We start from the raw sequence: 72,089 nt of genomic DNA on the forward strand, positions 1-72,089 counted from the left end.
GAACAAGTGCAGAAAAGAGCCACCGAATTAATAAATGAGATGGGAAATCTGATTTATGAAGAAGCTAGCTAACTTAGATTTGTTTATATTAGATAAGAGGCATGTACAGTTAGGTCCGGAAATAATTGGACACTGACACAATTTTCATAATTTTCACTCTGTACGCCACCACAATGGATTTGAAATGAAACAACCAAGATGCAATAGAAGTGCAGACTTTCAGCTTTAATTCAAGGGGTTGAACAAAAATATCGTATGAAACGTTTAGGAATTGCAACCATTTTCATACACAGTCCCCTTATTTCAGGAGCTCAAATGTAATTGGACAAACTAACACAATCATAAATAAAATGTTCATTTTTAATACTTTGTCGAGAATCCTTTAAAGGCAATGACTGCTTGAAGTCTGGAACGCATGGACATCACCAAACGCTGGGTTTCATCCTTTGTGATGCTTTGCCAGGCCTTTACTGCAGCTGTCTTCAGTTGATGTTTGTTCGTGGGTCTTTCTGCCTTAAGTTTTGTCTTCAGCAAGTGAAATGCATGCTCAATCGGGTTGAAATCAGGTGATTTGACCCGACCATTGCAGAATATTCAATTTCTTTGCCTTCTTTGCCTTAAAAAACTCCTGGGTTGCTTTCGCAGAATGTTTTGGGTCATTGTCCATCTGTAAAGTGAAGCGCCGTCCAATCAACTATGTTTAATTTGGCTGAATATGAGCAGGCAATATATCCCTATACACTTCCGAATTCATCCGGCTGCTTCCGTCTTCTGTGACATCATCAATAAATACTAGTGACCCAGTGCCAATGTAAGCCACGCATGTCCATGCCATCACACTGCCTCCACCGTGTTTTACAGATGATGTGGTATGCTTCGGATCATGAGCTGTTCCAAGCCTTCTCCATACTTTTTTCTTCCCATCATTCTGGTACAAGTTGATCTTAGTTTCATCTGTCCAAAGAATGCTGTTCCAGAACTGGGCTGGCTTTTTAGATATAGTTTGGCAAAGTCTAATCTGGCCTTTCTATTCTTGAAGCTTATGAATGGTTTGCACCTTGTGCCTAAAGGGGCATAGATAAATACATTGGCAATAAATGGGCAATCAAAAAAAATAAAAATATACAATCAAAATACCTGAAAAACGAAAATTACATACAGTACATTCAATGTTTTTCTTACCTTTTAGATGTCTCTCACCCTCCGATTCCTGAAGCATCTGGAAGCACTCGATCCGTGACGCAATGATCCTCAGCTTCAGGTAACTTTTTTCTTCTTTCTTTAATATTCTGTACTTGTAATCCATTAAATCCATAGGAGAATGTTGTCTCGTCGTCTTCTTAAGCTCAAATAAGATGGGACATGCCTTATATAAGGTCTGTGACGTCACATTTTAGTGTCAGATGGTACAACTCCAATCCAATTGGATGCCGTACCATGTGACAGTTTTTTTTTCTATTAAGGATGTGACGTCATCTTCAAGGGAGTTACGTCACATCCTTAAAACAAAATGTCTGCCTTCACACGTCACGTGACAGAGACCTTTAAATGCATAGGAGATATCGGCACCCCATACTGGGGCCTGTAACTCGGGAATCAGGGGTTCCCCGGACCTGAAATTAATGCGGTTCAGCTCAGGTCCAGCTGCTCCCTCACATTAGTATTCAAATTAAAATAAAAACCCTGCGATCGCCCGTGAGAGATGTGCAGAGAGAGGCAGCTCTCCCTGTGCAGCTCAGATTGCGAGAAGCTCGCAGGGGAAGAATTTAGAAAAAATCTGAGACCACTTTGCTGCTACACCGAGCGGTATTGACATTTTCCTGCCTCACAGTTTGAGATGGTTTCAGATTCTTTCTGTATACTGTGATAACACAAATGACAAACCGTTCGGCGGGAACATGCCACAGCATTCCAGATAGCAGCAAACTCATCGAAGCTACTAGAATAGGCCCCCTAGTGCTGAATCACTGACTGTGGCTAGTATAAGCCACAATGAGGATTGGTAACAGCCAGGGACGGCCTAAGAGACTTTTCTGTGCTGCTTTATGCCAAACACAGACTTTGCTACGTACAGCTACTACCTGGCAGTAACATGAAATGATATTCTGATTCCCAGAGGTAAAGTAACATTGTGCAGCAGTGAGGGTCACATTGTTGCAAGATAATCTGACAGATCATTATCTTCTTTTGCTTGTCTCGTCTACCCTGATACCAAAATTTCCCAAAATTTATTCACTACAGTGTACAGTATATAGGAAGGGGGAAAGAAAGGGAAGGGGTTTATTTTAAAGACTTCTAGTGTTGAATCACTGTCTGTGAAATGCTAGGTGTAGCCAGCATAAGGAATGTTAACAGAAATTGCATAAGAAACTTGCTGCACTTTGTGCTGCTATATACAAATAGACTCTGCTATGTACAGATACTATCTGGCAGTAGGAACAAACAATATCCCAGAGGTAAAGTAATATTGTGCAGCAGTGATGATCATATTGGTGCGAGATCTGATTTTTGCCTAAATGCTATTCCTATAAGGACTAATTGATGCATTAGCAATGAACTTACAAAGAGCAATAACTATGTAATTCTCCTACTGTATAACATTAGAGTTATGGTAATTAACAAACCCGAGGCTGATACTGTATGTGATTGTTCAAATTATTTTATTACACTTTTTTTTCATTTATATATATATATTTATATATATATATATATCTTATACTATATTAGTGAAAGCACTGTATGTTTGCCTGCCTGGATGTCGGTGTCCCTAGGGGAAATCTCATTGGTCCCTTGGGTCGCCCGCCCCCGCACACCTCTCATTGGCCTGAGGCGGAGTGACGGCCCACACACACACACACACACAACACAGCAGCTCTATACACACACACACACACAACACAGCAGCTCTATACACACACACACACACACACACACACACCAAAACACAGCAGCTCTATACACACACACACAACACAGCAGCTCTATACACACACACACACACACACACACACACACACACACACACACACACACACACACACACACACACACAACACAGCAGCTCTATACACACACACACACACACAACACAGCAGCTCTACACACACACACAACACAGCAGCTCTATACACACCACACACACACACAACACAGCAGCTCTATACACACACACACACACACACACACACACACACACAACACAGCAGCTCTATACACACACACAACACAACACAGCAGCTCTATACACACACACACACACACACACACAACACAGCAGCTCTATACACACACACACACACACACACAACACAGCAGCTCTACACCACACACAACACAGCAGCTCTATACACACACACACACACACACAACACAGCAGCTCTATACACACACACACACACACACACACAACACAGCAGCTCTATACACACACACACACCCTCTGTCCGCCCCCCTCCCCCCCCCCTCACGTGCGCCGTCCTGCACTGGCTCCGGACGGGAAGCGCGGCCCTCCTACCCCAGCCGCTCCCTTACCTTCCCGGCGCTACCACCCGCTCAGGTAAGTCACTGCGCGTCCCGCCTCAGCCTCAGGCCCACTGCGCATGCTGCCTCAGCCTCAGGCCCACTGCGCATGCCGCCTCAGCCTCAGGCCCACTGCGCATGCCGCCTCAGCCTCAGGCCCACTGCGCGTCCACCTCAGCCTCAGGCCCACACACACAGGGCGCTTCCTACCGCCGCTCAGCCAGACGCCACATCGAGCGGGTGCCGGGGGGGGGAGCGCGAGTCTTAGGCCCACACAGGGCGCTTCCTGCAGCCGCCTGCATGCCTCACTCAGCAGGACGGCACATCGGGGGACCAAGCGGCCGCCGGGGGGGGGGGGGAGCGCGAGTCACAGGAAACGGGGGGGGGGAGTCACGGGGAATGGGGGGGGAGTCACGGGGAACGGGGGTGGGCACCAGCCGAACCAGCAGGGGGACGGATGCACGGAGGAGGGGGGGGAAATGCCCATACATAAATTATGACAATACATATGCCCACTGCTCTCCACCCCCCCCCCCCACTCCCCTTCCCCCCCCCACTCCCCTTTCCCCCCCCCCACTCCCCTTTCCCCCCCGCTCCCCTTTCTCCCCCCCCCCACTCCCCTTTCTCCCCCCCCCCGCTCCCCTTTCTCCCCCCCGCTCCCCTTTCTCCCCCCGCTCCCCTTTCTCCCCCCCCCCCGCTCCCTTTCTCCCCATTCCCCTTTCTCCCCCCCCGCCTCCCCTTTCTCCCCCCCACTCCCCTTTCTCCCCCCCCGCTCCCCTTTCTCCCCCCCCCGCTCCCCTTTCTCCCCCACCGCTCCCTTTCTCCCCCCTTTCTCCCCCCCCCCGCTCCCCTTTCTCCCCACCGCTCCCCTTTCTCCCCCCCTTTCTCCCCCCCCCCGCTCCCCTTTCTCCCCCACCGCTCCCCTTTCTCCCCCCCTTTCTCCCCCCCCCGCTCCCCTTTCTACCCCCCCGCTCCCTTTCTCCCCCCCCCCGCTCCCCTTTCTCCCCCACCGCTCCCCTTTCTCCCCCCTTTCTCCCCCCCCCGCTCCCCTTTCTACCCCCCCCGCTCCCTTTCTACCCCCCCGCTCCCCTTTCTCCCCCCCGCTCCCCTTTCTCCCCCCCCGCTCCCCTTTCTCCCCCCCCCGCTCCCTTTCTCCCCCCGCTCCCCTTTCTCCCCCCCGCTCCCCTTTCTCCCCCCCCCGCTCCCCTTTCTTCCCCCCCGCTCCCCTTTCTCCCCCCCGCTCCCCTTTCTCCCCCCGCTCCCTTTCTCCCCCCCGCTCCCCTTTCTCCCCCCCCGCTCCCCTTTCTCCCCCCCCCGCTCCCCTTTCTCCCCCCCCGCTCCCCTTCTCCCCCCCGCTCCCCTTTCTCCCCCCCCGAAACTTTACAACAAATACTCACCTATTGTTCCACGAGTTATAATAATACTACCTATTACGCATTTACATCCCGGGCAACGCCGGGTCTCTCAGCTAGTATATATATATATATATATATATATGTATATATATATATATATATATATATATATTCTCCCTTTATTTCATAATTACAATATTAAAAGTTGTTTTAAATGTAGAATCTTATCATAATTCCAGACATAGGAGCATACTGGGTCGAGTCCTTTTTCTATATTTTGTAAATACTGTACTTAATTATTACTACCCGGCACCTTTTTTAACTACATAAAGGCTGTGACAGGAGTTCTATTTGTGTTTTTAAGACTAGAAGGGGTTTGCAGAGAGTAACCATACATGTTCTGAGTGAGAGGGAATAGGACGAGAATTTTTATGAATGCAGACAGTAACAGGCATCAACATCTGTGTGTGGGAAGTGGAGTGTTATGTGGAGGTGCACACACTGCACACAGAGAGGCAGAAAGCAACTAAGTCTGAGGTGATCATTGATGCAACAGCAGGTGTTAGAGACCTTGATGGTAGCATGAGTGAAGAAGTCATGATGATGATAATCATAATGATAGTACTGCACCGACACACTTTATTCGAGCAAATACCCAGTATGTACCTGGCAGATACCTGGAATGCGCCGCTCCTCACCTCTGACAAGCCCCGTTGCATTTGCCTTCCCAGCCTGGGTTCATGCCTGGCTGACGGGCGGCTGATCTGTTAATGATAATGATTAGGATTTAATAGGCTGCAATGCTTCGCGTGTCTACCAGATGGCATAAATTCATGAATTGTAATGCAGTATATATATATACTGTGCAGTATTGCAGCCAACGGGAATAAAATGCTTCAATCCCTGCCTTGAAAATACCTCAATGCACTCGGGCAGAAAACAGTCACAAACCTCAATACACCCGGGTATACCCGAATTCGTGGGACTAGCCGAGCTCGAATAAAGTGTAAGTGTGTCGCCAGTGTAGTTAAACACTCTGTAGGCAGCCATGACATTGGTCACCACCAAACTACTAGCACACATTGAAAATCAAAGTGACTCTGAATTGCTTATACTGTATATGGTTTATTGAAGTAAAAACACAAAAACACCACCGACAAACCCTCATTCTTGTTATCTTCATAAACAGCACACAAGTGTTATTAGACAGAAGCAGCCAATGCATGTCATCATTTGTCAGCATCATCAAGGGTGAATGGCACAGGTACTAGTACGGAAAGTGTCATCGGGGGAGAGACAAGACAATCTTATCAGCCTCAGAAACAGTATCACACAGTGTTACACAGCAGAAAATATTAGAGGTGGATCAAGTATGATGATAATAAACACAGTTGTAAGGTGCATTTTGTCAAGTCTTGGTCGTCTATCAAGTGACTCAGAGGGTTTTGGTGGTGTCGGTGGAGGTAAAAATCTTTATTATCATCATGAAGATGTACTTTGGTAGTAGTAGTAGTGATGATACTGATGCTGACTATGAAGTTGAGCTTCTGGTGGCAGCTTGACTGGGCAGCATTGGCACAGGGAAAGGACCATCAGCAACATGATTAGACAAACAATCATGTCTAATATTCCAATACAGTGGCGGCATGCTTTATTCTAATGCGGCCGCCACCGCGGTGTGGGGAAAGCCGCGATAGCCGGCAGCTCATTTGAGGATTTCCCTGGCGCATGCGGTGCGTCACCCTGGCGCCGTTCACGTGTTCCAGGGGTTCCCCAGCATCCCCGAAGCCTGCAGAGGCAGCAGGGTAAGGGGGAACAGCGCAAAGCTGCGCGCAGCCAGGGGAGCAGCCAGGGGTTCAGGAAGGGGAGGGGAAGGGGAGGAGGGCATTTATTAAAACGCGCGGGAAGGGAAAGATGCGGCTCGCTCGCCGCTCCGTTTCGGCGCCAGCTGGAAAAAGTTCCGTTCATAACGGGCAAATGTAAGAATTAACTGTGCCGGTACAGTATATCAAACCACTTTGGCAAAGCTTTGAGAGGTGTGCATTTATTATTGCTCACAGACCAAATAGCAAATTGACCACAATTTGAAACATTTGATATGCTGATTAGCTTTGTAGATGGCAAGTGCTTTAAGGAGCTCCTAAAACATGCTAACACTTGCTGGGAAATACTTACTATGCCTATCTTTTACTGAAGTTGTTCTACAGTACATCTTTACCGAGTCATGCCAGATTCTCAGAACTTCTTATTGACTGAACAAGATGCTAACTGAAGTTAATGTATTATAAAGTAATAATGAGGATCTTCAAAGCTTCATAATGCAGAGTTTAGTGCTGTTTTGTTAAGAAAGGGCATTGTGATAGCTATTACAGAGGTCTGATTAGATTACAGAGGTCTGATTAGAGAGGTCTGTAGGGGGATGGAGTTGGCAACCGACCCCTCGACCCACCACTATATGCAAAAATGGTCCGAGGACCTCAACATATAATAGATACGGACGAATGGAGGATTTCAGGGAGTTGGCCAGAAAGACTTCAATTTGTACAGTGACAAAAGAAAATATCTATAACATTTATTCAGTGGTACCTGACCCCGGCTAGGCTGAGCCAGATCTTCCCCGGCACCCTCGACTTGTGCTGGAGGGATGTGGTCAAAAGGGAGACATGGCCCACATTTGGTGGTCATGTCCAGAGATCCAGAAGTACTGGACTATGATCCAGATGCTTCTTCAAGAGACCACGGCACTTATTTTCCCCCTGGACCTCTGACCTTTGTGCTGAGCAAACCTATCGATGACCTTCCCCCCCCCCCCTATGTGCAGACTGGTAACATCCATTCTAATGGTATCCAGATGCTCAAGGTCTAGGCCTGCATTAGGCCGGTAACAAGCAGACCCATGCGGAGGAGAGAGTCGGAGACCCCCCCTCAGAATTCCCCCCCCTCCAAGCCCCCCCAGTTCATCTGCCTCTCTCCTACCCTGGTCCCTTCTCCCCCCCTCACCCCTCTTCCCCCCCACCCCCCTTCCTCCCTCCCCCCTTTTCATTTTTCCCCCCTCTTATCAGCACATACTCTATTGGACAACACCCTGTTAAAACCAGACAAGAAATTGTGTCATGTGTCTATGACACCACTGTACTCATGTTTGTGTACTGTATGTTGATCCCAATAAAAAAGATTGATACAAAAAAAAGACAAATAACCATCTTACAATTACTACAAGCACCACTGATGTCTAATTATAACATTACTAACATCTAAAGCAAATCAAGCAATGTATACAAATCGCATATGTTGCATATTGAATACAATTATTATTTTCCACACAATGAGGCATATTGTAGTAGTTGTGAGTTATGCATATCAGTGTGGCACAAATATTTTATTTTACTTTTTTTATTACAGGTACATATGTCACTAAAGATGTGTGTGGTAATGTTAGCATCTGAAATTCTCACATGCAACTAAGTACATCTGAGAAGCAATGTTATGCCCGTACAATAAAACGATCTGCAAATAATGTAGTAGTTAAGCATTTAGCAGATGTAAATGAAAAGGAGAAACAAGAAATGGAGCCCTCTGCAAAAAAAAGTTCTACTTTTTGTCTCGCTTATTTCAATAAACATAAGTATGTGTAATGCATAGTTACATAGTTACATAGTTACATAGTAGATGAGGTTGAAAAAGACTTCCGTCCATCAAGTTCAACCTATGCTATATTTAGACAACAGATACTTTATCCTATATCTATACTTATTGATCCAGAGGAAGGCAAACAAAAAACCCATTTAGGGGGAAAATTAATTCCTTCCTGACTCCAAGAATTGCAATCGGATTATTCCCTGGATCAACATCCTTCCCATGTATACTTATTTGGTATATCCCTGTTTATCTTTCCCATATAAAAAGATGTCCAACCTGTTTTGAACAAATCTATTGTATCTGCCATCACAGTCTCTATGGGTAATGAATTCCACATTTTAAATGCCCTTACTGTAAAGAACCCTTTCCTTTGTTGCTGTGAATTTCCTTTCCTCCAACCTTAAGGGATGGCCCCGAGTCCTTTGTACTGCCCGTGGGATGAATAGTTCTTTGAAAGCTCCTTGTATTGTCCCTGAATATATTTGTATATAGTTATCATACCCCCTCTTAGACGCCTCTTTTCTAATGTAAATAAATCTAATTTAGCTAGCCTCTCCTCATAAGTTAGAATGTCCATCCCCTTTATTAATTTGGTGGATCTTCTCTGCACTCTCTCTAGTTCCATAATGTCTTTTCTTAGGATTGGTGCCCAAAATTGTACTCCATATTCAAGGTGTGGTCTTACTAATGCTTTGTAAAGGGTCATAATTATGTTTACTTCCCTTCCATCCATTGCCCGTTTGATGCAAGATAAGATCTTGTTTGCCTTTGCAGCTACTGCATGACATTGGGCACTATTGCTAAGCCTGCTGTCTACAAGCACTCCTAAATCTTCTCCATCAAGGATTCCCCCAATATATCTCCATTTAATTTGTAAGTCGCCTTTTTATTCTTGCATCCCAAATGCATAACCTTACATTTATCTGTATTAAACCTCATTTGCCATTTACCTGCCCACGTTTCAGTCTCTCCAAGTCCTTCTGAAGAGAAATTACATCCTGCTCTGATTCTATTACTTTACACAATTTAGTATCATCAGCAAAGATGGAGACTTTGCTCTCGATCCCAACCTCAAGGTCATTAATAGACAAGTTAAAAAGCAGGGGTCCCAGTACCGATCCTTGAGGTACTCACTCACGACTTTAGCCCAACCTGAAAAAGTTCCATTTTTGACAACCCTCTGTTGTCTATCCTTTACCAGTTTTCAATCCAGGTGCATATATTATTACTGAGTCCAATTGTCTTTATTTTGTACACCAACCTCTTGTGTGAAACCGTATCAAAGCCTTTGCAAAATCTAAGTAGACCACATCAACTGCATTACCCTGGTCTAAATTCCTACTTACCTCCTCAAAGAAACAAATAAGGTTAGTTTGGCAAGATCTATCCTTCATAAATCCATGCTAACTATTACTAATAATTTTGTTTTCCATTAGGTATTCCTGAATATTACAAATAGTTTCCCTACTATTGAAGTCAGGCTTACAGGTCTGTAATTCCCCGGGTGTGATCTAGCTCCCTTTTAAATATAGGCACCACATCTGCTTTACGCCATCTTGTGGTACTGAGCCTGTGGAAATGGAGTCCTTGAATATTAAATATAATGGTTTTGCTATTACTGAGCTTAACTCCTTGAGAACTCTTGGATGTATGCATCGGGGCCAGGTGCCTTATTTACTTTAATTTTTTCAAGTCGCTTATGAACTTCTTCCTCATTTAACCAATTGGTCATTAATATGGAGTTGTGGCTTCCTCCTGCGGCACTACTATTGAACTTGATTCTTCCCTGGTAAACACAGAGGCAAAGAATTTGTTTAATACCTCTGCTTTTTACTTATCTTCAATAATCTGCCTACCCATCTCACACTGAAAAGGTCCTATATTTTCTTTTCTCATTTTTTGTTATTAAGGTACTTAAAGAACTTTTTAGGGTTGACCTTACTTTCTATGTAATCCTTTTTTCATTATCCATTTTTGCTAATTTAATTGCCCTTTGCAATTTGTGTTACATTCCTTATAATTCTGATACGATGTCTCTGTCCCTTCTGACTTAAAGAATCTAAACGCCTTCCTCTTCTTGTCCATTTCCTCCCCTACCTGTTTATTTAGCCACATTGGTTTTGACTTATTTCTTTTATACTTATTACCCAAGGGTATACACTGATAAGTGTGCTTTTCTAACAATGTTTTAAAGACTGCCCATTTATCTTCTACATTTTTCCCTGCAAAAACATCATCCCATTGTATTACTACTAGATAGACCTCAGTTTATTAAAATCTGCCTTTCTAAAGTTTAAAGTCTTTGTTGAACCCAAGTAATCTGTTTTTTGATAATTTATTTCAAATGAGACCATGTTATGATCACTGTTACCCAAATGTTCCAGGACTTGAATATTTGTATTACTTCTACATTGTTTGATATGACCAAATCCAGTATTGCCCCTCTCCTGGTTGGTTCCTCAATAATTTGGGTCATATAATTATCTTTAAGCACCCCCAAAAACCTGTTTCTTTTGTTGTAACTCTAATCTCATTGCCCCAGTCTATGTCTGGATAATTAAAATCCCCCATTATGCAAACATGACCAGTTTTGATGCCTTCTCAATTTGCAAATGTATTTTAGCTTCCTCAATCTCAGATATTTGGTGGTTTATTAGCATATTCCACAAACATTTTCTTTATACTTTTACCTCCACTGCTAATTTCTATCCACAAGGTCTCTACATTTTCATCATTCCCTCCATAGACATCAGCCCTTATAATAGGTTTTAGATCTGGTTAACATTTAGACATACTCTACCTCCCCTTCTATTTGTTCGATCCTCCGAAAAAGAGAATACCCTTTTAAATAACTGTCAGTCATGAGTTTCATCCAACATGTTTCAGTAATGCCTATGATATCATACTGCTCCCTTGTAGCTATTAATTCAAGCTCCCCCATTTTATCTGTCAGGCTTCTTGCATTAGCAAGCATGTATTAAGTTTTTTTTCAGCCTGTACTATTATCTTATCTGCTCCTTCCTTTCTGCTCCCACTTGGTTTAGTCTTTAGAAATTATCTAGTATTATCTCTATTTACTATGGGTATCTCACTGCTTGTCAAACTTGCACTTGCCCCCATTCTACCTCCATACCACCTTGTATCTATTCCATTTAGTTCATTATCTGTTTCATTCCCCTCCCCCCTCCATCCTAGTTTAAATCTCCTCCAACCATAATTGATCAATTTATAATGTTCCTGTTTCTGAAGTTGCAAGCTATTTGTGCATTATAGTCTCCTGTAACTTAATTTATTATAAAATTTGTATTTGGGAGACAGTGTATCATAGAGCAAAACCATACACTATAAATGTGACCCTTAAAGCACAAATATTTAATGTAATTGCTATTATATTATACAGTAAAATACTACATCAAATTAAATAAGCAAAAGTACCACGTAAGAATAAATACCTATGTCTCTGCACGATACTCCAATTCCACTGCTTGGCTGAAAATAGTTTTCATATTGAGGTTAACTTGATCTTTGAATATTGCTGCCGTTGGGATTATTTCTATTTTCTTACTGTCCCCTAAAACCAGCATATGTGTTACAGATGATAATGCAACAATTAACTTCCTGGCTGCTACTCACGCTGTCCATGGTGCTGAGTCACTGCCATAAAATATTGTTTTTTTCACATTCTTTGCCAGATACTTAAGCCTGTTCATAACATCACTGTTCGATAAATCTTAGAAAAATGTTTTGACTTAATAGCTATTTATGTTATCTTGTGTTTTTTTAAATTAGCATATAGATCAATATAAAGTCTGCAGGTCCCACAGCCCTGGTCCAAAACTTTAGGCGATGATATTCTTAGATTCACTAAGCTCTCTTATATCAGTGAAAATAACAATCACGTAAAACAAGTACTGCTGCGGCCCCGTTTTAGCCTCCTACATCCCTGAATTGTTCTCTGGAGGCCATCGCATTCACGCGTTCAGCGCTGAACTGCTAGACAGCGCTAATAGCGCTAAACAATGAAAAACGCCCGCGGCGCCTAAAAAACGGCCGGAACATGCCGCATCTGCCTGCAAGTTTACATTTTGCGCCGAAACTGCCGCAGGAGGCTAAAGGCGGCCGCCACTGTACAGGTTTATGGACATTATTTTCAGCGTTACCACCTTATCTACAAAGTTAATTACCAGGGCAAAATTTTGTTAGAAATCCGAATCCACTGCAGACTTGCAATTCCTTTCAGCCGTGGAATTATGCGGACCAGTCTCCAGATGGCAGGGTTTTTTTTTCTGTCACTGAAAATTTGCCCGATGGATTCCGAACCCAAATCTGTGAATGGAATCCAAATCCGCAAACAGATTTATTATGGAAGGAGGATTATATAGATAGGGGTGCAGCTCAAGTTTAAGCCATTGTGCTATATGCAGGATTTGGTTAGGGCTGGTTAGGCGTGATGCTGCTTCCCTAGTACTAGAGTTCAAAGATGTATACATTATTTACTTAATAAAACTTATAGCTATATTATTGTTAATAATTAACTTAGGACTGACCCCTGTCTGTGTGTGTCGAGTTCACTTAGCTCTTCTCAGTTGTTTTCTGTGTCTATTATATAAATGATATAGCAGTATATTACTATTTAATAATAATAAACCAAATAATAATAATGATAATAATAACAACAACAATACTGTGTCAATTAATTTCAAGGAGGGTTAAACACTATACATGTTTAGTGTATCTCATTCTCTGCACAGAGTCGTGGTGTGCAACTCAGGCCAGCAGCCATGCCTTTACTAGTTGCCACTTTAGTACCACTGCCAGTTCCACATCAACAACTATAGCCGCACCCAGCCAGGCAAAACAATAACACCGTGCTAGGTGCAAAAGCAGCACAGGGAGTAAATCAAAATCACTCACTTCATTTGTTTCTCTATTCTCTCTCTCATTGTATGATACATCTACACATATCTGCTATATATAGATATTGTGACAAACACCCCTCTTTTGTAGTGCTGACGTCTGTCTGGGTTCTTCCCGACACAGTCTTCTCTAGGGTTATTTAATACAAAAACAGGATCATGCAAAGTATTAAGATGAGCTGCTTAACTCAGGCTTCTGCCTGCTTTATTTTCATCCAAGTAAGGTACTGCAGCTTTAAAATGTGGTAGGTTAGAGGTACTCAGATACTTTCATTCAGCAGTTCACTCATTTCATTGTTACAGTATTTCCCACACTGTTATTTCAAGTAAAAAGAAACCAAATTATAGAAACAAAATCCTATCCCTTTCAGGGATCTAACTACACATCAAAATCAGTCTCTCTAACAGCTGCTGGCCAACTAAACTGGTTCCCCAGCTTAAAACAATGCTCTCTCATTTAGGGTCACAAGATACAGCACAGTCTTTTAGGCAACAGCAGTAACCATTTGTTTGTCTTATCTGTTTGGGGTGTCCAGGCAAATCCTCTGGTACTGTGATACATAGAGAGGCCGTCAACCTCAATACTGGATGCAGGAGAGTAGCGACACCCCCAGCCCCCAGGCTCCAAGGAGAGAGAGTGAAATGCAAAACCTCTCTGCTCTAAATACCTGTGCATGTGATTAGAAGAGCAGGTGAGGGAGAACTAGAGCCATTGTAATCTGTGGTCTGGATTTTCCATCCAGCTGCCTGAGTTAATGTGAAGCTGTGGAACGGATCATTTTTAGCTATTCCTGCACTTTCTGCTCTAAAATGGGGCAGAAAGCTGCCTAACATCTTTGGACTATGTCACAATATATACATATATATATACTTAACTTGCTAAATAAAGAGACTCCGTCTGTAACTAAGATAAGACAACCAGTCCACATTATCTAGTTTGTTGTTGTTATTTGTTAGTTATCATGACATGATACACCACTGTCCAGTCCACACACACACAAGTCCACTGACCAGTGAACCCACTACGACAGTGCTGCCATTAGTTAATAATAAAAATATATATATAATTAGTGTACACTCTACAAAATCTAACTGTACCAGTTGAATTGGGTTGCTCGCATTTAGGGCTAGCTGAGTAGTTGTGTTGTTATAGCCATTGGCAAGGTGAAACATTTCTAACATTTACTTAATAAAACTTCTAGAGTGTCTCTCTCTCTCTCTCTCTCTCTCTCTCTCTCTCTCTCTCTCTTCCTCTCTCTTCTCTCTCTCTCTCTCTCCTCTCTCTCTCTCTCTCCTCTCTCTCTCTCTCTCTCTCTCTCCTCTCTCTCTCTCTCATCTCTCTCCTCTCTCTCTCTCTCTCTCTCTCTCTCTCTCTCTCTCTCTCTCTCTCTCTCTCTCTCTCTCTCTTCTCTCTCTCTCTCTCTCTCTCTCTCTCTCTCTCTCTCTCTCATAAAATCAGGCAGGGTGGGTGTATGTCACCACACAAACAATTACATCCAAATCGGCGGCTCCTTCTCTGCTTGGAATCCTCTGTCATGGGAGTTGAGGCTCCTGCAGTGTGGTCTCACGTTGATTATCCAGGTTACTGCTCTGGCAGTACGATCCCACGATTGGTAGCCACGATCACGTGGCTGTGACGTCAGACGCTGAGTATCAGGATCAGTCCACTGTTAGACTCAAATGATTCAACAATCCTGAGATCTTTTTAACCAGATTAATGATCAGAGTGGATATCACAGAATAGAAGCACTTTCAAATTAATGCTCAATATGTATAACCCTATGCGTTTCGTTCCTAGCGTGGGAACTTCGTCAGGGGTAATAAAAGGCTTTCCGTGCACACATATTAAATACACATATAACCGCATCGCCATTGGTTGATTAAACCAAAAGCACCTTAAAATCACAGGTTTACTATAATAATTAATCAATCAAATCTTGTGACTTCTAAAAAATAAAATATAAATGTAAGCATATAAACATAATTATACACTTTAACTAAAACGCCTAACATAAAAATAATACCAATTAAGGAATTTTAAATAATTATACAAAGGAACATGGTCTGAATTAAAAATATAAATAAATACCAAAGGAAAAAAACGCAAAATAGTAATGTAGAGATTAGCTAGAAATAAAACCAAATCTGATGGAAACATTAGACTAAAATAGATATTAAATAAAAAAGGAATGACTAAACTAAATGGTAAACCATTGATGAGAAACAAGATAGATCATATTAATCGATTAGAAATGCACGAAGTCTATTTCAGCATTACAGTAAGTCCAAAAGGGACAAGTGTTTTCATAATATGTATTCACTTTATTTGTAATCTTGCAATCTCATTAATATTATCTCCTCCTCACCAATTTGGAGCAAGTTTTTCAATTCATATACTGTACATAATATCCCCCATAGGATTTTGGTCATGACATTCTCTAAAATGTTTAGAGAGACTACTGTATGCTGAAGCAGTCCTTTTTGTATATTTGTAATACTGTATGCTCAGCAAATCTTAATTTTAACTTTCTAGTTGGTCTGCCAATATATTGTTTGTTGCAACGACACTGGATTAAATAAATGATATTAACAGAATTGCAATTGATAAAGATCTTGATAGTAAATTGAGCATTCGTTTTGTTGAAGAAAAACTTTTGACCCGTTTAAGAAGAATCAAATACAAGAAGAATCTCAAAGACAATATATTAAGACAAGATGAACATGCTAAAGGCTCAAAGTAAAACGCAAATATACATACACATTCATACCTACACTTCATTAATATTAGTGATTCATTGTATTGCAATGTATAACTTTTAAATTGATTACCATTGATTTCCCTAAATGGTAATCAATTTAAAAGTTATACATTGCAATACAATGAATCACTAATATTAATGAAGTGTAGGTATGAATGTGTATGTATATTTGCGTTTTACTTTGAGCCTTTAGCATGTTCATCTTGTCTTAATAATATTGTCTTTGAGATTCTTCTTGTTATTCATGTCCATTCCCCAATGTGTATTAGCCCTTATTTAGCCTCTGTATAGCTAGTTTGGTATATATTTGGTGCCTTAATGAATACCAGCTTTTAAGCATGAGACAGGTTAAATAATTACCCTATACGGGTTGCCTGGCAACGGACTGGCTATAAGAGGGTGGGACTTGATTCCATACATCATCAGCCCTTTGAGAAAGTCGCCCGTTGGTCACGACGACGCTGCGCACGCGCACGAGGCCAACCAAGCGCGGGAATACTATCAAGCGGTCATTGGAAGTGAGAGCTGAATTCTGGACGGCATACAGACAGCGAAACGGAGCCCTTGGTACTTGGTTCATGGTGATCACGTTTGGCAGTCCTGGAGGAGTCCACAGAGACGTTTTCCTGTACACAGAACCGGATGGTGGTGATATGAATTCACAAACTGCCTTTTATATATTTTAATATTGTGAGTGCGATTCCAATCCCCCTACCCCCAACCCTCCTTCCCTCTTTTAATAAATTACATACAGTGTTATGCTATGGGGCGTGCGCTCTCTCTCTTTTTTTGTTTATATATATATATATATATATATTTATGTGTGTGTGTTTCAGCTTGGCTAGAAGTATAACTGACCTGAAGCAGACCTTACGAGGGACTTATAAGGCCACGAACAGATCAGAAGTCTATTTCATAACTGCAGATTGGTGGAACCTATTCCCTTATGTCAATGTGCTACCATGGAGGACCAGGAGAAAATTCATTATTGGTGAGTAACATTTCTGGGGATTTTTTGGTTGTTTCAACTAGTATTTGCAAAGTTGTTTGCAATAAAGTAATGATATTATTCAGACTGTTATCAACTGGTAAAGTAATCTTCTAACCATTCAGACGCTAAAATACTGGATGAGAATTTACAGCTCCTTCGGTACATCAGAAAATGTTTGGCCCAGATTAAGGATTTACACTTTACTGAACTATTCCCTAACAAGAAAGAAAGAATACTATATAATTTAGTATGAGAACTAAAAGCTAATAAATGTCAAACTATGGAATAGTGACTCACTTCCTGGACCAAATATCGGATTCATTGCATATACTGACCTTTAAGAGAAATCATAATGAGTCATCCTCCCATTTATTCCTATTACTCTCGAGAACAATATTATTTCAGCATATTTTATTATGAACAGTCTTATTTTTTAAATAAGAGAAACAAAAAGGTTGTAATCCTGTATTTTTATGCCATCTCTGTTTGCTCTGACATCTTTTGTGTTAGAATAAAGAGTATCACAGTGCTTATGGTAAAAGGGGATGATAGACATCTCTCTTATAGTGTTAAATTTATGCAATTGCAGGGTGCACGGAACAAAAGGGGACCCTTATTCCCCTGTATAGTACTAACAAATCTACGTAAGTACCAGCACTCACTGTCTAATAGCTAAATGATGAAAACAGTTGTAATGCAGAATAAACATTTAATAATAAAACAAACCAGAAATAAATCAAATGTGTTTGCAGAAACCAGTATCACAAATGGGCATGTCACAAAGTGAGGGGTGGGGTGGGGGGGGGAGGGGAAAAAACATGAAACACAAGGAATATACACAAAAAACGAAGAACGAAAAGTATGCTAGGGGGGCGACGTTTCGAGGGACTACCTTTTCATCTGGCCCATTCCCCCTGGTCCAAAAGGTCCCAGAAGTACTTCCCTAAGCCTCCCTTCCCTTATAATTGGTCAAATCAGACACCCCTGAAAATAGATAGCAAACATACAGTGTAGGCTAAATATAGCTAAACAGCCAATAGCAGGGCAGCAAGAATCCACTAAAGTCAATGCCAGTAGTTCAAGTACCACAAGAAACTGTGGGCAATGGTACAGTAAAGGCTGAACACAGCTTGCAAGAAAGCAGCTTGCAAAGAAGCACCAGGAGTCCACAACAGTCAATGAAAGGTTAATGGGAATAGCAAATGAAGACAGTAATCAAACCCTCTGTGGCTCTGCTCCTTGTGCTCGTGTGGAGTGATCCTCAGCACTCCACACGAGCACAAGGAGCAGAGCCATTAACCTTTCATTGACTGTTGTGGACTCCTGGTGCTTCTTTGCAAGCTGCTTTCTTGCAAGCTGTGTTCAGCCTCTACTGTAAGGCAATACTTACACAGAAAATACCTCACTTTGGAATATGTATAAGGAAAACTCACAACAGGAGTAATAAGGAAAAATGTAGAATACATCACGCAAAGCCAAATTTCCTATAAAAAAAAATATTATATATTATACAATTCTGAGATGATGTCAGGACCGCATGGTTCGTGCCCTCACCTTCCTACCTGCCGGTGCCAGCGTCCCGTCATGGCGGCTCGCGTGGCCGCTCTCTCTGCTCCTCCTTCGACCCGCGCCCCATCAGCACGCTGCCTCCGCCTTCCGGGAGCGCGCGGCACGTGCATGCACTATTTAAAGGGACCAGCACCTGCAATACTGCCTGGACTCATTTCAGATGGGATACACCTGAGCTTCACCCTGCCTCAGCCTATCACAGGTCTACCTATGTCTGAGCTCTCCTCCCTTCTCTCCCTGATTGGTACTCCTCTGTATATTAGTCTCATTCACCCTTTGGTCTTCGCTGAGCATAGACCTTCTATGCACCGTACTCACTTGCAGCCCGAGTACCTGTTCTCGTTATCTCGCTTACCTATCCTCGACCACGGCTTATGGATCTTGACCATTCTATGCTCTCCAATCCCGGGCCATGGGCAAGTAGCCTCTACCCTCTCCACTCTCCTACCCTGACCCTGCTATGTTCACGACTCTGCAATACGGACCTCCACCCGTGGCTTAGGGCGGTGGTTATATATATTCCCCACCTCGGCCCTGCAGTTCAGTCCGGGTTGCAGTGAGCAACCGTGACATTATGCTCAGCCACCCGCACCTAGACCCCGCTGAGGTGGCCTAACAATTACAAAGAATTGAATCTATGTTTAAACAGGTGGAAGATTGTTTGAATCAGAATAATAATAAACAGATGGAGGGGTTCTAACGATCTCTAGGAGATTTGGATACCTGGGTTACCACTCTCCAACCCGCTGTACTTCTGCCTACTGTACCGGCACCTATTCCTGCTCTGCTCTCCCGAGGTCAGCTCCACGGCTTCCGACCCCTAACCGCTACGGAGGTGACCCCTTGACATGCCGGGGTTTCCTTAACCAGTGCTCCATACAGTAGACTTTCCTTCTCCTCGCTCTAAAGTGGCGTACATTATCTCCCTCTTGATGGACGACGCTCTGGCCTGGGTCTCACTGATTTGGGAGCAAAGACCCGATCTCACGACCGCTTCACCGCAGAGTTCCGAAGAGCTTTTGACACTTCAGGAAAGAAGGTAACGGCAGCCTCTTCTCTCCTAAATATCTCCCAGGGGAACCGCACAGTGGCGCATTACGCCCTCGAATTCCGCACAATTGCCACAGAGACCGGGTGGAATGACGAAGCATTGTCGGCGGTGTTCTGGCGAGGGCTGTCCGATAATCTCAAGGACGAACTGGCATAATTGGAAAACCCGATGGGATTAGGGGAGCTAGTGGCCCTGTGAATACAAATGGATCAGCGTCTCCAAGAAAGGATAGAGAGAGGTAAGCGCTCCCGAAGTTCACCCACATGTCTTCCTTCTCCAATCTCCAGTGGAAATGTCCCAGCGTAGCCGTGGAGGAACCCATGCAACTCAGACTCACCCGTCTGCCCACCGAAGAGAGACAGCGAAGACAAAGCTCGGGTCTTTTTATATATTGCGGCAACAAGGGACACCTAGTTGCTACCTGCCCCATAAAGCTGGGAAAAGTCAATGCCCAGTGAAGGTTGGGGGAACTACACTGGGAACCACGTCACGTTCCCTTTCCAAACCTCCTATGAGGATCCACATTCCCGTCACCTTGTCCGGAGACAACTTTAAGATGACCACAATCGCCTTTCTGGACTCTGGGTCAGGGGGCAACTTTATCGACCAGGAATTTGTGGAAAGAAACAAGATAACTTTAACACCTAAAGATCGTCCAGTGGGCATCGAGGCTATCGACGCGCGTCCTCTCCAACCGGCCTTTATCATCCTTCAAACCATTCCTCTGTCCCTACAGTCCCCAGGTGTCCATTTTGAGACTCTACAACTCGAAGTTATCCACTCACCGTCTGCAGATGTCATTCTGGGACTACCGTGGCTCCAGCAACACAACCCGGAGGTGGATTGGACCGGTACTATGCCTATCCGTTGGAGTACTCTGTGCCAGGAGAGATGTCTGGAGACACCCAAGACCCTTGCCGGATTATTACTACCGGACCCTGGAGATTCTCTACCAGAGATATACCACGAATTCTGGGACGTCTTCGACAAAGGTCAAGCCGAGGAGCTACCGTCCCACGTTCCTTCGATTGCCCTATCGACCTCTTGCCCGGCGCTACTATTCCCCGTGGTTGCTCCTACCCTCTATCCGCACCAGAGACTCAGGCCATGAGGCAATATATACAAGAAAACCTCCTCAGGGGCTTCATCTGAAAATCTTCCTCACCCGCTGGTGCAGGATTCTTCTTCGTTAAAAAAAAGGATGGGTCTCGCAGACCCTATATAGCCTATCGGGGGCGCAACAAAATAACGGTTAAGAACCATTATCCTCTCCCTCTGATTTCTGAATTATTCGATAGACTTTAAGGAGCCACAATCTTTACGAAACTGGACCTGAGAGGGGCATACAACCTGGTGAGGATCTGCCATGGAGACGAGTGGAAGACGGCGTTCAACACTCGCGACGGACACTATGAGTATTTGGTGATGCCCTTTGGTTTGTGCAACGCACCAGCAGTGTTCCAGGAATTTGTGAAAGAAATCTTCAGGGATCTACTCGACCAATACGTAGTTGTATACCTGGATGACATACTGATCTTCTCGAAGAACGCCCTTGAGCACTGCAAACATGTGAGACAGGTTCTCCAGAGACTTTGCACTAAACATCTCTTTGCTAAATTAGAGAAGTGCCAATTTCATCGGTCCTCCACCATGTTCCTGGGGTACATCATATCCAGTACTGGCCTGACGATGGATCCGGATAAAGTCAAGGCGATCATTGAATGGCCACGACCACTATCTCTCAAGGATGTCCAGAAGTTCCTGGGTTTTTCAAATTACTCCTGGAGGTTCATCCAGGGCTTCTCCGCAGTAGTCGCACCTATTACTGCACTAACCAAAAAGGGAGCCGATGCAGCTCACTGGCCTACTGAAGCCATTGAATCCTTTGAGAGATTAAAGAAGGCCTTTATATCCGCACCCATCCTCGTGCACCAAACCCTGCACTACCAATACCCTAGAGGTGGACGCCTCCCACGTCGGAGCTGGCGCAGTACTCTCCCAGAGAAGGGATCCCCAAGCAAGACTCCACTCATGTGCATTTTTTTCAAAAAAAATTCTGCCGCTGAGAGAAATCATGACGTGGGTAATCACGAACGTCTCGCTATCAAGATGGCCTTGGAAGAATGGAGGCACTTTCTGGAAGGTACTACAACCCCTATCACCATCTTAATGGAACATAAAAATCTTCTTTATATTGAAGTAGCTCGTCGCCTAGGATCCCGCCAGGCACGTTGGGCTCTATTCTTCACCCGCTTTAACTTCGTGATCTCCTACATCCCGGGTTCCAAGAACACTAAGGCGGATGCACTCTCCCGGCAGTTCTTAACTGAAGACAAAACCCTGGATCAACCCGAGCCGATCCTTCCCCCGACGTGCATTCTTGTCACAAACGTATTCAGCGCTCTTCCTGAGATCACAAAGGCACACAACACCATCCCTGAGGGCATCTTGGTTCCTGTGGGACGGTTGTTCATTCCCCCCACCTTTCACAGACAGGTTATGAAGTGGAGTCACGCTTCCAAGACGGCAGGTCACCCTGGTTTTAGGAGGACTATCGATCTCTTGGAACGCACCTTCTGGTGGCCTGGCATGCACAAAGACATTAGGAGCTTTGTATCTTCCTGCACTACTTGTGCCCAGCACAAGACACCCCGCAGTAAACCACCTGGTCTCCTGTTACCTCTTCCCATCCCCGACTGCCCGTGGAGCCACCTCTCAATTGACTTCATAGTCGAATTGCCCAATTCCAGGGGTATGGATACGGTTTTGGTAGTGATAGATTGCTTTTCAAAGCAGGCTCACTTCATCCCTCTTCGTGGACTACCATCTGCTGCCAAATTATCCGAAAAGTTCGCTTAGGAGATCTTCAGACTTCATGGGACAACCCTAACTATAGTGTCGGATCAGGGGTCTCAATTTGTGTCTAAGTTTTGGAGAGCCTTCTGCAAAAAACTGGGTATCAAGTTACAGTTTCTTCTGACTACCACCCACAAACCAATGGGCAAACCGAGCGGACCAATCAGTCACTTGAACAATATATTCGCTGCTTTGTTTCTGATGCACAGGACAACTGGGCAGAACTTCTTCCTTGGGCAGGATTTGCTCACAACAATTCTCGCAACGAGTCCACTCAACAGTCTCCCTTCTTCATTAATTATGGATTTCACCCCGCCTCTTTCCCATCTCCTGTCCCCAACTCTAGGGTTCCTGCAGTGGAAGACAGGGTCCGACTTCTTCAGCAATCCTGGGAGAAGATCCAAGACAACCTAAGCTCTTCTCCATAGTAAACAATCGCCACCGCCACGGTACTCCTAATTATTTTCCTGGTCAAAAAGTCTGGCTCTCCACGAGGAATATTCAGCTCAAGGTTCCCTCTCCTAAACTGCCACCGAGATTCATTGGACCATTCCCAATTCTGGAGAGAATTAATCCAGTGGTCTATCAGCTAAAACTCCCTCCAACCATGAAAATCCCCTCGGTTTTTCACGTTTCGCTCCTGAAACCCTTTCTACCCGACAAATCCATTACATTCAGGAACATTTCTCCCCGTCCCATCCTAGTGGAGTGTCAAGAGGAGTTCGAGGTCCAGGTCTTCAATTCAAGGGTATCCAGAGGAAATCTACAGTACTTGATACACTGGAAGGGCTTTGGTCCAGAAGAATGGGAGTGGATATGCTGGGATTAAGTACATGCCCCTAGACTAATCTGGGAGTTTAACCGCAAGAACCCCTCTAAGCCATTCTTGGGTCACCCGGTGGTCTCCCATCGAGGGGGGGGTACTATCAGGACCGCACGATCCATGCCTGCACCTTTGTACCTGCCGGTGCCAGCATCCCATCATGGCGGCTCGTGCGGCCGCTCTCTCCGCTCCTCCGTTGGCCCGCACTCCATCGGTGCACTGCTTCCACCTTCTGGGAGCACGCGGCGGGTCCCGTCCTCGCGTGCACCACTGCACGCCACGCTCCAACCCCGGGTTCGTGCGCGGCATGCACATGCACCATTTAAAGGGACCAGCACCTGCAATACTGCCTGGACTCATTTCAGATTGGATACACCTGAGCTTCACCCTGCCTCAACCTATCACAGGTCTACCTATGTCTAAGCCCTCCTCCCTTCTCTCCCTGATTGGTACTCCTCTGTATATTAGTCTCATTCACCCTTTGGTTGTCGCTGAGCATAGACCTTCTATGCACTGTGCTCACTTGCAGCCTGAGTACCTGTTCTCGTTATCTCGCTTACCTGTTGTGACCCTGCTTGTACCTGACCTGTCTCGTATTGTTCCCCTGAACCTTGGCTTGGCTATGGACTTCTATGCTCTCTACTCCACGAATTCGGCTTACGGAAATCTTCTACGCTTCGCTCTCCTATCCTTGACCACGGCTTACGAATCTCGACCACTCTACACTCTCCAGTCCCGGACCATAGACAAGTACCCGCTACCCTCTCCTATCCTGACCCTGCTACGTTCACGACTCTGCAATCCGGACTCACCCCCGTGGCTTAGGCCGGTGGTTATATATATTCCCCACCTCGGCACCGCGATTCAGTCCAGGTTGCAGTGAGCAACCGTGACAGATGAACAGCACGAAAGCACCTACCGTATGTATATCAAAGATATAGAGACTTCTTTTTTTCCATAGTTAAGAGACATATTAAGTGGAGCATTTTATGAAGAGCATCAATGCTCCTCATGGATTATGACTAAGGCAAGTACTCCTGTACCATACTATACATAAGGGAGGTACAATTTCTTAGTGTTGCCTTCTGACTGGTATTCAAGCAAATCAGGCAAAAAGTGCTGGTAATTTGGATGTTAATACATGCAATTTTTTATGCTTACATACTACTTAGTGAATACACCGAAAATATCAGTCTGTGCGCTCAGTAGTGGTAGCTCTGTTGATCGCGGTACAAACCAGAGACGCATGTGAAGTGATGACGTCAGTAAGGCAAAAGATGATAATTTTGTGTCATAGCAATGCTTTTTCATAGGTAACTTGCTTAGTGTTCCAGAGGCTGCTGAAGTAGCTTATAGTTACTATGGTAAACATGTCAGATTAGTTATTTAACCACTTCCAGCCCAGGAAGCACTGTTGATATTTTAAGTGTCAGATGCTAGGTATATAGGCTAGCATTTCTGGGGATCCTTTTGGAATGCACTTAAATTAAGCCCGCATGTTTATCTATAACAGTTAGTAGATATTATGGAACTTCTTATGTCTCCAAGAACAGTAATAAAATGTAATACATACGTAATTTCAAAGTATCTATTTATTTTGATCTCTCTATTATTGTACATGTTGATTTATTAGAAAAATCAGCAGGTTATATTCTGATATACGTTAAAGACAGTCAGTAGGCAGACTTAGAAGTATATAAATATATATTTAGAAACAGAAGATGCATAACCTGGTGTTGCGTTTTAGCTCAACATATTTAGAGACAAATGATCATGTTATTGGTGGGTAAAAATAGATCAATAAAGGGTAATATACTGTATATGACCATATATTGTCAGTGAAGACAGTAATTATCGTTAATTCTGGTTAATTACTGAGTAAGTAATTTCCTTAAATGAAGCAAGACCCCTGCATTATCCTAAGAGCCCAAAGACTCCTAAAATGAAGGGGTGAGGGAGGAGTTGGGTGGAATACTCCAGTGATCTTGCAGTTAAAAAATGGCAGATGTCATTGAATCTTGTTTCCTCACAGTTTGTAAACTTTTTGGTCAGAGTTCTTAATACACAAGCCTTACAGTTGGAGAACTTGGATGGTCCAAAAACGTTAAATTTATTAAGCCTTGTGCCTTTTTTTCTGGGGAAAGGTGGCTGTGCACTAACCTATCATAAATATTTTTTGTCCTCCTATTTACAAGGATGGATTTGTTTATGAATACATGTTGTAATACTTCATGTAATAAAATATGCCAAATATTTCTGTAGAATAGATTTTAAAAGATTCCATTGGCTGTTGTAGGTCCCAGTGAAATGGATCAATTTTCTCTGGATCTGTGGAGGAGGGTTTGTCTCTTAATAGACATTCACCAAGAGTGAACTCGGCTCTTCTGTAGGCTCACTTTAGAACTTTCTTACCATAGCCTCTTTCTAAGAACTGCTTTTTAAGATCCACAGCTTGTTTCTCACTTGTCAATGAACAGTTTCTGCGAATACAAAAAAACTGTTCAACAGGGATACCACAAATTTGTGGGTCTGGGCTTGGCCAATCTCCCTCTAAAGGCTGAGTGGAAGTCTCCTTGCTGAAAATAGTTGTTTATATTAGACCTTGATGGTAACGTTCAATTCTTAGGTCCAGGAAGTTCATTGAGATTTTACTAACCTCATCTGTTTAGTCTTAGGTTAAAGGAGTTGATGTTTTGTTAACTTATAAAATCTTCCAGTAACATGAGTGGGCCATTCCATAGGATCAAGATGTCATCAATGTATATAGTCCATAGGTCTATATGTTCAGTGTAATGTAACATGTTGTCATTAAAGACCACCATTTTATCCCACCAGTATAGATGCTGGATGGCAGTTGTTGGGGTGCAAGTGGTGCCCATTGCCGTTCCTTGTTGATGATAGATTTTATTGTTGAACCAAAAATAATTTTTCGTAACAAATGGTAAGAGTTCTAGGATGAGTTGATTATGTAACTGAAAAAACAAATGTCTAATTTTCAGAAAGTATGTAATAGCTGACAAACCGTATTCGTGCTTGATACCAGTGTATAGAGATCCACTTCCAGCCCAGGAAGCACTGTTGATATTTTAAGTGTCAGATGCTAGGTATATAGGCTAGCATTTCTGGGGATCCTTTTGCAATGCACTTAAATTAAGCCCGCATGTTTATCTATAACAGTTAGTAGATATTATGGAACTTCTTATGTCTCCAAGAACAGTAATAAAATGTAATACATACGTAATTTCAAAGTATCTATTTATTTTGATCTCTCTATTATTGTACATGTTGATTTATTAGAAAAATCAGCAGGTTATATTCTGATATACGTTAAAGACAGTCAGTAGGCAGACTTAGAAGTATATAAATATATATTTAGAAACAGAAGATGCATAACCTGGTGTTGCGTTTTAGCTCAACATATTTAGAGACAAATGATCATGTTATTGGTGGGTAAAAATAGATCAATAAAGGGTAATATACTGTATATGACCATATATTGTCAGTGAAGACAGTAATTATCGTTAATTCTGGTTAATTACTGAGTAAGTAATTTCCTTAAATGAAGCAAGACCCCTGCATTATCCTAAGAGCCCAAAGACTCCTAAAAGTAACACGAGTGGGCCGTTCCATAGGATCAAGATGTCATCAATGTATATAGTCCATAGGTCTATATGTTCAGTGTAATGTAACATGTTGTCATTAAAGACCACCATTTTATCCCACCAGTATAGATGGTGGATGGCGGTTGTTGGGGTGCAAGTGGTGCCCATTGCCGTTCCTTGTTGATGATAGATTTTATTGTTGAACCAAAAATAATTTTTCTTAACAAATGGTAAGAGTTCTAGGATGAGTTGATTATGTAACTGAAAAAACAAATGTCTAATTTTCAGAAAGTATGTAATAGCTGACAAACCGTATTCGTGCTTGATACCAGTGTATAGTGATTCGACATCCAAGCCTACTTAATAGGTATCATTGATCATGATGCTGTCTAGTTTGTTTAGGATGTCTTTTGTGTCACTAAGATATGAGGGTAATAATGTTACAAAAGGTCTCAATATCATATTAACGTAGCTACAGATGCAGCGTCCGTTATTCGAACATTTCACGTGTTGTATCCTTTTGCTTACCGAGTCATGGTGCATGATTTCTCAAAATATTCTCACGTTAAGACGCAAGATTACTAGTCTTTTGATCAAGTGCAGAAAATAGCATTTTAGGATTGTCTGCAATACCGTCAAGAAACTGAAGTGGGCGATCGCGAGTTGTTGTCTTAAAAATCTAAATGCAATTCAACCTGTCTTTTATTGCCGTACAGTACTTCAACTGTGTGTAATTGTAATTTGAAGATTAACGTTATGAGTTCATACAGTATACATGGGAAAGAAGTCCTTTCTGAGGCTCCTTAGCCAAAAATACAACGTCGCCTCTTTTGCCGAATGTAAAATATGTTTTCCGGAAATGAGTGTTTCTCAAATTGGAACCTTGTTGAAACATATATGCGTGTCATCACATTTCTGCGCATGCGTTTATGGCAGATTGGAAACTTGTTGAAACGCGTATCTGTGTCATCACATGTATACGCATGCATGTATGGCAAATAGAATACTTGTTGAAACGCATACTGTATGCGTGTCATCACATTTCTGCGCATGTGTGTCCTGATGTTCCTAATTAAATTACTGTACAGTAAGATGCAGTGCATTTCCTCATGGAGTCGCTAGATATTGTATCTGCTAGACAGAAGTACAGCACTACTGCTGTAGTGTACAGTAGCGACATACTTTATTAAAGTAAATGCCGGCGGCATGCCGGGATCTACCCCAGCTGCCGCCAGTCAGAAACGCGCGCCGCCGCGTTTCCCCCACGCACCCCCCCTCCACATCGCGCGCAATTACCCCCCCAAAGACACCCCGAACCCGGCTTCTACTCTGCCCCTCTGCTTCCCCGCACCCCCGCTTACCTAGATTTGAACTTTCGGGGTGTCGGGGAAGCCTGGGGAAGCCGGGGAAGACGGGGAAGCCGGGCGCGCTTGTGACCGTGACGTCACAGTGCGCCGCCACGCGCCGCGGCTACCCGCTTCCCAGCCTCATACAGCCAGCGGCATTTGCTCGAATAAGAGCTGCCGCTGCTGTATCTAAATAGTTGCAAACCCTTTAATTTTCTACTGCAGCTTTATATTGTTTTTTGCGGGCCTATAATATCATTGCTGTGCATCCCAAAATTTTCATATATGTACTGTATTTTAGGGGGGTATAGGGGTTGTTGGTGTAATATATATATTGTGGGGCTGTTGTGTGTGTATTTTTTTTATTGTGGGTGAAGTGGTTATTAGCCCCAATGGTGGGTGTTTAGGGCTTGCGGGTGGGTAGCAGGAGGGGTTAACCCCTTCATGACCTACCGGTATTAACCGCTAAGGTAATGAAAGGGTTAAGTCCACCTGAAACCCCCTCGCAAGGCCAAAACAGCCACCAAGGGCCAAATACCCCCTTCACCCACCCCCGCTACCCACAATAAACCTGACACTGGTGGTTAACCCCTTCATTGCCTTAGCGGTTAGCCACTAAGGTAATGAAGTGGCCTGTAAGTGCATTTTTCCTGCCTCGGATGCATGCCAGGGTCTCTGGTTCTGGTATTAATGGGTATCAGCTCCGGAGATCCCCGGCATCAATCCCAGGCAGGAAAAAGGTCTGATTTTTTCTGCGTCGCCATTGCCGATGCTTCTCCCCCACCAACTTGCCAACTTTAGTTGGCGGGCCGGATTGGCGTGAACATCTCAATTCTAGAGCGGCGATCAGCAGCGAAAAGCTGATCGGGGCTACTAGAATTGAGCAGGTTTCAAAAAGTGCCGATGAGTGCCGAAAAGTGGCTTATTGGCACCCCAGCTGCCGATAAGTTTTTTTCGGCAAACAAAAATGCCGATTTTTTGTGTTTTCGGCAGCTTCTCGGCGCTTACTGAATTGGATAGGCAATATTGCTGAGAAAATGTCGAAAAACGACTTTTCGCCACTTACTGCAGAGGCCCAAAGTTTGATATGATGGGAACAGATTAATCCAAAGGCCCCTGTGAATTAGATTATTTTTAATATAATTCTCCAGGCTTGACACATCCCAACATAATATTGCCTTTTTTTAATATTTTGTCAAATTTACCACAAATTATTTCTTAATGTCCCTATGTGGTAATGTTTTGGATATGTATGGTCTTTGTCAGAGAAACAGATTCTAAGTCTTGTTTTGTCAAGTATTGAAGTTTGTTGTAGTAGAAATAAAGTCTGCCATTTAATTATAATTAGTACAGTATACTGTAGCAAGCTAAAGAGTGAATTAATTGAAAGACCAACCCTACATGGTAGAATAACACTGAAGATGAAAAACACTCCTTGCTCAGCTTGCAATAATAAATGATTAGGAAACAAAAAGTTAATGGTGCAAAACAGGAATAATTATATCAGAGCAACAGGAAAAAAGCACCATGTGCTGCACTCAATTAACTAAATAAATAGTCATGTAAAAATGTACTTTGATTTGAGTAAATATTTAAAATAAATGCCAAAGTAGACATGTGATGGTACATATAAACAAATAATCAAAAATTTGTGTCAATAAACCTAGGAGCAGTGAATGGAGTGCTAATGTCCTGATTAGGTACAGCAGTACTGATATATGAATAGGCTTATAGCGAACTTAAGATAGGAAATAAATACAGTGTGTGTGTGTATATATACAGTATACACAAAAAGGGGAAAGAAAGCTCACCATATGTACAAAACATGTAGCTCACAATTGGCAAGTGCACATTTAATAAATAGTATTAAAAAAAATACTTCACCAAAATCAAATGACCAGGGAAGGAGATGTAACGCAACAGGCACATGAAAAAACATGGGTATTAAATCCGTATTCAACATTTTGGAGCCATCTCAGGGCCCCTTCATCAGGGAGGGGGCTCCGAAACATTGGATACCTTTGTATATGGATTAGATACCCCTTTTTTCCCCATCTACCTATAGTAATGTGTCTCCTTCTCTGGTCATTTGACTTTCGTGAAATATCTCATATATAAATATAAAAATGTATATAAAACATATACTGTATAAGATGTCTAGGTAAAGGTAGCCTAGATAGAAAAAAAATGTCCATGCGCATCAATAATTGTGTGTGATATAAATTGTGATTATACCGTATGATCATAATAAATCTACAATAAAAATATATACCGTGTAAAACAATAATTAAAACGAATACTATTTGACATATATGTGAGTTATCAACCATATGAGTGATATAAATTAATTAACACCACAGTGGAAAAAATTATGAAAAAACTTCTCTAAGTAGAGGGTCTGCAGCTACACTGGAAAAGCTGAGGTCAGGGTAACGGCAGCTAAATTAATAAAAAAAGAAGAAGAAAGCGCGAAACCCTCATAGTGTAGTATAGTGTAGTAATAGTAAAAATAACTCATATAATTATATATTTAGAGCTGAGGTATATGCAGAGCTCGCCGTGACAAGAGCCACTGCGTAATGATCTGCCTCCGCCGACAACCGTTTCGCGTATGCAAGCTTTCTCAAGGCTGATAGGCAAACCTATCTAAATATACGATTATATGAGTTAATGTTGCGATTGTGGCTAGTGGTTGCGAACACCACATAGACTTATATCCAATCTAGTGAGAGGAGCTCGACTAGCAGGACAACTTACGGAGCCTGCAACTGATACACTAATCGTATGCATTTGTAACCACTGCCTGATCATACAAACGGTATGTGGTTCCTATGCAATACTAATCTCATTTATCCTGATATTAATCAAGGATCTTTTTAAGAGTCTAGCCTACAATAACCAGGGGTACATTAGTCTGATCTGTTTAAGCATAGTCACCTCCAAATAGTGATGACTTTACCACTAGATAGCACTTTTTTCTGCAGCAGACTGACAATTGATTTAACTAATTCAGCTGCATTAAGGAGGAGGGAATATATCGCTTCAACTTTGATAATAGCCCTCCAACATTACAATAAGGAGGGATTACTTAGTGCTAATATATTACCCCATATACATTGTACTTATATGGTGATACAGGTCTGTGTGTCAAGCTTTTTAACTATATAGTTATTTAGCACATATCTCCTCACACCCTGATTGTAGCAGGCTTCTGACTGGGATATACGGTCATTTTTATTCTCATTTATGTACACCCCTTTATTTTAAGAGATATACAATTAAAATAATTTTTAATCCTTATCACTTATCATTACTATTTACTTTAGAGTTATAGAGTGCTACCAGCTGAGTCCTTTTTCTTTTGTGTATTCGTTATAACAATTCTCAGCACAGCACCAATACTCATTCACTCATTTAAACTGACTATTAGCTGAGCAGAGGTTTATGTCCCCTTCCCCCTCCCCCATCTGTATACCCCTTATTTAGGAAGTAGTTATATCCTTGATGACCAGCCTTTCCGTAGCTTCATTTTTCCTACCCCTGCCATTTGTTCACTTAGTTCTAGTTCCTCTTTTTCTCCCTTAGTTAAGTGTTTGCCCTATTCATTTTCACATTTATATTCCTATTATATCACCTAATGCTTTTTATTTTTGAGATGATATATATATATATACAGTATATACAGTGTTCGACAAACCTATACATTTGCTCGAACCGGGCGAGTGGATTTAACCCTCGGGCGAGTAAATATTGGCCCAAGCAGCACACGTTTGGTACTAGGTGGCGAGTAGATTTTTTTGTGTGGCGAGTAGATTTTTTGGTGTTTTGTCAACCACTGTGTATATATATATATATATATATATATATATATATATGAACAAAACAAAGATATAAAGGAGCGCCTAATACAACAACCTGCCTAACTGTGAGTAGGTTAGCTACTGTGTTTAAACAACCTATGGGGTGGCCAAGGGGGGTGAATATAAAATAGAACCTATGTTACTATAAGATAAAACATATATAACAATAGAATGACTTTAATATGAAATATGCATAAAGGAAAAATGTATAAAAAATAGAAAAAATATTTATAAAATATGTTAATAAAATAATTCAATGGAAAAATCCCAAAACTTTAAAAAACTTTAAAAAACATAGAGTCCCGTTCCAAATGAATGCATCCAGGTATAAGGCAGCCCGTTTGAAAGGGATCACAACTCCCTATGGATACCTATGGAAAAAAAGAGAAAAAAAACAGGCGCACACCTATTGCATTAAAGTATAACAATCAGTTTATGGAACATTAAAAACAGACAAATGCCCACTCACAAGTGAAACGGTAATAAGTGCAGTTATGAGATAGGCCCTCATAAGCCAATGGTAGTGTCCGGATCAGCAATGGTGTCCTCTCCTACACACACGTGGCGCGGTCTCCTTCACCGGAAGTGACGTCCACCCGGTCTGGTGCCCCGCAAAAGGAAGTCCCTCCGGGAACCAAAGCCTTCGCCTGCCTGCTTCTGGCTGCCGCACCACCAGGGGAAACAGAGATGTATCCGCTCTTCTGTTTGGCTTAGCCTCTCACAACCTGCGTTCGTCTTGGTCCGTGACAAAAGTTTCTCAGTGGGAAAGTGCCTCCTCTGCCTTAGCCACGCCCTACGCGTTTCATCATCTATGATGACTTCATCAGGGGCTACCCATTGGTTGTGACCCCACAGTATTTATAACAAGGTTAATTTGCATACACAATTGGAATAATTAGAACAATTAAAACATTAATTACATGATTTAAACCATTCCATAGATTCAAATTTTCATGCTGCATTAGTTGCAATGGAGAGGTTATGGGGACACCACTGTATTTGCAGAGATATAAGATATAGCTCATATGGTATTATTTGTATATATATATTTATATTTGTACTTCAATTGATGTAACTATTCAGACAGTGATTAAAGGAGTTGAATATATTAGAACAACATTTAATAATAAACTAATAAACCCCTATTTTCTATCACATTCCCAAATTGCACAAAGATATAGTTAAACCACCAGGGAGGCCTATTGTGTCGGGGATTGGCTCGATGACGTCCAACGTGTCCCAGTATGTGGATTATTATTTACAGCCTCATGTCATTAAATTGCGCTCATACATACGGGACACGTTGCATGTCATTGACTCAGTCTCTGACATCAAGTGGAAGGATACCTATCACTGGGTTACATGTGACGTATCTTCACTTTACACTTGCATTGAGCACTTAAAAGGTATCCAGGCAATAGTCACTTTTTAGAATTAGACCCCAATTTGCACTCTTCACAAAGGTTATTTCTATTAGCATGCATTAAATTTATATTGAATCACAATTATTTTCTATTTGGAAACACATATTACTTGCAAATCTGTGGAACGGCCATGGGAGCCAAATTTGCTCCCAGCTATGCTAACCTCTATATGGGACTGTGGGAGAGTACCCATGTGTGGGGGGATGCTGTGCTGGGGGCGGGTTTGGTTTTCTATGGCCGCTTCATAGATGATATTCTTATTATTTGGGATGGTGGAGGGGATTTTGGAATCCTTCAATGATAACAAGATGGGGTTGAAATTTACTTATAACATACACCCAGATACTATAGTATTTCTAGATCTAGAGTTATTTGTGGGTCCTCAAAATGTTATTCACACTAGAACACATTTCAAAACTGTGGCTGCGAACAGCTACCTACAATATGGTAGCAATCATTACAAAAAATGGTTAGATAATGTGCCAAAGAGTCAGTTTTACAGATTAAGATGCAACTGTTCAATGGACATAGATTTCTATACCCAGGGTACAGATCTTTCATTTAAGTTTCAGGAAAAAGGCTACGATATGGCAATAGTTAATAAATCATTTTCAGATGCTAGTTTACTGGATCGTGCATCTCTGTTGGGAAAATTCCAAAAGAAAAACAATAATTAAAAATGAGGTTACATCCAAAGGATCTGTGCCTAAATTTATTACACAGTTTAATCAGTCTGCCAAACAAATTAAAAAAAGTAATCAATGACCATTGGAACATTCTGGTCAGCGATCCAGAAATTGGTCACCTTTTGCCAAAACATGCTCCTGTTATCTTTAGGAAAGCAAGGAGTATCAAAACAATGATTGCACCGAGCAAATTAAAAACATCAAAGGTAGTCAACAATTTAAGAGTGGATGGTTCTGTTCCTATCAGGGTAAAGGGGAACTTTGGATGTGGGAGAGGCAGATGTTTAACGTGCAAACACTTGATTAAAACCAATAAATTTAAATCTTATTCCAATGGCACCTCACATGATATAGCAGAATACATCAATTGTCTTAGTGAATATGTTATCTACCTGATATCATGTGAGTGCGGTCTACAATATGTAGGCCGCACACCAAGAGCCCTAAGCACGAGGTTTTAAGAGCATCGAAGAAACATAATAAATGGGTGCCAAACACATAACCTCTCCCGCCATTATTGTAATGAACATTCAAAAGATCCAAGGTCCCTACGAGTAATGGGCATTGAATATATCCCTCCTACTTTTATGGGTGGGGATCGCTTCAAAAGATTGTGTATGAGGGAGACCTATTGGATGTATATTTTGGATACATTACACCCAAAGGGACACAATGACCACATTGACACTAGCACTATAGTGTGATCACTCAAGGCGGGTGATCCTTCGGAGGTCTGGTTTGAGTGCTTTATAGCACTCCCTCTGAACTATGGTGACATGTCAGGTCTTTAAATGTATCTTCCCACACAATCTCTAAAAGCGATTATATAAACGATTCTAATTTTGGTGTACTATATTTCTTTATTGCATCATACTGGGGATGTGTCTGTTCAAGTCCGGAGCTGGTCTCATTCTATTATTCATAGTTTTGCATCATATTCACATTGTTATAATTAGAGTCACTTTAGTTATTTCCATATATATACACATATATTCACCATTCATTTCTATATTTATTCATTCACACCATCACTATACATATATACAAACACATATTTTAGTATATGATTTTTAATACATACACTTTATTAAGTACACAGCACTTTCACATATACACTCAGGTACATATACTATCGTATTGATGATTCTTCTGTCCTTGCTAAACAACAACCTTTGCTGTACCTCTGACTCCAATTGTAATCTATGATATTTATTTATCATTAATGGATCAACAACAGGTATATATTTGTTACCTTAAACCCGGATGGATATATTTTGCAGCAAATTAATTGCTGACCAATGATGTTAAGGGTTAATTGGGTAGTTAGTATTCACTGTCATCAGTACGCTCCAATTCTTGAGACTTCTCATTCAAATTTTGTAAAATACTGCTAACCAATTTTGTAAAATTACAATTTGTTATTCGAATTTAGACACAAAAATTGGATGTTCTTAAATTCACTTTCAAATTTAAATACGTTTATTAGTTTATTATTAAATGTTGTTCTAATATATTCAACTCCTTTAATCACTGTCTGAATAGTTACATCAATTGAAGTACAAATATAAATATATATATACAAATAATACCATATGAGCTATATCTTATATCTCTGCAAATACAGTGGTGTCCCCATAACCTCTCCATTGCAACTAATGCAGCATGAAAATTTGAATCTATGGAATGGTTTAAATCATGTAATTAATGTTTTAATTGTTCTAATTATTCCAATTGTGTATGCAAATTAACCTTGTTACAAATACTGTGGGGTCACAACCAATGGGTAGCCCCTGATGAAGTCATCATAGATGACGAAACGCGTAGGGCGTGGCTAAGGCAGAGGAGGCACTTTCCCACTGAGAAACTTTTGTCACGGACCAAGACGAACGCAGGTTGTGAGAGGCTAAGCCAAACAGAAGAGCGGATACATCTCTGTTTCCCCTGGTGGTGCAGCAGCCAGAAGCAGGCAGGCGAAGGCTTTGGTTTCCGGAGGGACTTCCTTTTGCAGGGGACCAGACCGGGTGGACATCACTTCCGGTGAAGGAGACCGCGCCACGTGTGTGTAGGAGAGGACACCATTGCTGATCCGGATGCTACCACTGGCTTATGAGGGCCTATCTCATAACTGCACTTATTACCGTTTCACTTGTGAGTGGGCATTTGTCTGTTTTTAATGTTCCATAAACTGATTGTTATATTTTAATGCACTAGGTGTGCGCCTGTTTTTTTCTCTTTTTTTCCATATATATATATATATATATATATATATATATATATATATATATATATATATATATATATACAAAATAAAACCAGCGCACAACAAATTATACCATATATTAAAAAGTGCAAAAAAAACAAATGTAAATCTCATGTGAATGAGGCTGGCAGGAGTGTGGAATAATTGGATTAAGCAATGGGAATCGGCTGCTCAAATTGGAATAAATCAATCCCTGAAATACATATGAACAACAAAACAAGAGCGCACAATCCCACAAACATAAATAATACACATAGAGTGACCATGAACATAAATGGAAAACTCGATTGAAATATAATAAAAGGAAGTTGGTGGATTCTGTAGCCAAATGGAATGAGGAATGTCCCTAGAGGGTTAATAAATCTGTTAATGAGACGTGTGTATCCTGAGGTGTCCTCCTAAGATGTCAATAATGAGCGGTAATACTGTAGCTGGTTGGTGACTTCAAATTATAGCCCACACACAGCGTTATCCAGATGAAGATGGTAAACTGAGCTCCTAGCAGAGCAAGCCTCATATATGCTCCTGCTACTGAATACATCAACTTCAATAGAGAATATCAGGTCTTGATTTTCAATCAATCATTGGGCAAATTCCTTAGAATCTGCACTTTTACAGTTTACCAAAACTGTATAAAAAGAAAAATCCACCACTGGAATGTCCTATTGCCTCTGCTATGGGTAGTTTAACTAAGAAGACAAGTATCCACATTGAATCGATAGTGAGACCTTTTTGTAACATCATTACCCTCATACCTTAGGGACACAAAAGACATCCTAAAAAAACAAGATGACATTTCAATTAAGGATGACACCTATTTAGTAGATTTGGATGTTGAATCACTGTACACTAGTATCAAGAATGAATGCAGCTTGTGAGCTATAACATACTTTCTGAAAATTAGAAATTTGTATTTTGAGTTACATAATCAACTCATCCTAGAACTTTACAATTTGTTTTAAGAGGAAATATTTTTGGTTCAATAATACAATTTATCATCAAGAACAAGGCACGGCAATGGGCACCACTTGCACCCCAACCTATGCCAACCTTTATCGGGGATGGTGGGAGGAAATAGTGGTCTTTAATGACAACATGTTACATTGTACTGAATATATAGACCTTTTGACAAGATACATTCATGACATCTTGATCCTATGGAATGGGGGTATGTCTGTTGGACAGTTTTAATGTATTTGCAGAGACTGTTAATCGACTAGTGAGTTTGAGAAACATGCTCTGGGTCTTAAAGAGTGGTTCTTACAAAGAGGCTATAACAAGAAAGTTCTAAAGCGAGCCTACAGAAGAGCCAATTCCACTCTTCATTATTTTCTATTAAGAGACAAACCCTCCTCTACAGACCCAGAGAAAAATTGATCCATTTTACTGGGACCTACAACAGCCAATGGAATCTTTTAAAATCTATTCTACAAAAACATTGACACATTTTATTACATGATATAAGTATTATAACAAGTATTCAGAAACAAATTCATCCTTGTAAATAAGAGGACAAAAAATCTTTAGGAAAGGTTGGTGCACCGCCACCTTCCCCCCTCTCCCCCCCAAAAATGGCAAATGAATCAATACATTTCAAGTTTGTGGATCTTTCAAGTATTTAAACTGTAAGGCCTGTGCATCAATAATTCTGACCAAAAAGTTTAAAAACTGGAATGAAACAAAATCCTACGACATCCGTCATTTTATGAACTGCAAGGCCACTGGGGTGGTATATATGGCACAATGTGTATGTAAGAAAAAATATGTAGGCAATTCTGTTGCAGTATTCTGGATATTGGCTCTAAATGCAATGAACTAGACACTCCAATAGTGTGACATGTAAATACCTACCACCCAAGAGATTTGAACTCCCTTAAGTTGATAGCAATTGACTGGGTGGTACCCAGAAGGGGCGATTGGGATAGAGAAATCCTATAGAGAGAAGCCAAATTGAGTTACTGGCTGGGGACACAAGCCCCACAGGGCTTGAATGAAGATGTTGTGTTTGTTTTCTCCCTTTATTGACTGAAATAATACCGACCTAAACCCTTCTAATCTAAAATGTTATTTATAACTTCATCTAACACTTTTCTGACTACAACGATCCTCCTCCCCCTCACCCCTTCCTTTTAGGAGCCTTTTGGGATATTAGGATAACCCTGGGGTTTTGCCTCATTTAAAGACATTGCTTTCTCCGTAATAAACCAGAATTAACTACAGATGCAGGCACCAGTATTAGAACACTTACCTGGGAAATTCTGGGAGATTCTGGGGCAGTCTCACAGTAAATGCCTCAACATTGCCTCAACATTTCTGTTAGATTCTTAATGGCCCATCGGATTAACACAGTGGTGGTGGTGGGGAGGGAGAGGGGGTCCCTGCAGGGGTCCCTGCAGTGTTAATCCGATGGGCCATTAAGAATCTCACAGACATGCTGAGGCAATGTTGAGGCATTTACTGTGACACTGCCCCAGAATTTCAGAGGCAAGAGTTCTAATACTGGTGGCTGCATCTGTATAATTACTGTCTTCATTGCTGATATATGGCCACATACATTACCCTTTGTTAATTTATTTTTAACAATAGTTTCCGTACCAACCAATAAAACTATAAATTGTTCAGGTTATGTTAGTTCTATTTCTAAATATATATTCATATACTTCTAAGTCTACCTATTGTCTTTAACGTGTACCAGAATATAGCTATTTACCTGTTCATTTTTCTAATAAAACCTAGATGTACAATGATAGCCAGATCCAAATAAATAAATAGTTTAAAATAATGTATTTATTAAATGTCATTGCTGTCCTCTGAAACATAAGAAGTTCCATAATGTCTACTAACTATTGTAGATAAACTTGTGGGCTTAACTAAAATGAAATGCTAGCCAACATACCTAGCATCTGATTCTTAAAATATTAACAGAATTCCTTGGGGCTGGAAGTGGTTAAAGAACGTACTGTATCTGACATGATTACCATGGTAACCATCAGTTACTTAAGGAGCCTCTGGAACAGTGAACAGGTTACATGTGAAAAAGTGTCACTATAACGTGAAACGATCGTCGATCACCTTACTCGCGTCATCACATCAATGTGTGTATCTCACAGCAGTCGGTCACATCTCATGCGTCTCCAGTTAGTACTGTGGCCAACGGAGCTCCCGCCACTGAGTGAATCGACTCCAAAGTCGACCTTGCTAGCATACTAGATTCCCTGCTCAGGGATCTCTTTTCCCCTTCTCATGATTTAATCAGGGTTTATACTAGGGTAGTAGCCATTTGGAGTTAATATAGGACTGTTTACTTGCATTATCACTTACAGTATTAAACATATACATATCTATACAGGACTATACTTGTCTGGTCATAGTACCTTGGGGAACTCAAAACAGTTACCCCTGTGTTCATATTAAGGTCTAGGCTACCATTAGCTTGACCTCTTATACATGATAAATATATATATATATATATATATATATATATATATATATATATGAAAAAGAAAAGAAATAAAACAGGCGCACACCTAGTGCATTAAAGTATAACAATGTAGTTTATAGAACAATAAAACAGTCAAATGCCCACTCACAAAAGTACACGGTAAATGAGCAGGTATGAGATAGGTTCTCATAAGCCAATACTGCCGTCCGACTCAGCAATGGTGTCCTTCTCCTGTGTGCTCTCCGCGTGGTTTCCTGCAAACGGAAGTGACATCCACCCGGTCGGGTGCCCCGCACAGGAAATCCCTCCGGGAACCAGCACCTTCAGCTCCCTGCTTCTGGTCGCTGCACCACCGGGGGAAGAAGGGATCCAAACTTCTGCTTTGCCTCTCAAAGCCTGCAATAGTTCTCAAACCACAGTGATAGTCTCCGTGGGAAAATGACTCCTCTGTCTTAGCCACGCCCTACGCGTTTCATCATCTATGATGACTTCATTAGGGGCTACCCATTGGATGTGCCTCCACAGTATTTATAGCAAGGATATTTGCATATATTAATAAAACAATTAAGGAGTTAATTACAAAGGTTCAACCAGTCTATTACATTAAACATCATGCAATACCAATCCCAATAGACTGGTTATGAGGACCACACTATCTTTCAAAAAATGTGATCAGATTATTGCTTTAATAGCTTATATTTTCACAGGGATATGCTCAAATAATTGGAATTTTGGCAGAATAATGCTTCCGATAGTTATTCATAAGCTTAGTATGCTAGTAACAATGTTTGAGTGGTTTTTATTTGTAAATTAAATCTGACTTTGGTTTTAATAATCTCTTACAATAATCAAAAGTCAGATTTGATCAAATGACTAAGTGAAAGATATGTTATATATAATCAAAATAGTTATATCAAGAATTGGAGAATCTACTACATGTAGAATAAACCAACCAATTTAACCCATTACACCATTAATCAACAGCTTAGTTGCTAGAATATTAAATGGACTGAAGTTCCACTTACCAATTCTTAGTAAATATACCTGGTGTCAACCATTAATTTATTTACAGGTATATGGATTGCAGTTTGAGTCATTGGTGCAGCAAAGGTTGTTATTGAACAAGGACAGAAGAACCCTCTACATGAATCATGTAGTATTAGATGTGTGTGTAATATAAATGCATGACTATAAAAATAAGAAAGTCAAACCGCGCTCTTGCTTCCTAACAGGATCTCGTAGTGGATCAACTCTTCCCTCTTGCAGCTGATGTGATGTGAAGGCACCCCTCCTCCACAGGTCCCGTCGCAGGATGGCTCCAAACGCGGGCAACAGCAGGGAATAAAACACAAAAGCGCACCGAGGGTCAAGATTTAATTAAAACATGTTAGTAGTAATAACAATAAAAACTTACATATAAGGGTAAGTACATCCAGTATTAAGGTGCAGAGGAAACAGTCCTGGTGGTGTCCTGGGCATAAAGAGATGGTGCAGAGGCTTACAAGGTAGACCCACGTGCTGGGGCTGCCTGGCTCAGCACCATATAGTTCTTACTTCCGGGTTGCAGCTTCTCGCAGGACCCGTGAATAGTAGCCCACTTCAAATGCCGGTTTCCCAGAGAAACTCACTCCGGCGTGCCGAAGGGTCTCTGGTTGTTGATGGGACAGCTGGGGGTAGGTACACCTGTGGGCTGACTTCTAGCTGCACCGTAGGGCTTTCGCAACGCGTTTCACACAGTGTTGTGCTTCATCAGGCGATATTTTGGACACCTACGTGGGGGCCTTTTAAACAGTAATACTGGGTTCCCAATAGGGTAGAGAATTAGCCAATAGGAGTACATGCATAATAAATGCAATGCACTAACGAGGCTTAAAAGGTATTGTGAATGCAAACGGTATGCATTGAACCTTATATTAATAAAAACAAATAAATTTCATCAGCAATATATTAATAATTAAATAAAAGACACTGCAAAAAGCCACCCATGTAGGTAATAACCCATAATTGATCATGTAAAGGTATTACAGGATCACACTTGAATCACAAAGATACATGCAATAAATACATAAAAACACATATATATGGGTATTGAGATAATAAAAAGCAATGTGAGGGCAGGAGATAGAGATCTACAACTTGCCAAACGTGAGCAATTTTGGATCTTTACCCTACAGTCCAAATACCCAGGAGGTCTCAATGATTATATCGAACTGACACCCTTTTTGAGATAAACAGATATTAGTTGTTGCATTAAGACTAATGAGATTTTTTATCCATTATTAAAATTATTGAGATCCATTTTTAGTTCTTAATCCCTATACCCCTGGGACTTCCCCCCCCCCCCTCTCACTCCTTCCTCCCCTTTTCCCCCCCTCCCCTTCCCTCCCCCCCTTTTCTTTCTCCCTTTTTCATTTCTTTTTTCCTCTCTTTCTTTTTCTTTTGTTTTCTTTCTACCTCTTCTTCACCCCCTTTTTTTTCCCCCTGCTAGTTTATCTCATCCTTCTCTCCCTTTCCCGCCCCCTCTCTTTTTTCTTTTTATATTATCCTTCTTTCTCTCCTCTCATTTATCTGTTTCACTCTATCTATTTAAACCCTTCACCTCTTTCCCTTCCTTTCTATCCCCCATTTACAATGTGTTTTTATGTATTTATTGCATGTATCTTTGTGATTCAAGTGTGATCCTGTAATACCTTTACATGATCAATTATGGGTTATTACCTACATGGGTGGCTTTTTGCAGTGTCTTTTATTTAATTATTAATATATTGCTGATGAAATTTATTTGTTTTTATTAATATAAGGTTCAATGCATACCGTTTGCATTCACAATACCTTTTAAGCCTCGTTAGTGCATTGCATTTATTATGCATGTACTCCTATTGGCTAATTCTCTACCCTATTGGGAACCCAGTATTACTGTTTAAAAGGCCCCCACGTAGGTGTCCAAAATATCGCCTGATGAAGCACAACACTGTGTGAAACGCGTTGCGAAAGCCCTACGGTGCAGCTAGAAGTCAGCCCACAGGTGTACCTACCCCCAGCTGTCCCATCAACAACCAGAGACCCTTCGGCACGCCGGAGTGAGTTTCTCTGGGAAACCGGCATTTGAAGTGGGCTACTATTCACGGGTCCTGCGAGAAGCTGCAACCCGGAAGTAAGAACTATATGGTGCTGAGCCAGGCAGCCCCAGCACGTGGGTCTACCTTGTAAGCCTCTGCACCATCTCTTTATGCCCAGGACACCACCAGGACTGTTTCCTCTGCACCTTAATACTGGATGTACTTACCCTTATATGTAAGTTTTTATTGTTATTACTACTAACATGTTTTAATTAAATCTTGACCCTCGGTGCGCTTTTGTGTTTTATTCCCTGCTGTTGCCCGCGTTTGGAGCCATCCTGCGACGGGACCTGTGGAGGAGGGGTGCCTTCACATCACATCAGCTGCAAGAGGGAAGAGTTGATCCACTACGAGATCCTGTTAGGAAGCAAGAGCGCGGTTTGACTTTCTTATCTATGGTAACTGTGTTGCTTATTTCTAAGGAACACTACTTTCCCTTTACCCCACATCATTCTCGCTGCACTACCAAAGACTTCCATTTAGTATTACAATTGTGTTATCCAGTAGATATTTGTTCACTGTGCTATTGTGCAATTTATATTTATTCAGCAATTGTTTTTCCTCCTCCATGTTCCAATTCCCTCCCCCCCCTTCCCCAGGCCCCTCTTCCCTGCCACTCATTTCTCCTCTGTCCCTCCCCTCCTCCTCCCCCCCCAGGTCTGTGCCTCCACCTTCCCCTGCCCTTATTAGACGTATTATGGATGTACCACACACTAGCCAATTCCTACAATGTATTAACAATAGATACAGGAAGGCAGAAATCCTTAACAAATTATTCTCTGATAAACCTCTGACTGAGGAAAATGTACCTAATCTCTCTGATCAAATTGATACTTTGCATAAACTAATAGAAAAAGAAACTCGGTCCTGGTTGGATATGGTCACACTAGAGGAGTATGCCAGGTGTGGCCGTATTCCCAGAGGCTTAAGATTTAGAAAAAAACCAACATATGCTGCTGACAATGACGAATTTGTAAAGGAGTGGGACAGACTCCTTGATCATTGTTCATTTGAATTGATCAGATTGCTGGTGTTAGAGAGAAAGAAAGAACTAACAGAATTAGACTCCAAGATCACTCAGATCAAAAATGAGATTCTATCAATGTCTTGCTTAGATCAATTACCCAAACTTACAGAAGACATGTGTTCTAAATTGAAGAAATTTGAAAATCAAATATTGGCATCCAAAAATAGGAAATTTCTTAGGGATAAACTTGACTATTCTCTAAACCAACAGAGATCATGGGATAACTCGAGAGACAAGAAACAACAGGAAGGAGTAGATGCTTCACATAATCCCAAGACGCCCGTTCCTACTCCCAATTTAGACCATGTAAGTAACAACCCACATAAATCTCACAAATATCATCCACAACCACCCAGAACACCCAGAGACCCCAATTATTATCAACACAATCCACACTTCTTTCCTCATCACGACCAACATTATAGACACACGCCTCAACATCATAGAGACAACACTTCATATAAACCCCCATGGGGTCACCCCACGGGACACCCTAGTCATTGGAAATATCAAAAATCAAAAAATAATAAACATTACCAGAAGTATCACTACACACGTGATCACAACCCTAGAGAACCCCCTAGGAACTCAAGGAGTACAGTGACACAACAGCAACCAAACATTAAAGATATCAAAGAGAACCCAATCCCAGTGACTAATAAATATGAGGTCTTAGGAACATTGCCAGAATCACAAAATGAGGATTTTTTAGCCAGATTGAATCAAGTCAGGCAAACAATACCAACCTGGGATCCAAATCATCCACCAGAGACCAAACAAAAACCATCAAGAAAAAGGGAGAATTCAGAAGGGGAACAAGGGGGAGAGGAGGAATCATTACAACCCTGCAAAAAACCCACCCAGACAATATCACACTGATTAACAACGGTATTTACAATTTATCATCTATCACTGTAGATAATACACTTATGATGCTGTTAAGTAAAGGTTTATCATTTGCCCCCACATGTGAAGCTAAGAATTTCGATCTGTATGTGGATCTTCAAAAATTCACTCGAAAACTCACACTGGGTAGACATTTTTCGAATGCTCCATACAGTGTTGAAGCAGCATCCCTCGATATATGTTCAAATATTGAGGGCTTTACCATAGAAGAACAAGCTGCGTTGGTTGACCTCACCAACTTAGCAGATGAGGGATATATGGATGCTCATTCTAAATGTCCAGTGAACCATACGAACTATAAACCTCGATCAGTTTTTTATCCCTATCACTCTCGTGGTCATTATATAGAAATCTTCAATAAATTAGTAGAGAAGGATTTTAGAGAACTGTGCCAAATTGAACATGGGAAACATAAATACACTAATAACCTAACTACACAAGAAAAACTAGTATTACAAGAATTAAAAAACAATCAAGATGTCATTATACGTGAGGCAGATAAAGGCGGGGCCATTGTCCTCCAAAACAGGACTGATTACTGTAGGGAGGCATTACGGCTGTTATCTGATAGTAATTCCTATCGGAAACTATCCAAAGATCCCACCAAACAATATCAGGAAGATCTTAAATTACTACTTGTAAGTGCACGACAATCTGGTGTGCTAAGTAAGGCAGAATACGAGTACCTATTTTGCGCTGCTCCCACCATCCCTATCCTTTATCACCTACCCAAGATTCACAAATCCCTCACTGATCCTCCTGGGCGACCTATTATATCGGGTATTAACTCTCTCACAGCGAACCTTTCCCAATATGTAGACACTTTTTTACAACCTCTTGTGCCAACATTACCTTCACACTTATTAGACACTACCTCGGTTCTTACTCTACTTCACGATTTTCCTTGGGTGAACACCTATTTACTAGCCACTTTAGATGTACAGGCACTTTACACATCAATACCTCACAAAGGTGGATTAGAAGCTATAGATTTCTATCTAGCACTTCACGATACACTCCCACCTATACAGCGTCACTTTATTCACGATTCCATTGAGTTCATTTTGCAACACAATTATTTTCTTTTTCAGCACGACTACTATGTACAACACTGTGGTACTGCTATGGGGACCCGCTTTGCACCTTCCTTTGCCAATCTTTACATGGGATGGTGGGAGTCGATGCATATATGGGGTATCACTGTATCTCCTCCTCAGTTAAAACTCTGGAGGAGATACATTGATGATATACTAGTTATCTGGGATGGCGATGAGACGTCATTTAAAAACTTTGTTGATAGAATAAATAACAACAACTTTAATCTCACCTTTACTAGCAATGTCCAAAAGGACAATACTACCTTCCTGGACCTATCAATCTCCATTAAGGGAGACTCTCTTCTTACCCAAACTTTCTTTAAAGACACTAATGTAAATTCCTATTTGCATCCCAAAAGCGGACATCAAAAGAAGTGCATTGATAATATTCCGTATAGCCAATTTCTCCGCATCAGGAGGAATTGTGCAACTGTTGATAGCTATATGGAACAGTCACAAATACTGATTAAACGCTTTAGACACAAGGGCTATCAGGAGGAATTAATATCCGAATCCTACCTTAAAGCACTGAATAAAAATAGGGATTCATTACTACTAAAAAAGAAAAAGAGTAAACAAATTCATGCCAAAACCATAGGATGTAAAAACACTGACTTAGAAGTCGATAACATTCACACACTCGATTCCCCCCCTGTCAACCATAAAAAAGACAAACAAGAGACACCATATTTTGTGACACAATTTAATTCTTCCCATAACTCCATAAAAAATATTTTGACCAAACATTGGCACATTTTACATATGGATCCAATTTTAAATAAATTCCTTGCCCCGAAACCACCCGTTGTTTTTAAAAAAGCACAAACTTTAAAAACCATCCTTGCCCCTAGTCTATTAAAGGGAACAGACAAAGAACCCAAGAAAGATCTAAGGGACCAACTGGGAGTCGTGGGAAATCATAAATGCGCTAGGTGCAAGATTTGCCCAAAAATGCTAACCTGTAAGACCTTTAAATCCCACGTTACAGGGACTATTTTCAAAATTTCGAGTTTTATTGATTGTCTGTCACAGTATGTGGTGTACATTCTGCAGTGTAGCTGCGGACTGCAGTACGTGGGCAGGACAAAGCGAAATTTGAAACTACGCATTATGGAGCATTTACGTAACATAACTAATATCCCTAAACTAGAAGGGACCTCCAAACCTCTAACTCATCTTTTGACTCACTTTAAAGAAGTACACAATTGTAGTACAGTGGGTGTACAATATATGGGTATTGAGATAATAAAAAGCAATGTGAGGGCAGGAGATAGAGATCTACAACTTGCCAAACGTGAGCAATTTTGGATCTTTACCCTACAGTCCAAATACCCAGGAGGTCTCAATGATTATATCGAACTGACACCCTTTTTGAGATAAACAGATATTAGTTGTTGCATTAAGACTAATGAGATTTTTTATCCATTATTAAAATTATTGAGATCCATTTTTAGTTCTTAATCCCTATACCCCTGGGACTTCCCCCCCCCCCCCCTCTCACTCCTTCCTGCCCTTTTCCCCCCCTCCCCTTCCCTCCCCCCCTTTTCTTTCTCCCTTTTTCATTTCTTTTTTCCTCTCTTTCTTTTTCTTTTGTTTTCTTTCTACCTCTTCTTCACCCCCTTTTTTTTCCCCCTGCTAGTTTATCTCATCCTTCTCTCCCTTTCCCGCCCCCTCTCTTTTTTCTTTTTATATTATCCTTCTTTCTCTCCTCTCATTTATCTGTTTCACTCTATCTATTTAAACCCTTCACCTCTTTCCCTTCCTTTCTATCCCCCATTTACAATGTGTTTTTATGTATTTATTGCATGTATCTTTGTGATTCAAGTGTGATCCTGTAATACCTTTACATGATCAATTATGGGTTATTACCTACATGGGTGGCTTTTTGCAGTGTCTTTTATTTAATTATTAATATATTGCTGATGAAATTTATTTGTTTTTATTAATATAAGGTTCAATGCATACCGTTTGCATTCACAATACCTTTTAAGCCTCGTTAGTGCATTGCATTTATTATGCATGTACTCCTATTGGCTAATTCTCTACCCTATTGGGAACCCAGTATTACTGTTTAAAAGGCCCCCACGTAGGTGTCCAAAATATCGCCTGATGAAGCACAACACTGTGTGAAACGCGTTGCGAAAGCCCTACGGTGCAGCTAGAAGTCAGCCCACAGGTGTACCTACCCCCAGCTGTCCCATCAACAACCAGAGACCCTTCGGCACGCCGGAGTGAGTTTCTCTGGGAAACCGGCATTTGAAGTGGGCTACTATTCACGGGTCCTGCGAGAAGCTGCAACCCGGAAGTAAGAACTATATGGTGCTGAGCCAGGCAGCCCCAGCACGTGGGTCTACCTTGTAAGCCTCTGCACCATCTCTTTATGCCCAGGACACCACCAGGACTGTTTCCTCTGCACCTTAATACTGGATGTACTTACCCTTATATGTAAGTTTTTATTGTTATTACTACTAACATGTTTTAATTAAATCTTGACCCTCGGTGCGCTTTTGTGTTTTATTCCATGACTATAAAAATATACATATTAATAACCTATATGATGTTAATAAATCTACCTATGTGTGAATAAATTGAATTAAATTGAATTGAAATTAAAAAAGTGAATGTGAATAAATATTTGTATATTAACGTGAATGAATGTTGTATAGGTCTAACCAATAAAATAAGTGTGTGATATTAACACTGAAGCTATTTGTAATATAACTAAATAAGGTGAGGCCATTCGCGAACTGGAACAGACACATCCGCAATATGGTATGAACAATAGATAGATCAAACTACAATAGGGTTATTATATGTAAATAAATTTCTATTCCCACAATGTGAGTAATAATAGTCTCTAAAGATAACAGTATGGAAAGTTATATTTTTAGACCTGACAAGTAACCAGAGTTCAGAGGGAATGCTATAAAGCATTCAAACCAGACCTCCGAAGGATCACCCTCCACGGGTGATCACACTATGCTACTTGTGTCAATATGGTCATTATGTCCCTTAGGGTGCATATTATCTAAAATATACATCCAGTAAGTCTCCCTCATACACAATCTTTTAAAGCGATCTCCACCCATATACGTGGGGGGAATGTACTCAATGCCCATAACCCGTAGGGACTTTGGATCTTTAAGATGTTTAGTACAGTAGTGGCGGGAGAGGTTGTGTGTTTGGCATCCATTTATTATATTTCTTCGGTGCTCTAAGAATCTTGTACTTGGAGCTCTTGTAGTGCGGCCCACATATTGTAAGCCGCACTCGCATGATATCAGATAAATAACATACTCACTGAGACAGTTAATATATTCTGTTATTTCATGCGAAATGCCGTTGGATTGTGATGTAAATTTATTTGTTTTGATCAGATGTTTACACGTAAGACACCTGCTTCTGCCACATCCAAAGTTTCCCTTTTTTCTGATGTAACCGGAAACGTCCAATCTTTTTGTATTTATTACTTTTGATGTTTTTAATTTGCTTGGAGCAATCATTGTTTTGATACTCCTAGCTTTTCTGAAAATCACAGGAGCATGTTTTGGCAAAAGATGACCAATTTCAGGATCGCTAACCAAAATGTTCCAATGACAATTTAAAACTTTTTTGATTTGTTTTGCAGATTGATTATATCGCGTAATAAATTTTGGTGTAGACCCTTTGACTTTAGCCTCATTACTAGAGTTGCAAATTGTTTTTAATTTTGATTTTTCCAATAATGCATCACGATCTAGAAGACTAGCATCTAAAAATGCTTTACTAACAATTGTCATATCATAGCCTTTTTCCTGAAATTTTCCTGAAAGGTCTTTACCTTGAATAAGAAAATCTGTGTCCATCGAACAGTTGCGTCTTATCCTGTAGAATTGGCTTTTAGGTACATTGTCCAACCATTTTTTATAATGGTTGCTACCATATTGTAAGTAACTGTTCGCAGCCACAGTTTTGAAGTGTGTTCTTGTTTGAATTTTGTTTTGAAGACACACAAATAGCTCCAGATCTAAAAATACTATAGTATCAGGATGTATATTGTATGTCAATTTCAGCCCCATCTGGTTATCATTGAAGGATTCCAGAATCCCCTCCAGGATTCCCCTCTCACCATCCCAAATTATAAGGATATCATCTATGAAACGGCCATAGAATACCAAACCCGCCCCCAGTACAGCATCCCCCCACACATGGGTACTCTCCCACAGTCCCATGTAAAGGTTAGCATAACTAGGAGCAAATTTGGCTCCCATTGCCATTCCACAGATTTGTATATGTATATTTTAGATACTATGCACCCTAAGGGACATAATGACCATATTGACACAAGTAGCATAGTGTGATCACCCGTGGAGGGTGATCCTTCGGAGGTCTGGTTTGAATGCTTTATAGCATTCCCTCTGAACTCTGGTTACTTGTCAGGTCTAAAAATATAACTTTCCATACTGTTATCTTTAGAGACTATTATTACTCACATTGTGGGAATAGAAATTTATTTACATATAATAACCCTATTGTAGGTTGATCTATCTATTGTTCATACCATATTGTGGATGTGTCTGTTCCAGTTCGCGAATGGCCTCACCTTATTTAGTTATATTACAAATAGCTTCAGTGTTAATATCACACACTTATTTTATTGGTTAGACCTATACAACATTCATTCATGTTAATGAATATACAAATATTTATTCACATTCACTTTTTTAATTTCAATTCAATTTAATTCAATTTATTCACACATAGGTAGATTTATTAACATCATATAGGTTATTAATATGTATATTTTTATAGTCACGCATTTATATTACACACACATCTAATACTACATGATTCATGTAGAGGGTTCTTCTGTCCTTGTTCAATAACAACCTTTGCTGCACCAATGACTCCAACTGCAATCCATATACCTGTAAATAAATTAATGGTTGACACCAGGTATATTTACTAAGAATTGGTAAGTGGAACTTCAGTCCATTTAATATTCTAGCAACTAAGCTGTTGATTAATGGTGTAATGGGTTAAATTGGTTGGTTTATTCTACATGTAGTAGATTCTCCAATTCTTGATATAACTATTTTGATTATATATAACATATCTTTCACTTAGTCATTTGATCAAATATGACTTTTGATTATTGTAAGAGATTATTAAAACCAAAGTCAGATTTAATTTACAAATAAAATCCACTCAAACATTGTTACTAGCATACTAAGCTTATGAATAACTATCTGAAGTATTATTCTGCCAAAATTCCAATTATTTGAGCATATCCCTGTGAAAATATAAGATATTAAAGCAATAATCTGATCACATTTTTTGAAAGATAGGGTGGTCCTCATAACCAGTCTATTGGGATTAGTATTGCATGATGTTTAATGTAATAGACTGGTTGAACCTTTGTAATTAACTCCTTAATTGTTTTATTAATATATGCAAATATCCTTGCTATAAATACTGTGAAGGCACATCCAATGGGTATACCCTGATGAAGTCATCATAGATGACGAAACGCGTAGGGTGTGGCTAAGACAGAGGAGTCATTTTCCCACGGAGACTATCACTGTGGTTTGAGAACTATTGCAGGCTGTGAGAGGCAAAGCAGAAGTTTGGATCCCTTCTTTCCCCGGTGGTGCAGCGACCAGAAGCAGGGAGCTGAAGGTGCTGGTTCCCGGAGGGATTTCCTGTGCGGGGCACCCGACCGGGTGGATGTCACTTCCGGTTCCAAGAAACCACGCGGAGAGCACACAGGAGAAGGACACCATTGCTGAGTCGGACAGCAGTATTGGCTTATGAGAGCCTATCTCATACCTGCTCATTTACCGTGTACTTTTGTGAGTGGGCATTTGACTGTTTTTATTGTTCTATAAACTACATTGTTATACTTTAATCCACTAGGTGTGCGCCTGTTTTTTTTCTTTTCTTTTTCATAGGTATCAACAGGGAGTAGTGATCCTTTTGAAACGGGCTGCCTTTTACCTGGATGCGTCATTTTGGAACAGGACTCTGTGTTTTTTAAGGTTTTTTAACGGTTTTAATCCATTGGTTTTTATTCATTTAATTTTTACAATATATTTGGATGATTTTTTTTTAGTACATTTTTTATTATTAAAGTATTAGTACATTGCTTTTGATTTTATAAACGTAAAATCTTTTGAATACATAGGTTTTTTAATATATATATACCTATCTTTGCCACCCCATTGGTTGTATTTCACAGTTAGGTGTACTTAATCACAGTTTGTTAGGTTACAATAGAGGCGCTACTTCGTTTTTTTGTTCTGTTTTGATATATACACCACTATTAAGGTTATGGTGGGTAAAAAAAGTGACAAAAACCCTCCACAGTAAAGCATAAAGCAACTGTAAATATTCCTGTATATTCATTTGCATGTCTTAGACAGGTCTGCAACCCTGTCTTTCACCATTATCACCCAGCAAACAGCACTTCCACTGCAGCAAGGGATTCTGGGAAATGACATGCAAATGAGCACACAGTGCCACTTTTTATCTCATGCTCACATTACATGAGCAACCCTTAGCCAATGCATGCTGCTTTAAACACAGCTTTTAAACAAGGACTACATTATATTCCATATACATACTGTATATAGTTTCTAGAATAGTTATAGTATTCAGTAGTTATAGTATATAGAGGAATAACCTCATTGAAAGGTGCTACAAACACTGGGCCTAACAAGCTAAGAGACACTATTGGAACCCTTAACGTGGAGTGACAGAAAAATGTGAGTGAACCGTAGCTGCTAGGGAAAGTATAACATATGCTAGAACACAGTGATTGGTGAATATATATTTGTAGTGAGCGCTGGTTTTCTTGTTTTTATATATCTCTGTATATATATATTCCCTTTCTCAGGGTCTCTTTTAGCCGATTCCTATCAGTACTGATGTACCTGATGAGGAGATCAAACTGCTCCTGGGTTTATTCACACTTAACATTTTTTACTATTTGTTTTTATTTATATTTACCATCCCTTGTCTATTTTTTATTTTGGCATTTATTTTAAATATTTACTCCAATAAAAGTGAATTTTTATATTATTCTAATTATTCATTTAGTTAATTGAATGCAGCACAAAGCGCTTTCTTTTTTTCTCCTGTTGCTCTGATATAATTATTCCTGTTGGGCACCATTAACTTTTAGTTTCCTACTAATTTATTATTGCAAGCTGAGCAAGCAGTGTTTATCCTCCTCAGTGTTACAATGTAGTGACAATGCCAGATTTTTATTGCTTGCTATTTTGTGGCTCTTTGCATTGACAATATCAAAGGTTAATGAACCTTAATGTGAAACCATTATGACCTTAATCTGTGATTTTAAAGTGCAGCCGCATTTTGGACTACAATAAAGCAATGTAGTTGCATTTTAAAGGGGTTTCATTATTATTATTAGACAGAATCAAGTATTATACACAAAATAAATTACCAAAGTTAGTTTGTAATCAAATAAAGTAAAAGTTGACTTTTTTTAACCATTACCTTTTTTTGTAGTCTCACTGTAGTCCACATTTACTAAACATTGCTGTATCATAAGATATTACGGAAGACAACTTAAAACCCAATGGAATTGAACCATAAGGTGCTTAACAGCACAATAAAGTATCTTAATAAATATGACCTAAGAGCAAGCTACAGATGTAGCCAATATTATTGCACCAGTTACAAATTTTGCATAGATTACCGCAAAAGTTGACTTACTATAGGTCCATTGAAAGAAATCTTGACAATATTCACCACCAGATGTTATTTAACAAGTTTCTTTTACAACATTGATGCCTTAACAGGGGCAATAACATTGGCTACATTTATATGCTACAGTATGTCAGTAGGCATCTTCCGGAGCAGGAAGACAATTTATGGCTCATTCAAGTAAATAGCATGTTGGTGTCTTATGGCAACTCTTATGTGTTTAACAGAACTTGCCTTCCTTTTCCACAGTGTCCATGGGCTCTATGCAGTAAGCGCCGAAAATGTGCTCTCGGCAAGTGTTCCCTATCGGCATGATTTTGGCGATTTGCCCTCGCAGTATTCAGGAAGGGCCGAATCCCTGGCGAATCACTGCGAAAGCAAAATGCCGATGAGCCGGTGATAAAAAAGCCTGGCTCCCGATAACCTGGCGATACGCCGTTTCTGCCGATATGTGTCTGCAGCAGAGAGAGATCCGCCACGCTCTCTGCGCAAACATCTGCAAAATAAAAAGATATCAAAACAATTTTTACTAATAGTGTACATGTGCAGGGGGTCTCCGGAGTTGAACCGCATTGGTTTCAGGTCCGAGGACCCCCTGCTTCCTGAGATACAGGCCCCTTTATGAGGAGCCGGTATCCCTCTGCATTTAAATGTCGATCACGTGACCGCGGAATGTAAACAAAGCAGAGGGATACCGGCACTCCATAAAGAGGCCTGTATCTCGGGAAGCAGGGGGCCCCCGGACCTAAAACCAAAGCAGTTCAGCTCCGGAAACCCTCTGCACATCTACACTATGAGTAAAACACACATATAAATAAACAATCATTCCTTACCTTAGCGGCTATCCACTATGGTAATTAAGCAGCATTAATGTATTTTTAATAATAGTGTGCAGGAGCAGGGGGTCCCCTGAGCTGAATGCATTGATTTGTGGCTCAGTGACCCCCTGCTTCCCGAGTTACAGGCCCCGGTATGGGGCATCGGGTGCCAGTTTCGCCACCATCTTTATAGAGCCCACGTCGTGTCAACTCTCTAACTCTCTTTAACTCTCTTTAATCTAACTACCAGCATAATGTGCTTATTGGGAGGTCCATAGCAAAATATTTGTGTTATACTCTGTTTAAGGGCCACATGAAATTTTTAGGTAGAAAATTAGAGGCTGTAATGTATTGCCTGGTTTGCAAAGAAAAAGCAAGTGATATCCTTTTTGGGTCTTGCATTGTTACAGAAAATGAATTCCTGGATTCTCAAATTGTGCAGCTGATTTACATCATTATGGATGGCACCCTTAAGGCCCTTATGACATACAGTATGCTGTACATTATCAGGCTTCAATCTTACTTTATAGCGTGACTGAGAAGTGAATGGAAGGGGAGGACCCTTCCTTTTCATTTACATCAACAGATGGAGGGAGCAACTGTGTGAGTGCTAAGGAGAGTAACCATGTAATCGCTAATGTCGGAGGGGCTATGGCCACGAAGATGTTAGGACCTGCCGACAATGAAAGGGTTATCTAATCTCATTGATAAGATAGTCCTGAATCACATTAGAGTGTGAGAAAAGTGCGGATATTGCCTTGCAGGGAGTTAAACTTTGCTTTGCAGTCAACCTGTTTTACGTAGCCCTGACTTAAAAGTTTTTTTTTTTTTTAATTATATCAGAGGTAGGCTGTGTGGTCACAGGAAACAGATGTGGAAGAACATCAAGTGCTGTATTGAGGAAGAAAATGATTTCCCATGGAAAAATCCTATTCAACGATTGAAAAAGACTATCTGTAGTGATGTGGGCACTGGGCAGTCCAAGCAATGTGGTACGACTTGTTATGCAACATTGTTACTCTAATTACAGATATTGCTCTAGTGAGGTTGCTGCATGCCTCGAATGATAACAATTAAATAATTACCCTGTGGTACTTAGCCCTATAGTTGGTCTAATTCTGGGTTAAACATGGGGAAGGGAGACTACATGTAAATGCTGAATGTCTTTCCTGAGAAGGGGTAGATGTGGCTCTAACCAACTATACCTATGGCTACAATAAGAGGGGGTAGGTATGATATGGGGTGCACAAACCTTATATAGGTAACAGACATGAGAACACCGTCTATGTGCAAAGGAGAATCAACCTCTCTGCAGCTCAATGGTGCAGAGATTATAGGTCTTGTTTATTAAGTCAGGTGACTCCATGCAACCTGTGCTGATCCAGCACCCTGACAAGGTATGAGAGACTGAGCAATGCCACGTAAAGGTTGAAGTGATCTAAACTCCTTAAGAGCCGGGCAAGGAGGGTTACACCTGTAATAGACTTTGTTTGATTTACTTTACAATTGTAATTTGTTCTGATTAAGTAAGCTACTGACCATTTTACAAGCCTGGCTTTTGTCTGATGACTATTTTGTTTTCAACAAGCTCCTGGACAGTGAAAATAAACTTGCCCTTCTTTTGCATCTAAATGTTATGTTTTTTGTCTCCAAATATACCACTCAGCTATATACCCCATCACAAGGGCATTGTTGCCTTATTACATGAGATATCAAAGTGTTAAATGTTGAACAATGAGGTACAAAATAAATGTGATAAGATTCACAATCTTGTAAACTATGTTTTCAATTATGTCAATGCAATGATAGCCAGGAACGCAATGAAAATATGACCTACATAGCTATTAAGGTGTTAACCCCTTTAGTGCCAATGGTCTTTGCAATTGCCATGCCGGACAAACTTTTCGTATACATTTCTTTAAGTATGAATTTTTGGGAGCAGAAATTCATTCTTAATATTGTCCATGGTATCTATGCATCTATCCTGAATGCAAATGGTACTTAGCTTCATTGGTAAGTCAAAACTACCCTCTGGCATACAAATCCCCTCCCCTCCATAAAATAAGTTTTTGGAAATAAATGTCTCAATGAAATAAGTCATAGGCAGCCCTTTCCACAAAAATAATTCTGGCTGTTAATTTTTGTTGGAAGCCGTGGTCTTGATCATCTTCTTTTAAATTTGCTCTAACTTCGGACTTTGCATCAACATTCCTCACACAAGTTCTGTGTACTCCTGCGAAGGGATACTAAATGTTATTGGCGTGGGTCCCCAAAGTACACTGATACCAGATATACTGTACATACTTCAGGTTAACATATTGATTTGGGGAATAGAGTCACCAAATTAGTAAGAGTGCCTGAAGACACCTGAATCTTTCAGGGCTGAATGCAAAAGGTGCATGTGATAACTGTCAAGGCAAAAGTATCCTTTAGCATAAACATACTCCCATGAAAGTATATATTTTCTGAGGGTACACACCATAAGGTATTTATTCATTGGGTACGTCTCCCCCCCCCCGGCAAACCCAGACCCCCCCCCCCCGAAATTTTTTTTTTCAAGTTTGGAATCTTTGTTGAAATATTTAGGAATCTTTGTCGCAATACTTTTCCTCACAAATGTATACTTATTTCAGATTTTTATATCCTTGGCAAGACAAAATACCTGAATAGAAAAAAATGAACCCCTCAAGAGTACATAATTTATGAAAGTACACGCCAAAGAAGTACAGACATGGGTAATTTATCTTCTCCCACAAGAATATATTTCACAGAATAACTTTTTCATTGCTATGAGTAGTGTTTACCCAATGGAATTTTCTAATGTTTGCAATAACATTGTTAAACCGTGATTTCAGAGAGGCTTTTATGTCAGTGTTGTGGTGTACCCCAGCAAAGTATATATTTATAATTAAAAATTGGTCCCATATTTAGATTTGGTAAAGTAACCTCACCAGAATAATTAGTATGCAAAAAATCAAATTTTGCCATTTACCATGGACTGTTGCTATCCAAATATTGTCTACAAATGTATATTTAAATTTAATATATACACACATGGACACACATATATAAATAGAAAAAAAAATTATATATATGTATACACCAAAATATGTATGTACTGAACTTCATCTGTTGATATCAGAAGACCAATAATCTAATGTACTAGAAACTAGAATATAAACGAAATAAAAAAGGATATTGATAGAAATACTTTACTCCTATAATTAAGATACAGTAGCTGCAAAAAAATGAATGAGTCTTTTAGTGTGTGTATCAAATACAAGAAACATGATTTTAAATCTTGACATAGAAAAGGAAAAAATATGAAAACTACTTTAATATACTTTAAGAACATTGATATAGATTTAATTAGGTGATGATTATGGTAATCTAAGTCAATTTAATGACAAATGATAAGCATGAATGCTTAAAACATTCATTGGGTTTACAGATGTAGTGTGTGATATTGCTCCCCAAAATAACACCATACAGTATATCACAGTACAGCTCAGAATATGACAGTTGCCATAGAATTAAATGGCAATGTTATTGCAATTAAAACAACATGTCCCCACCTACTATATAACATTGCATCCTGCTAGATCTGCAGTTTTCAACACATAAATGTATATACCAAAACACTGGATCATACTGTACATTATGACAGTATGGAGAGCTGGTAGTAACATCTTAGGGAAGACCCATTAGTGATAATCTTATTATGGCAGAAAGGGCTAGGATTTCTGAGAGCTTTTGCTCTCCTTATAAAAAATACCACTTGTGCGCACATTTGCATGTCTCAGACATGTCTGCAATCCTGCCTTTTCACAATTATCCTTTAACATACAATGCTTCCACTACAGCCATGGATTCTAGGTAATGATATGCTGAAGAGCACACAGTATGGAAGCCTGCTTTTAGAAGCTGTGCTAAGTTATATGGGCTTATGTGGACCCCAGAGGATGTTAAAGCCTCCAGAGGATGTTAAAGCCTTAGACGTATAGCATAGATGTCATGGCTTGCCTGGAACCCTGTTAAGGTGCAAGTGTACTGTACAAAAACTAATAGATTGTAGAGGGTTTTGAAACACCGGGGGTTAAATGTGATGACAACTAGTTAGTATGTGGAGTAGGAAGTTGGGGATTACCACAATGTAGACACATTGTGTAGCCCTGGTAACCCTGGAGACTCACACAAAGACTAGAGCAGTCTTTCCCAACTGGGGTTCCACGGTACCCTAGGGTTCCGTAAGAGAATCAAAAGGGTTCCACTGGATTGCACCGATCATCCAAAGCAGTGCAGTTGCTAGGGGGCTGGGCAGTTTTTGTTCTATATTGATTGGCTGCATTACCCAACAGCAGCCAATCAGCAGGAGGTGTCAGAAGCCTATGGGGTGTGGCCAAGCTCATGAGGAAGCAGCATGGAGCGGTGTGTGTGTCCTGTGATTCTCTGCCCCTTCTGACTCTGACTCCAGTGAGTCACTGCCCCGTCTGACTCCAGTGACTTCCTGCCCCCTCTGACTCCCCGCCCCTATGTATACAATGACTCCCTACCCCATATGTATCCAGTGACTCTGTGCCGCCTCTGACTCCAGTGACTCTTCTGGCTCCTTGTCCCCTCTGGCTCTTTGTCCCGTCTGGCTCCCTGCCCCCTCTGGCTCCCGACCCCCTCTGACTCCAGTGACTCTCTGCCCCCTCTGACAAGAGAAAGGGTTTTGTTAGTTCTCAGTTCTGAGCAGGGCCGCAGACTGATTTCCTGGGAACTAAAACTGGAGTTTTGACCGGGTCCCCACTTCATGTTGGCGGCCTTGCAAGCCCACCTCAATCTCTCCCCTCACACCTCCTCGTGAATCCCCTTATCTCTCCATGTATTTCTCTTCCCCCTCTGTCTTTCACCCTCCCCCCCATCTGCTATCATTTAATAAGCCCTGCCTCCTCAATCCCTCCTCACCACACACACACACGATACCCATACAATACCCCCTCACACACAAAATACAATACTGCCTGACACACCCAAAATACAATACCCCCCCACACACCCAAAATACAATGCCCCACCACACACCCAAAATACAATGCCCCTCCACACACCCAAAATATAATACCCCCACAAACCCAGAATACAATACCCCACCCAAAATACAATACCCCCCCCACACACACCCAAAATACAATACCCCACATACAAAATACAATACCCCCCGCACACGCACAAAAAATATAATGCTCCCCACACACCCAAAATAAAATACACCCCCTCACACACACAAAATACAATACCCCAGCACACACACCCAAAATACAATACCCCCCCACTTGCAAAATACAATACCCCTGCACACGCATACAAAATATAATGCGCCCCAAACACCCAAAATACAATACCCCCACACACGCACACAAAATCCAATACCCACCCACATACACAAAAAACAATACCCCCCCACACACAAAATACAATGCCACCTCTTCCGCTGCTGGGCCTGCTTCTCTCTTCCGCTATTTCATGCCGAAAGCTGGGCTTGACTTCCAGGTGCACCAAGATTCAGGTGCGCACCACGCAGACCAGCATGAGGCAGCAGCTGAGGAGAGCTGGGTCTTGGTGGTGGTGGTGGTGGCAGCAACTAGAGACCTGGCCACTTGTTGCCACTGCAGGCCCCAGTTTCCGTCTGTCCCCTGGTGCTGTCTCTTGTTTCCATGCCGTCCTCTCCCTCTCACCAGTGTGTGCCCGAAGCTGGGTGCACCTGGAAGTCATGCCCAGCTTCTGGTGTACACCAGCGGGAGAGAGAGGACAGTGTGGGATGAGGAGGCAGCAGCTGGGAAGAGCCGGGAGCCAGGGTACGACGGCTGCCACCAGAGGCCCGGCACTTGGACGCAGCCGGGCCCAACTTTGAGCACTGGCTCGCTGGGCCCCCCACAGGCACCATGCTCGGGACACTTGTCCTGGCTCTCCCCCTCTTTCAGCGACCCTGCATACAAGTATTCAGCCTTCTTCAGAATCTAGAATGGAAGATTTTTAAAGTGAAACTTCTTTACCGGCACCTACCACACAAAAAATTTCCCTGGCAGTAAATTGCCTGGATGCTAACGGAAGTACAGTCCCGGAAGTGACGTCACAGCTGGCAGAAGAGGCCGGAGTCACCGGAGCGGAGGAGGTGACACACACACACATTCTGTGCCCCGGCTCCCCCGAGATCTCCTTCTCTTCGGACAGGGCTGTGAGATCCGAGCGATGTGTCCCCGCAGCTCTGCTGCTCCGGGTCAGAGGACTCGTGTTCTGTTATGAGGAAGAAGGCAGCGGAGCCAGCTCGGCGGCGCTGGATCCCCTGGATGACACTCTCTACCCCCGCACCGAGCACACGGCACCTCCGTCACCCACCTCCCCACAGCATCGCTTGTGCCCCGGCTCCTCCAAGATCTCCTCCTCTTCAGCTGGGAGATGTGCTGAGTCACCGCAGCTCTGCCGGAGGGAGGAGAGGGGGGGGAAGGGAGGCTGGGAGAGCCTGCAGGACATGGTGATCACTCCTTCCACAGTGAGACGCACACAGTGACACACACACACTGAATATCTCACACACACACACAATCGGACACACACACTGACACATAGTGACACACAGTGATACACACAATGACTCATACACAGTGATATACACACACATAGTGATGCCCACACAGACGAACACACACACCCTGATTGGTGCGCACACACATACCGACTGACAAGCACACACACAGTGACTGATGCGCACACACACAGAGACTGGCATGCACACACACACACACACACACACAGTAACACACACAGTGACACACACAAGGAATTCACAGTTACGATAAATATAGAAGTGCAAATAGCTAAAACACGTTTTCTAAGTCAAACTTCTTTGCGTTTTGGCACTGAAATTGTGTTTTGATTTTTAATTTAAAACATCATCATCACACATACAATTTATGTGACAAAAAACAGTGACAAAAGGCAAAGAAGTTTCACATAAAATGCGCGTGCTCGGCACAAACACACTAAAATCCAGATACGACTCAGTCACGAAACCTAACCCAACTAATTTCCCAACTCACACAAACCTAAAATCTCACAACAATTCATTGCTTGACTGATTCTCTCCTAGCCCCGACAGATTCTAATCATCTGGTATCCGACCTGACATTTTCAGTGACCATGTAATAGTGTACTGTGTAAGGAAAATCAATATTCTACTTCCTAGTAGAACATTTTATAAATAAATCTGAAATGTACAGTATAAATAATCCCCCTTTGGTTCTTTCGAGTATGAAATATAAGAGCATACTGTAGAAGAACAAACCATTTAGCACCAAATTGAACTTTCATTGTTCAGTGGTAAAATACTTTTATTATACAGACTTTCAAACATTGGTAAGGTCCTAAGTAATCATTGCTGTGTTTGACAAAAGTAGTGCTAGATTTATCAAAGTAAAAATATGCCAGAGTATTGCAGCTCAGAACCACTGATAAATTGTTTGTAAAAGCTAAACACAGTGCTGACAAAACATACATGTAAGAGAACAGAATAAGACACAATACAGTAATGTAAATGCAATAAATGCACATTATCAAATTACCAGATTTTTTTTTTTGCCCATTGATTGCATTCAAGCTGTAACAATCTTGTTAACCAAATGTCTTAACCTTGACAACGTTCTGTGAGGCACGGTTTGTGTTACCTCAGATCTGGCTGGGGTTTTCTGAGTCACAGATATTCAACCAACATGGAGAGCCCATATTTAGAAATTGATTTATCACATTATACCTTCAATTATTACTTATATTGTTCCATACAAGCAATCCCCAAGCCAATCAGTGCTGTGAGTTATTACAAGAGGAACATTGATAGTTCAACTCTAAGGCCCTATTCAATGTGGACGAGCAGCCTGCTAGGAACAGCAAATACGAGCCCTTTCTAAGTTGAACTAAAATTGTATTGTATTGTATTGTATGTCTTTATTTATATAGCGCCATTAATGTACATAGCGCTTCACAGCAGTAATACATGTGGTAATCCAATAAATAACAGATAATATAAATAACAGATCATGGGAATAAGTGCTTTAGACATTAAGGAAGAGGAGTCCCTGCTCCGAGGAGCTTACAGTCTAATTGGTAGGTAGGGAGAACGTACAGAGACAGTAGGAGGGAGTTCTGGTAAGTGCATCTGCAGGGGGCCAAGCTTTATGTGCCATGTGTTCAGAATAGCCACAGTCCTATTCATATGCTTCTTTAAGCAAGTGTGTCTTAAGGTGGGTCTTAAAGGTGGATAGAGAGGGTGCTAGTCGGGTACTGAGGGGAAGGGCATTCCAGAGGTGAGGGGCAGTCAATGAAAAAGGTTTAAGGCGGGAGAGGGCTTTAGATACAAAGGGGGTAGAAAGAAGACATCCTTGAGAAGAACGCAAGAGTCTGGATGGTGCATAACGAGAAATTAGGGCTGAGATGTAAGGAGGGGCAGAAGAGTGTAAAGCTTTAAAAGTGAGGAGAAGAATGGAGTGTGAGATGCGGGATTTGATCGGAAGCCAGGAGAGGGATTTCATGAGGGGAGATGCTGAGACAGATCTAGGAAAGAGTAGAGTGATTCTGGCAGCAGCGTTTAGGATAGATTGTAGGGGAGACAGGTGAGAGGCAGGAAGGCCGGACAGCAGGAGGTTACAGTAATCAAGACGGGAGAGAATGAGGGCCTGAGTCAGAGTTTTAGCAGTCGAGCAACAGAGGAAAGGGCGTATCTTTGTTATATTGCGGAGGAAAAAGCGACAGGTTTTAGAAATGTTTTGAATGTGAGGGGCAAATGTGAGAGAGGAGTCGAGTGTGACCCCAAGGCAGCGTGCTTGGGCTACTGGGTGAATGATCGTAGTTCCAACAGTAATGTGGAAGGAGGTAGTAGGGCCAGGTTTGGGAGGAAGTATGAGGAGCTCTGTTTTAGCCATGTTGAGTTTAAGGCGGCGGAGGGCCATCCAGGATGATATAGCAGAGAGACATTCAGAAACTTTGGTTTGTACAGTAGGTGTAAGGTCGGGTGTTGAGAAATATATTTGTGTGTCGTCAGCATAGAGGTGATAATTAAACCCAAAAGATGTTATTAGGTCACCTAGAGAGAGTGTATACAGAGAAAAGAGAAGAGGTCCCAGGACAGAGCCCTGGGGTACCCCCACAGAGAGATCAATAGAGGAGGAGGTATTAGCAGAAGAGACACTGAAAGTACGATGGGAGAGGTAGGATGAGATCCAGGATAGAGCTTTGTTCCGAATGCCAAGAGTATGGAGAATGTGAAGGAGAAGAGGGTGGTCCACGGTGTCAAATGCTGCAGAGAGGTCGAGTAATATGAGCAGAGTGTAATGACCTCTGTCTTTGGCAGCATGGAGGTCGTCAGTTATTTTAGTGAGGGCTGTTTCCGTGGAGTGAGCAGTACGGAAGCCAGATTGTAGAGAGTCTAGGAGAGAATAGGTGTTGAGAAAATGGAGCAAGCGAGCGAATACAAGACGTTCAAGGAGTTTAGAGGCAAAAGGCAGGAGGGAGACAGGCCGATAGTTAGAAAGACAGGTAGGGTCAAGCTTGCTGTTTTTGAGTAATGGTATGACTGTTGCATGTTTGAAGGAGGATGGAAAGGTTCCAGAGCAGAGGGAGGAGTTAAAAATGTGCGTGAGCGTAGGGATTATAGTAGGAGCAAGAGGTTTTAGGAGATGGGAGGGAATGGGGTCAAGAGGGCAAGTGGTAGAGGGAGAAGAGGCGATCAACAGCGACACATCCTCCTCTGAGACAGTGGAAAAAGAGTCAAGGAAGGCAGGAGGAGAGTTAGGAAATGGTGTAGGATGGGAGGAAGAAACAGAGGGGATGTTCTGACGTATGGATTCCACCTTTTCCTTAAAATAGTCAGCAAAGTCCTGAGCGGAGATGGAGGAAGGAGAGGCAGTGGAGGGTGGTTTGAGTAGAGTATCAAAGACAGAGAACAGTCGGCGTGGGTTAGACTTGTGCATGTTGATTAGTGAAGAAAAGTAGGCTTGTTTAGCTTGCGAGAGGGCAGAGTTGAAACAGGATAGCATAAATTTGTAGTGAAGGAAGTCTGCGAGAGTATGAGATTTCCTCCAGAGGCGTTCAGAGGAACGAGTGGAGGAACGCAGCATGCGCGTGTGGGAATTTAGCCAGGGTCTAGGGTTAAAAGGGCGAGTGCGAGAGTTAAAATGCTTGAAATATGTGTTATATACCACATAAAGGTGCATCTTTCCCTTTCTTGTACAGTATATTATCTTAAAATAAAAAATAAAAGTCATGCCATTAACACTTGTAATTTTAACATTTCAGAGCCTGTGAATTCCCCATATTTTATAGATATATAATATATAGATACAAATTGTCATTTAATGACAGAGCACAAATTTAGAAGCTGCAACCCCTCCATTTAACTACCACACCCTCCCCCCATCCCACTCCCCTTTCTTTTTCCTATGGGAATCCACAGTTCCTGAGATATTTATCGGTGCAATTACCAGTGTTCTCGGGTTTTCCCAGTGGAGTTAAATAGCCTTCCAACAGGAAGACACAACATATGATGTTATGGCTTCCTAATAGCCTGCGCAATGAGAAGGATTTGTCTTGGGCACTAGGTACCCCAGAGCTGAAAATAGCATTGTTAAGCTACACAGGAAACCCCTGTTCCCATCATTTAAAATAAGTAGAGATTATTCCCAAAAATAGTCCTCTGTGGCACTGGAATCCTGGTACTTGATCTTCTTATCTCTCCAATGGATATACTGTATATGGAAAGAATATAACAACAGAATATACTTCAATAAATAATACAATACTGTATTCTTATTGCCACCTTATTGTGAAATCCCATTCAGTACAATAACTCCTCAGACAGCAATTCCACTGTCTCTAATGGTATTAGACAGAACCTACCTTCTCTGTACACAGTCCTACGCTTGGTAAATGTGCACTACATACCTTGGTTTGGTCCTATTACCTATGCGATTACCGACACCATTTACAAATAGGGATATATAACATTAGCCCTCTAGTACTACACATATCTACCTAAAAGATGAAGGCAGTTCTCACCCCTCTGCTGTATACACACAGACTTCCATTCCTGCATGGCAATATCACTTAGCCTGCAGCACACACAATCTGTATGCATATGGAGCGCCACAGTAACATGCTTTTTCCTTGAGGGATACTCGCTCTCATGCCCTACCAATTTCCACAGTGGGGTTAGAACTATAGGAACAAATTATGATAAATTATGCTTAGGCTACCTACATTACTATGCAGTCTATCATGAAGTGTGATTACATGACACTTTAAGCCTACAGGAGGCTGCATAGTCATTGAGATGCTGTCTGGCAGATAGTATCTGTAAGGTTATCCTTACTAGAGATGGGCAAATTTGGATCTGCAGCGAATTGGCCAGGTCTCAGGTCCGCAAATTTCAACGGATCAATTTCATAAAGGGCGATATGTGTTTTGCAGAATTTTTTTACTATTATTAAAAATGCACTCCATGGATTTTGCAATCCATCGATGGATTTTGCAATCCATCGATGGATTTGTATGTATGTTGCCGTATTCCACAACAGATTTCTGAATCAGCAAATTTGATTCTACAAATCCGTCAATTGATTGTATCCAATGGCATTTTTTTATGAATCTGCGTGAATTAAAACCAACCAAATCCATTTGCCGATTTTACACCACAAAACAGATTTCGGAGGGGAAATGCGAGAAAATCCTGAAAACGGATTTCGCCCATCTCTAATCCTTACACCCTAAAATTGGGGGCTTCGTTACTATATATTAGTCACCCAGTAATTGGGGGATGCTTCATCTCTCATCGCATTCTCTCATTTACCTCTTGTTCAGTATTCCTGATCACTTAGTACTTTTGCGTCCTACACCCAAGCTCCATTCTTTGAGAGAGATTGCCATTTTGTGAATTGGATAAATACCATTAGGTAACTGAGTGCATACAATTAGGGCTTGCCTTGGCTGTCTCCACAATTGTGGGGAATTCTTCCTTTGACTTGGATTTCTTCTCTAGGCTGTATATGTCCCCTGTTGCACCTTCCTATCAACCCTACTGATGTTGAGCAGGTATCACACATCTAAGTTTTTTCCAACTATCCTGAGGTACACACTGTAGTTTCCTATTGTTACTGAAAAATATCTTGTAACTGTTTTTTTCGCAGTTCTAAGGCTCTTGGTTTCCAAAAAGTCTTCAATAAACTGCACAGTAACTTATTAGCTAGTCTCCTATCAACCCATCCATTTAAGAGACCATCTCAGGAACTGAAGAGGTTAAATTACTATATTAGTACATAACTGAAAAGTGGCATGAACTGCAAACCTCTCTATGCCACAAAGCAAATGCTTTCATGATATAGATATACATGTTTCTCCATAAAATGAGTGTAACCGTCTTCCCCAACCCTAAGGGAGATTTCCTGCGGTTACCTGGTATTGGTGCTACCTGTATGGCTCACAGAAGGCTCTGAGCATCCACCGGTGGTATTGGGAATAAGCAGGACAGGCTTATGGTGCTTAGTACCTTCTCTTCTCAGTGCAGCGCCTCCATCCAGCAGGGACTCTAATAGAAACAGGCGTAACGCCCCTCTCCCCCACCAGGCAACTCTTCCTCCATAGAACACACAGTAGCGATGGTATAACTGGTTCTTTGTTGCAGCAGATAGTCATCTCATCTCCCATGCAAGAGAGGTACGATCATATGCAGTACTTGCTCCTATCCCTCACAGCTTTCATGTATCTGTCTGTATCAGAGCCTGGACTCAACCCCAAGGGATTGATGCCCAAAAAGGTCTATCCTTGATTCCCATACTCCCTGGTAGCGTATGGGTCAGATGTTCCACTCCCCTGAGGGAGGGTAAGGAAGGTGCACCAGAGCCCTGGCTCCACACTTCCAACTCAGCACAGAACCAAACTAAATTTAGGCTGCAGTCCCTTTTGTACCCAGGGAAAGGTCTAGGTTTGAGCCCCTGATAGGACAGTACCCAGGCTGTGCCCCCCCCCCCCGTCACTCAAGGGAGTTGTTTACTGCAGCAACAAGGAGCATGGATTTAACCCTAACACTGCCTGCGCTGGTACCAGGGCTTATGTGTTAGGCAGGGCAGATTAGTAGCCCAGGGTGTACCTTGCTATATGAGTTATTGGGTATTTTGGCAAACACCCAAACAGCTGCTCTGAGAGGGAAAGACTCAGTTGATGGGATTACAAAAGAAGCATGATTAGACTTTGTAGATGGATCGTACATATCTCCAACACAGGGTAGGTGTTTTGAGGAACTTCTTTTTCTTAGAAAAGATATCTAAAAGCTGAGAACATTGGTTCTTACTCGATCAAATTATGTATCGATCCGCGTTTTTTTCGTATTGCTCCTGCACCCGGAGTTACAGGAGGAGGGTATTGGTGTGTTGCGCCAGATTTTTCCAGTATCTTTGATCATGGAGACTTCAAAAGGCGAAAAGTCATGGTAAAACCAACTAAGATTCGTCAGTCCCAGGCCAGCAATGGAACAGCGCCAGTGCCAGCGCCAGCTTACAATAACAGTCCGACCGTCAGTGAAAACCTGGTAACTGGCAACCCTTGCTATCTGTCCCCGCCTGGATACCTGAAGCCTGAGCAAGATTTCACGTACAGATACCAGCAAGCTTGCATGTACCAAAAAAATTTCCAGCTTCATCAGCTCTCACTTACAGGTGTAGCAGGCCCGCTATGACCTGTCAACTACTGCTGCGGCCGAGTTTATTTGAGCATTTGCCCGTTCTCGGCCGCAGCAGTAACCTGGCGCGCGCCAGAGGGTGCCGGGCGCGCGCCGAAGACACGGAGGAGCGCCCTCCGATCGGGGCTTTCTACCTCCCGCTGCCGGGTCCGCCGGGTCCCCCGGAACCCCCTGCCGCCGTCCCCCACATCGCGGGACACCAGGGCTCCCTTGGGGAGCCCTGGACGCGCGTGCAGGGGGCGCAGGCACCCGATGACGCGTGACCGCACGTCAATGACGCGCGGCACGCCGAGGGAGTGCGGCTAGCATGCCGGGGCATCCCCAGGCTTGCGGAGCTAGCCGCACTCAAATAAAATGTGCCGCCTCTGTACATGCATAATCAAGAATACAGGATTGGTTGGAAATGTCTATGGTGAGGGTACAGTACAGCTGCCGTATTTTATTCTTTTTTTTAAATATCAATACATTATGCACACAGCCAAGCAATTAGTTACTGCAGATCGGTCCGTTCTCCTGTAATCAATCTCTTTGCTTATGGTTATTTAGTTCTATTATTTTAGTCACAATTCGAGAAAATGTAGTCCAGCAATATCATTGGCTGAGTAGCTTCTACAGTAGATACTGAACAATTGGTGGACAGCTAGGCGCATACGCGTACTGTATGTCTCATTGGATCCTTGTTGAAACGCATATGCGTGTAATCACATTTAGGCGCATGCGTCTATGTGAACAACAGACACCCCCCCCCCAGGGGACTGACTGAGGGGACTGTGGGGACTAACTGTGGGAACTTCTTTAGGGGACTGACTAATTTTAACCAACCATTACAGTATGGGAAATGTTATACAGTACTTACTGTATGTTTTAAAAAACACTGACATTTTCATAAAGGTTGCACAATGAAACAATTTAAAAAATATTCAACTTTGTTTTATTTTTTGGGAGTTAAAACATTATGGTATAAATTTTGAACAATAGAACAATCTATCAGCAGCAATAATGGAAAAATATAACAGTACGGTACTAGAAATAATTTTATTTTTCCTCAGAAAAGAAACTTTGTCATCAAGCGGAGAACGGCAAATGGAGGGATTTCGATGGATAATATCGCTTTTTGTAACGTTGCTTGCGCATTGATGAATCTGATTTAAAAATCCAAGTACTGGAGGCAACAATTTAGTAACATTGCCATTTTTATTGATTAGGATAGCTTTATAGAAAACCTTAAACAGTATGCTGCTGTTTTCATATACAATACTTTTTTACATACTGTATAAGAAACCCCCAAAATAAAAGATATTGGGGCTTATGCAGAGAGGTACCTCCCAGAAAGGCTGAAATTCGCCGCAGGATTGGCAATAAATTTGGTCCTATGCAGAGTACTCCGTTAGCACGGTGTGCTTTAAATTGCTATGTAGGCGAATTTCACTTGGCGTGAAACTCGCCATGTAGTGGCGCGCTGTATTTGCCCACAATACAGCTAACTTTTGTTAACGGGCAAAATTTCCTCTGAACGCGCCATTTAGTAGCTCCGATTGGCGCATACATGCGCATCGGAGCTACTGGAATCGTGCTTGTTTCAGCATTGGCGAAATCACGCTTCTCGCCACACGTCTGGCGAATTTGATTTGCCCGCCATGGTCTCGCCAGGACAAGCTTCTCGCCTGTGTATTTTCGCCAAAAGATGGCGCTATTTCCTTTCTCTATGCTCTCTGCATAAGCCTGATTAACTTTTATGCTATACAGTATGTATTTATTCTACAGTATACAGTATGTATTGTATATGTATTATTTTAATACTGTTTTGATTTAATGCGCATGCCTACAGTATACAGTACAGTATGTCTAATGGAACCTTGTTGAAACGCATACAGTACAGTATGCCTGTCATCACATTTATGCGCATGCGTGTATGTGAATAAGAGACTCCACACATCCCCCACCCCCCACCCATTCATAAAAATTCTTGTGTTTACTAACTAATCCTGCACACACTTCGACAGTAGCAGTTCCCCACCCCTCCCCCCAAGCCATTCATGCAAATTCTTGTAGCCTTTCGAAAGTGTTTAGAAATGTTTTAGAAACACTGTAATTTTTTATAAAAGGTGACACATTGAAACAATTTAAAAGAATCAACATTTTTTTATTTATTTGGAGTACAGTAAGTAAAAACATTTATTTTTAACTTTTGAACAGACGAACAATCTAGAATTCTATCCTCACCAGTCTGTCCTTCCAGGGACGAGCCCTTGTGTGCCTCAAATTGCCATTTATGGAGTCTCGCGATTCTCATTAAATGATCGGTAATTGTAAAATAGCGCCGCAATTCCTCCCCAATAGTTCACCTTAAATTTTCATAAAGAGCTTTTTGGACGCGACTCCCTTCGTAAATTACATTGTGGGTCCTCCCGCAGTACACCTAGTAACTTACGTGGTGTTTGAAGATGTACATGGCATATCTCTGGGTGATACCAGCACTTGCAACCCTATATTTCTCCCTGACTTGCTGGGGCAGGTCGCGCAAGCTGATGTCGGGCACCGTTTTAATGCAAGCGTGTGTGGGTGTGATTCTGGGTGTGGGTGTGCTTGTGGCAGCGGGTGAGGCTCGATGGTCTGGGAAGATGGTTTCCTCCTGTCTTAGTCGCCTTATCTATGTTGTCATCTCCTGGCGTGGTCTTGACGGGGTTGTCATGTCATCCTCGTCAATGGCATACATGTACACATATTCTTCAGACAGAGGGGGTGCACTTGGTGATGGAAGGGTGAAGGTCACATGCATGCCACCCTCTTGCTCCTGCGTCTGACATACAGAGGCAGGAACTCCAATCAAACTATGTATCCCCGCTATGTCAGTCTCTATCTTCTCCATCCGCTTATTCATCTTCTCCATCCGCCTATCCATATTTAGCATGGTCTCTAAAAGAAGATCTATCTTTACCACCATGGAGTTCTCAAAGATATCGACACTTAACCCATTCAGCATGTGGGCGAACGAGCTGGATCTTGTGCTAGGAGTGCTGTGGACATCTGAGTGGATGGGTGCAGGAGAAGGTGACCTGGGGGTTCTGTGGAGAGCAGCGTCGTCGATGGGTGCAGGAGAAGGTGACCTGGGGGTTCCTTGGTGAGCAGCGTCGCTCGGGCTTGGGAAGATAAAAGCCAGAAAGCCACCCATTACAAATGAATGGTTTGGGAGAGGTGTCTATAAGAAGTACTGTAGAAATACTTTAGTCTTGTGTGTGTGCAGGGGGGAGGGAGAGAGCGCTATACAGTATGATGGATTTTCAGTTCAAAGAAATATTTTCAACAATTCATCATAATGTTTTGAACCCCACACCCCCAAATAAAAATCACAGTATGGCACCCACCTCATAAAGTACGTACATGACTAGTGTAGAATTAAAAAGCTACAGAATTGATTGATTCTCAGAATACCAAGAGTTGTTATGCAGGCACATGTTGAGAAGCAAAAAAAAAAAATTTTCAGACTTGAAATTCTAATTGAATGGGAAGTCATACACGCATGCGCATAAATAATTAACAAGGTTCCAATGAGAC

Source organism: Ascaphus truei, chromosome 3 (genome assembly GCF_040206685.1).
Source record: "Ascaphus truei isolate aAscTru1 chromosome 3, aAscTru1.hap1, whole genome shotgun sequence".
Lineage (NCBI taxonomy): Eukaryota > Metazoa > Chordata > Amphibia > Anura > Ascaphidae > Ascaphus > Ascaphus truei.